The 71389-nt window shown below is 46.2% G+C and overlaps 2 protein-coding genes across 3 annotated transcripts; both read left to right on the top strand.

Annotated features, from left to right (window-relative positions):
* Positions 1-10505: 10505 nt before the first annotated feature.
* On the top strand, positions 10506-19519 carry LOC147103133 (interferon alpha-inducible protein 27, mitochondrial-like). Its single transcript, XM_085962465.1, has 4 exons — positions 10506-10579; positions 16040-16104; positions 18361-18522; positions 18925-19519. The coding sequence occupies exons 2-4, from the start codon at positions 16068-16070 to the stop codon at positions 19002-19004; spliced, it is 279 nt and encodes a 92-aa protein (XP_085818591.1). The 5' UTR covers positions 10506-10579; positions 16040-16067; the 3' UTR covers positions 19005-19519.
* A 19239-nt stretch (positions 19520-38758) lies between these two features.
* Positions 38759-49844, top strand: LOC147103132 (uncharacterized). Of its 2 annotated transcripts, none has more exons than XM_085962464.1 (6): positions 38759-38981; positions 42023-42152; positions 43350-43376; positions 44287-44322; positions 47220-47381; positions 48943-49844. In XM_085962464.1, the coding sequence occupies exons 2-6, from the start codon at positions 42101-42103 to the stop codon at positions 49050-49052; spliced, it is 387 nt and encodes a 128-aa protein (XP_085818590.1). In that variant the 5' UTR covers positions 38759-38981; positions 42023-42100; the 3' UTR covers positions 49053-49844. The 2 variants fall into 2 exon arrangements, with proteins under 2 accessions (XP_085818590.1, XP_085818589.1); XM_085962463.1 differs by having other exon boundaries at positions 38760-38981; positions 42026-42152.
* Positions 49845-71389: the final 21545 nt, after the last annotated feature.

The following is a 71389-nucleotide window of genomic DNA, read 5'->3' as shown; positions in this document are numbered from 1 at the left end:
GCCTGATTTTCATATCCATTGAAGTCATTGATCTGCAACTCCAGTTTCACGTCAAAGCGGCAAATTAAAAATCGACCCCAACGTATTTGCATCTTTTAAAGTTTTATAAGATCTAACAATTTAGTTGCACTTGTAAAAATACTGCTCAATGAATTTTCTATGGTGGGTCTGATCCATTATCTGGTACTTTGCCTGGGCCACATACAGCAAAAATTATTAAAATAGAAATAGATGAAGATAAACTTTACTGGTACATACTTACATTTAGATGTTATTAACTGCTACTGTGGTTCCCCGATACTTAGCACCTCTTCAAGAACCATTGCATCAGCATTTGGAGCAAATCATAGAATCTTACAGCACAGGAGGAGGCCATTCGGCCCGCCATGCCTGTGCCTGCTCTTTTAAAAAGCTGTCCAGTTTAGTGCTACGCCTCAACTTTTTCACCATAACCCTGCAAATTAGTCATCTTCAAGTGCATGTCCAATTGCTTTTTGAAAGCTCCTATGGATTCTGATTCCATCACACTTTCAGGTAGTGCGTTCCAGAACTGAACAACCCTCTGTGTGAAGAAATTTCTCCTCATTTCCCCTCTAGTGCTTTTGTCAATTATTTTAAATCCATGACCTCTGGTTACCGACCCACTTGTCAGACAAAATAGTTTCTCCCTACTTGCTCTCTCAAAGCCCCTCATAATTTTGACTACCTTTATAGGTCTCCTCTTAACCTTCTCTGCTTTAACGAGAACAATCCCAGCTTCTCCAAACTCTCCACATAACTGAACTCCCTCATCCCTGGTATCATCCTGATAAACCTCCTCTGTACCCTCTCCAGGGCCTTGACATCCTTCCAAAAATGTGGTGCCCAGAATTGTACACAATAGTCCAGCTGAGGCCTAAACAGTGATTTGTAAAGGTTTAGCATGACTTCCTTGGTTTTTGTATTCAATGTCCCTATTTACAAAACTAAGTATCCCATACGCTTCCTTAATTGCCTTATCAACTTGCCCTGCCAAATGACTGGACTGAAGCCTGTCTTGGATAAAGAACATAAGAACATAAGAAATAAGAGCAGGAGTAGGCCATACGGCCCCTCGAGCCTGGTCCACCATTCAATAAGATCATGGCTGATCATCGACCTCAACTCTACTTTCCCGCCCCGATCTCCATATCTCTTGATTCCCCTAAAGTCCAAAAATCTATCTGTCTCAACCTTGAATATACTCAAAGACTCAGCATTCACAGCCCTTTGGGGCAGAGAATTCCAAAGAATCACAACCCCCTGAGTGAAGAAATTCTTCCTCATCTCAGTCTTAAATGGCCTACCCCTTATCCTGAGACTATGTCCCCTAGTTCTAGACACTCCAGCCAGGGGAAACAACCTCTCAGCATCTACCCTGTTAATCCCCTTCAGAATCTTGTATGTTTCAATGAGATCACCTCTCATTCTTCTAAACTCCAGAGAGTATAGGCCCATTCTACACAATCTCTCATCATAGGACAGCCCTCTCATCCCAGGAATGAATCTAGTGAACCTTCGTTGCTCCGCCTCCAAGGCAAGTATAAAACATGAGGACCACTTGTCACTACAGAACTTTGTGCCCTAACCGCTAACCCTGGAAGTGAATTCCACAAGAAGTTTCTCTTGTTCATTGTACTAAATCTTTTACATTTATTCTTGTACAAATGGCTCCTCATCTTGACCCCTCCACCACTGGAAACAGCCTGCTTCTATCTTCCCCATCCCATCTTTCATCATTTCAAACATTTCTATCATATCACCCTGGAATATGTGTTAAACATGAGAAGCATGAGTCCTAACAGTAAGGGCACAAAGTAGGAATGGGCCTGCGACTGAGCCACCTACCATTCTGGTCAGGAATGCACTTGTCTCATTGGACTTCCTGTACTAATCTGTTATACAGCTATAAGATTAGGATCACAGGTCACACACAGATTACCCAAAGGGTTTTAGGAGTTGTAAGGCTTTTTATTAAAGAGCTATGGTTTTAAAGCATAATCAGATATCACATGTGGTTTAAGCTAAGTATGATAGACATACAACCCGTGACAGTAGAGAGCGATCTACGACTCCCAAAGCGGAATGCCACGACAGGACGGATGGTGAGGCAATATGGTGGTCTCGGATTGGGTGGATTCCTGCAGTCTGCTGCAACGGTCACTTCCGTTGGGACATCCCTCGAGCTGTTGGAGGTATTAGGCTGTAAGCCACCTCAGAGGATAAACTTGACCAAGCTGTTAGGCCGTAGCCACCTCGGGGAAGCCTTCGCCCCTAACTGCCTGTTTTCCTCTCTGTCATCTATAACAGCCTACTCCCAGCCTCATTAGGTCATTTTCCTCCTTATCTCTGTTCTAAAGGTCTTGTTGCCTTCTTGTAGACAGCTTGTTTATCCTACAGCTCCTTGCTGCATCCCATATCAGGCCTAGTTATGCCCACTCGAAGGCCTGTTTTTTGTGTTTTGACCTTGTAATTCAACTCTCTGTACAGCTATTTTTCTGACGTGACTGGAATCTTTCTGTGTCATCAACTTAGGCAAACTGCTGATCTAGGGAACCTGTAACAGACTATCATTTCTTTCAATCCACGATTTCTTACACAACAACTCTCTGCATCGTTATTACTAGCTATAAACCACAAGCACATAACACTTCCTTGTTTTTTGTATTCAATGTCCCTATTTACAAAACTAAGTATCCCATACGCTTCCTTAATTGCCTTATCAACTTGCCCTGCCAAATGACTGGACTGAGGCCTGTCTTGGATAAAGAACATAAAAAATAAGAGCAGGAGTAGGCCATACGGCCCCTCGAGCCTGCTCCAACATTCAATAAGATCATGGCTGATCATCGGCCTAACTTCCACTTTCCCGCCCGATCTCCGTATCCCTTGATTCCTCGAGAGTCCAAAAATCCAACTATCTCAGCCTTGAATATACTCAAAGACTCAGCATTCACAGCCCTCTGGGGCAGAGAATTCCAAAGATTCACAACCCTCTGAGTGAAAATATTCTTCCTCATCTCAGTCTTAAATGGCCTACCCCTTATCCTGAGACTATGCCCCCTAGTTCTAGACACTCCAGCCAGGGAAACAACCTCTCAGCATCCACCCTGTGGGTGCCGCATGCATGCTGTCCAGGTCCACGCAGGCGTAAACAAGGCAGTGGAAGATAGGCAGGCAGCCAGAGTGAACCCTCCCCTACCCACGGTCTGCAGCTAAGCTGAACCTATAAATGGTCACCTTGGCCAGGCCAAGGAGGTCCTTCAACTTACCCACCCCCCTCCGCACTGGGTGGCCAACAATTGGGAGCGTGGGTCTGTCATGCAGCTAAAAATTGAGGAGCAGCTCCTTTAAGTAATGGAAGAGAGGCTGCATTTACATGAGAAACGGACTCATCCAGGCCACAAAAATTGCAGGCAGCCTGGGGGTCCGTAAAATAGCTTAAAAAGTCTCATAATGCAAGTGGTCTCTAGATTTAGGCTCACGGTATAAGTGGTCCCTTGATTTGGTCTCTCAGTGTAATTTGGTCTCAGAGAGGAAGCTTGCTGTCACCACCTCCTCATCCCAGTTCGTTTCACTCAATCTGCTTTTGATCTTTATCTCAGCTATTTTTTTTCAGCCTTCGTGCCTTGTTCCTTTTAATGAGAGGCGAAGTGGGGTCTCTCCCCGTCGAACGCCTTCTGCTGTTTTTTTCCCATTTTCGTGCTCCACCCTTTTATTACCTGATATATTTAATTTAAAGCGGTATTTAACAGCAGAGCACAGTGTCCCACTGCAGAGTGTGTGAAGGTGACTGAAGGTCGGGCGTGAGCTGAGCATTCAAACCCCAAGTGTGAGCGGCTGGAGAGAGCGAGAAGAAGTGATTGGAGGATCAGTGAGCATGAGCGGGCAAGAAGTGTGTCCTCAATAGAAAGAAGCATGGAGGAGGCCTCAGAGCCCCAGGAATTCCTGACTCTCTTTAGAAAGTTAGACTGCTCCAAATTCAGCTGTCAAGACATCGAGGGCATGTGGGAAACTTGCCTGATAGTCTGTCTGTCTCTGAGGGGAAGTCCCGATCCGGATCTGGCCTGTGGACCGTGTGTTTGACACCCCGGATCTACAGATTCATTGGGATTTGTGTTGTAAATCAGAGAGTGAAACAAACAATGGCCTAGAAATTGAGTGGGGTTAGCGCCCAATTAGCGGCGCTGGAGGGCATTGCGCTGGAATTATAGCCGTTTCTGAAATTGACTTGGGCCTTACCATCGGCGTTAGCCGGTAGCGCTGCGCCGGCACCGATGACGTCATCGGTGTGCGCAGCGTCCCGGTTGCCGTGGTAACCCAGCCCCAAGCCCAAATTCAGTTGCGCCCGCCTCGCCCGTGGCAGGCGCAACCAACGATTGTGGAAAGGGTTCTTACACGCCTTTGCGCCGGCGCATAAAGGTGGAGCGGCGGCCGGCCGCGTTCCCGGCGGCCGCCTGCCCGCACCTCCCTTCCCGGACTCCTGCATCACCCCCCCCGCGGCCCTGATGTGTGTGTGCTGCGAGCCCGGCACTTCCCCGAGGTGCCGGGCTCAGATGTCGGGGGAATCTGCCGGTCAGTTGTCGGCTGCAGGCAGCTCCTCCTTAACAGAAGGAGGAGGCCTGCAGTTCCCCAGCCTGCCGCACCGCATCGGGTGCCGCAGCGGGGGATTAGCGCCGGAAAACCCAATTGAACGCCCGTTTTGAGGCGCTAAAACCCTCCTTTAGCACCTGCCGCCGTCTGGGCCCGGCGCAACCGAATTTTCGTTGGGCGCTGCCGCATTAACGCTGGCGCAAAATTTCTGGCGCTACAGCCCTGGCGAACCCACAACCCAATTTCTAGGCCAATGTCTCTTGGGTGACTGTGGTAAAGTGTTTTGTGATTATAAGTTACAGAGAACTCCCCCGTTCTTGCAGCCAAACACCCGTCTGTACCGGGAAATCCTTCCCTAAACCTCTTCACCTCTCTCTCCTCCTTGAAGACATTCCTTAAAACTTACTTCTTTCACCAAGGTTTTGGTCATCTGTCCTACTATCTCCTTATGTGGCTCAGTATCTTGCTTGATCCTGTGAAACGCCTTGGGATGATCTACTATGTTAAAAGTGCTATATAAATGCAAGTTGTTGTTGTTGGTGTAAAGTCTGTGGGTTGTACAGTTAATAACGACACAGACTTCAGGAATAACAAACAAACAGGTCTTTACTATTCGAAGGTCAGGGCGAATCTGCCCAAGGAATCATGCCACAACACTTATATACCGGTGTGGTCACCGTCGGTATTACAGTATACAGAAGCCAAACAAGTAGTGCCACACCTAAAGTAGTTCTCTTAAAGGTGAACGGTTACATACAATAGTTCTCTTAAAGGTAGACGGGTACATACACTACAATCCTCCCTTTTTAGCTTATTACATACAGAGTCCCCATTAAACATAACATATCTTCAACTTCATATAAAACAATTTACAGACATAGTCTTGGTGGGAAACAGTTCACAGGTTCAGTCTCTGCGGGAACAGTTCACAGATTCAGTCTCTGATCTTGACTCGGTCCGAACAACATCTCTTTGGTGTAGATGGTTCACATTGCTAGCGTGACTCCTCCATACCCTTTTCTTGACGTAACAGCTTGAACTTTCGTCCTGCTGAACCAGCAGTGCTGACTTTTACAACAACTGGGTTGCCTTGATATTTTCCTACTTCCCAACTGATTTAACTCCTTTCGTAGGGTCCACGCATGATCTGGTAGAAGTGATAATATTTGCGATAGTTATCATCTTCTGCTTCTTCTTTTTCTTTTCTGCTTTTTGGAGACTCTCGGGGCTCCCTTATCAGCTGCCAGCTGTAGCGCCACCAACTCTCTATGTTCCTTCGACTTTAAGTGCTTCATCCTGATTTTGGCACTTTGGGAGTTTTCATCACAAACTGGGCAGACCACATCCTCGTAATATTCAGTGTCACTCAACAGGTCATGGTAATATTCGGGTTCGTCCTGAGTTAGGCCAGCGAGAGGGCCTTCTACTTCCTCCTTACCCATCTGGACGTTAGCTGACTGTGGTTCCTTCCCTAGACATCTTTCTTGAAAAGACTTCTTCATGCATTCATCTTCATCCCGCTCTTCCTGGGTTTCCTGCAAATCCTTCACTAATGACCTCATTTGTGATTTCAACACTTCCCCTTCCCTCGGGGATTGATTGATCGGGCTATTCAATCCTTCTACTGGAGCAGCTGTTTCAACATTCTGTTGTTCACATAGACGCGATTCAGCGTACTTTTGGCATCCCAGTAAAGTCTGTTTTGCAACCTCAGCTATTTCCCAAACTTTTGAGAGCTCCGAACTCCTTCCCGTTGAAGATTGAAGCTCGTGTTCAGATTGTTCCCATTGCAGAGTCTTTTCCCTCAGCATATGAAGGAGTTGGCTGACCGTTAACTCTTCCATGGGAACACTGTGGATCAGAGTCTTCTCCATTTCATCCACCTTTTCCTCCAATGCTTCCACCTTCTGTTCCTCTTGTACTTTGGCTTTCAGCGCTCGGAAAAGTTGCGCCCTGATGCTCTCTAGCTCATGTTCAGGGACCATTCTTACAGTCTCTGTGTTTCTTACAGTTTCCTTTTCTTCCACTGAAAGGATTCCCAATTGAATCTGTTCTTCAAGTTGTTGAACCTCGGACATTGCCGCCTCATATTTGTCTTGGGTTTCCTTCAATATTTTTATGAGTTCTTGGACATCTTGTCTTTCATGTTCTGCCATGTCTTTCACCTCTAATTTCTCATCTATGGATGGAACTTCTACCGATGAGTCTGTCTTGGCCTTGAGCTCATCAAGAATTTCCTGCAGCCTTTGGACTTCTTGCTCATGTTCAACCTTTAGTTGTTCATATGCTTCTACTGAAACTAGCTTTTCGGAGGTTGCCGAGTTAACCCCCTCCAGAATTGTAGCCTGGGCCTGTTCATACTGTTCTTTCAACTTCGCACACTCTGCTTGTAAGGAGTCGTAGAGAAGAACTGGAATAACATCCTGGCTTCCTGAAGATTCCTCTTCATTTGCTTCTTTCGCAATTTCCTGTTGGAGTTCAGCCAAGGCTGCTATGCTATCTGCCTCTCGAAGTCTCACTGCCATCAAATCTTCTTTATTCTTGCAGTCTATCTCAGCCATTTTCCGATTACTTTCATTTAACTGAGTGAGTAGTCCCTTATTCTGGGCTGAGAGATATTGCACCTTCTCATGTAGACCATAGCACTCCTTCTCTGCTCGACATAGCTGGTTACTGCTGATTTGGTTCTGTGTTTCAAGTTCCAACATCCTTTGCTTAGCTTCTTTCAGTTTCGCCCCTATAAGCTCCTCTTGCAACATGGCCACATTATTCACATCAGGTAAAGAAGCGTTTCTCTTTTCCATGTCCAAGATTTTTTTCTGCATATCTTTAAGTGCACACTGCGATTCAGCTTCTCTTAACCTTGCCTGCACTAGCTCCGTCTCCAATTGCAGAACAAAATCCTCAGTGTAGCGTGGTTTGCCTTTATGCTGTATCTCTAGATCATGCAAATATTCTAACTCCTGAACATCATAAGGGAGATGTGATCGGTAATTGGTCCCGATGGCTCTATGGTCGCTCGTTGCTTGAGCTAGCTGCCTCTGCTGTCTTTCCAGGTTCTCCCATTCGGTGTCCCAGAACTTTTCCATTGTTTTCATCTCTTGTACGAGACGGTAACTCAACTGTTCTAATTGTTGTCGTACTTTGAAATAAGTTTGACTCCGAGTTCGGTGTTCTTCCGTCGTGGATAAGTCCTTAACTTGAACAGGCTCAGAATTCTCTGTCAAACTGGAGTTCTGCTCTGAAGCTTTATTCTTCTCGGTAGCATAAGCCTTTATGCATGTCTTCGTTTTCTCCACCATAGTCGGCAAGTTCATTTTAGCCTTGTCTTCCATATTTGAGTTGGTCTTATCGTCATCCGTTTCAGAATCTGAGCTGATAGCTTGCACCGAGTCCTCACTCATTATGGTTTTTAGATAGTGCCATTCCATGTCAATTTTCTTGATCCACTCTCGTCCTAGAAGTGGTGGTCCTCCCTCAGATAATACGTACAAGTTCATTCTTGGGTGTTCTTTACCCCTATCTCTCACCTTGACTCTTATCTTCCCCATGGGGTATACCTTATGCCCCGTGTATGTCTGCAATACGAACTTGGTATTTCTTAAGGGTATGTGAGAGAATAGCCGGTGGTAGTCCCTTCGATTTATGACTGATAGAGCTGATCCAGTGTCCAACTCCATTCTTACTTGGACTCCAGCTATTTTTAGTATGACCCAGATAGTTTGTAGGTCAGCTTCCTTACTCACATTGTGAATTCTCAGACTACCCAGCTCCTGGCTGTTTGGGTCTTAGTCTGAATTCTGTTCATCTGAACTCTTCTCAGCCACCTTGTGTACCTTGTTGTACTTTTCTTGTGGTGGCTTCCTTTGGTTGTTGGTCTTCTTCCCTGACTGGCATACCTTAGCGATGTGACCCAGTTTGCCACATTTCCTACATTCTTGGTTCTTAAACCAGCATTGATTCTGGTCGTGTGTTGTCTTCCCACAACGATAGCATTTTGTTGTACTTGAGGTAATTTGGTCCACCCCGAGTGCCGCCGCCTTTAGCTGCATTTCCGCCGTTCCTTTCGCTGCGGCTTCGTGCGATGCAGCTATAAGGGCAGCCCTGTCAAGTATGAGGTCGTTCTCTTCGAGTAGTCGCTTTTGTGTCCCTTCCTTGGACAATCCGCATACGAACTTGTCTCGCAGTGCCTCTGTCAGATTCCCTCCGAACTGGCAGCATTTCGCTAGCCTACGCAGTTCGACCAAATATTCTGCGTTGCTTTCGTCTTTCCGTTGCGTTCTTGCATAGAATTTGAATCGTTCAGCCAACATCAATGGTGTGGGGTTCAAGTGGTCCTTCAGAACAGCCACAATCCCTTCGAAAGTCTGATCCGCCGGTTTAGCTGGTGCTAGTAGATGCTTCAAGAGCCCGTAAGTCTTTGCGCCCATCGAGTTTAGCAATGTTATCGCTTTGTCGTCTTCCTCTATTTTGTTGGCTTCACAATAGATCTCGATGCGTTCCACGTACGTGGCCCAGTCTTCTATCTCAGAATTAAAATCGTTAATATTCCCTCGCTTAGGCATCTTCCTTTCCTTGGGAGCAGCACAAGTATTTCTTTAAATTCTTATTTATTAATTTCTAAGATGGCGGTTTTTACCGCGAAAATGGCGGTTTCCCCCTCTTCCCTTCTCTCCCCGCCCCTTCAATGGCGGTCTCCCGCGTCTGTCGTCTTCTCCACCTAATGGCGGCTTCCCGCGTTTCTTCCCTGGTGGGAGGGGTACGCTTTCCCCACAGCAGACAGGTTCAGCCGCTGGGCTGGCTTCCGCACAGCTCCCCTTACTCGGCTCTGTCTTTCTCTCCCGCTCGCACGGCTCTACCGGCGCTGGGTACCCCGTTCACGGAGAACAGTTCAGCCGCTGGACTGGCTCTCGCGCAGTCTCTCTCCCCTTGCTCGGCTCTGTCTCTCTCTCCCCCACGTTCGGCTCTACCGGCGCTGGGTACCCCGTTGGTGGAGAACAGTTCAGCCGCTGGACTGGCTCTCGCGCAGCCTCCTTTGGTCGGCTCTGCCTCTCCCACACGCCCGGCTCCCGTTCGCCTCCCAGCCCTCACGCAGTCCGGTGCTTCCCTCCCCGGCTGCGGCTGAGTTTCTCTCTTCCCGCGCCTGCTCCCGGTCTCAGCGCTTCGTGGCTTCGGTCGCTGCCCGGCTTTTCCCGCCGATCGCAGTCCGGCTATCTCACGACGCCGTTGGACCCGCCTTCCTGACCAGCTCTGCTCCCCCTCGACCGTGGTCGAGTGCACAGCCCTTATCCTCCGGATTTCGTTACACTTTCCCCTACTCACAGTCTCCGCGGCCGCCTTGTTTCCAGCTGATCGGCTCACTCCGCACCGTGGTAGAAGGGTAGTCAGTGCCTGTTGCTGATGGAAGCTTTTGTTGCTAAAGTCTTCCTCCTTCCTCCTGCTGCAGCCTCGTGTTTTCTTTCAGCAGCACGACGAGGGCGGTTGCCTCTCTTCAACGCTCTTCGTTGCTTTGGTAGTCTTGCTGCAGGGTACGATCGGACTCGTCGCCACTGTAAAGTCTGTGGGTTGTACAGTTAATAACGACACAGACTTCAGGAATAACAAACAAACAGGTCTTTACTATTCGAAGGTCAGGGCGAATCTGCCCAAGGAATCATGCCACAACACTTATATACCGGTGTGGTCACCGTCGGTATTACAGTATACAGAAGCCAAACAAGTAGTGCCACACCTAAAGTAGTTCTCTTAAAGGTGAACGGTTACATACAATAGTTCTCTTAAAGGTAGACGGGTACATACACTACAGTTGGGAATTGCCTTGAAAATGGAATTTGATCCCTTTGAGCATTAGGACCCAGCAAAGTCCTCTCAGTTTGCGATGTATTCTGCACTACAGTCAAAACTTCGTTGTTTCTACTGAGGTCTGCTGTGGTTTGCTTTGTCTTTGGGTAACGCCAACATATACCAGGTAATATTTAAAATATTTCAGAGAAATTTGCATATTTAGCGATATTGCTTATCCATAATAATCTTTTTTTTTAATTCGTGCAAGCGTACACCAATTTATTGATAGAACACCATGCCGTCCCCTTTGGTATTTTTGTTGCTTGGGCCATGACTTGTGCGATGATGAAGCTGAAGGCTGATGATTTCCTCTGTGACAAAACAGTAACACTGGGACCAGAGAGTGCAATCGCAACTGCGCCTCTTGTTCAACGATGAGGCCGCTCCCAAGGTTTACCGACCAGACACAGCAACATTTATTATAAAGACTCAACAACACAAAGGTTCTGAGACGATTACATGGGATACTAGAAGATGGACGCTGGTCCACTCTTCTGAAATCCCTCTCTCCGCCATGTTAGCAGAAGTGTTAACCCATTAATTTCAAATTTTCCGGACACTTGTAGTTAAGACGTGGACTATAATCAGATAACAATGTTTCAGACATGAACTTCAATCAGATGACAAACAATGACTCCGACGCGGATTTTAACCAGATGCCAAAGGATGTTAAAGGATATAAATAAGTTTCAGAATAAATTGAAAACAGGCTATAGATTAAATTGCTTAAAGCTAGTTAATGGGTAAAATATCTGTTCAAATACATTTTGGAAACTAGTGAAAAAAGATGGGGGGTGGTGCGGGTGGATCCAGGAAAGAGTAAATTTAAAGGCAGCGAGAGAAATGTCAATGTTCTAGAGTAGAGTATAGTTTTGGGTAACAATAAACAGTGGGTCAGGAAGGACAGAGAGTTACAAAGTTAGTAAGGCATCAGTGACTAAAGTGACAGCAAGGAAAAATACAAATAAGTCAAAGCTAAAGGCACTATATCTGAATGCGCGAAGCATTTGCAACAAAATAGATGAATTAATAGCGCAGATAGAAATGAACAGATTTGATCTAATAGCCATAACGGAGACATGGTTGCAAAGTGGCCATGGTTGGGAACCAAATATTCCAGGATATTTAACTTTTAGAAGAGATAAGCAAAATGGGAAAGGAGGCGGGGTAGCCCTGATAATAAAGGATGGGATAAAGACAGTAGAGAGAAAGGATCTTAGCTCTGAAAATCAAGAAGTAGAATCAGTTTGGGTGGAGCTAAGAAACAGCAAGGGGCAGAAAACATTGGTGGGAGTTGTTTATAGGCCCCAAACAGTAGTTGTAATGTAGGGCAAAGCATAAATCAGGAAATTCGAGGCGCATGTAACAAGGGTAATACTGTGATCACGGGGGACTTTAATCTACATACAGACTGGGTAAAATAAATTTGCAGTAATAGTGTGGCGGACGAATTCATGGCATGTATGCAAGATAGTTTTCTAGATCAGTATGTTGAGGAACCAACTAGAGAACAGACTATTTTAGATCTAGTATTGTGCAATGAGAAAGGGTTAATTAATAACTTTGTAGTAAAGGGGCATTTAGGGAAGAGTGACCATAATATGAACGAATTTTATATTCAGTTTGAAAGTGATTTAGTTAAATCCGAAACTAGGGTCTTAAATCTAAACAAAGCAAACTACGTAGGTTTGAGGGGCGAGTTGGCTACGGTAGATTGGGAAACTACATTAAAAGGTATGATGCTACACAAGCAATGACTAGCATTTAAAGAATTAATACATAATTTACAAAAAATATATACATTCCTATAAGGCACAAAAAACTCAAAGGAAAAGTGGTCCAACTGTGGCTAACAAGAGAAGTTAAAGATAGTATTAGACCAAAGGAAGAGGCTTATAATGTTGACAAAAAGAGTAGTAAGCCTGAGGATTGGGAGGATTTTAGAATTCGGCAAAGGAGGACCAAGAATTTGACAAAGAAAGGAAAAATAGAATGAGAGTAAACTAGCGAGAGACATGAAAACAGACTGTAAAAGCTTCTATAGGTATGTAAAAAGGAAACAAAACTTAAAGACTGAGACAGGAGAAGTTATAATGGGGAATAAGGAAATGGCAGCGAAATTAAACAAATACTTTGGGCAGGATTTTCATTCAGGAGTCGGGTTGGAGGCGGGACTAGAACTTTCGGGGTTGTAGTCCCACCTCCATTGAGATGCGGCCAATCCATGCAATTTTAACTTGATTGACCTTGTTGAGCCCGCCCAGCGGGCTCAGCAGGCCAATTAAGGGCCACCCGGCAACAGCTGACATCACAGCCTGAAATCTCATCTGTCAAGAGGTTTTGACAGATGAAATATCAGTGTTTGAAAGCTGTTTGAAGCTGTCAAACACTGACAGTCTTACTTCTAACCTGAGTCCTTCTCCACAGACTCAGTTAGAAATCTCTCCCGCACAGTAAGCTGAAGGCTGTCACTTTTGACAGTTCGCAGCCATTCTGCTTTCTGTGCCGGTGAGATGAGGGACTCCCGAGACCTAAAGGAAGGAAGGCTGAAAAGGTAAGAAAAGGTATGTAAAACTTATTTAATCACTTTAGACACACCAAACACACTTACCTTTGCACTCATGCACACATCACTCACCTGAACACCGGACATCTCGATCCCTCCAAGTCCTTCAACCCGACGGTCTGCCTCCTCTAACTTGGCGTGGTTTGGAGCCGTCGGGAATCCCACATTTCAACCTTAAAAATAGGGATTAGGCTAAAAACTGCCTGTTAACTAACAGGCAGTTAATTGGCACTAATCCCTTCCCGCCTCAGGCAGGCGGGTCCCAGTGCGGGGCGGGTACCCACTTCCTTTGAAACTGGCATGGAAGCGGGATGGGGTCGGGACCCCCGATTTCGGGAATTTAACACCCCGCAAGCCTTCAATCCCGACTCCACGGCACACTGAAAATCAAGCCCTTTGTGTCGGCCTTCACGGAAGAAGACGCAAAAAACTTCTCGGAAATAGTGGAGAACCAAGGCTCTAGCGAGAATGGGGAACTGAAAGAAATTAGTATTAGTAAAAAAATAGTACTGGAGAAATTAATGGGACTGAAAGCTGATAAATCCCCTGGTTTTCAAAGAGGTGGCTATAGAGATAGTGGATGCATTGATTGTCATTTTCCAAAATTCCATAGATTCTGGAACAATTCTCATGGATTGTAAAGGTAGCAAATGTAACCCCACTATTTAAGAAAGAAGTGAAAGAGAAAACACGGAACTACAGACCAGTTAGCCTGACATCAGTAGTAAGGAAAATGCTAGAATCTAATATTAAGGATGTGGTAACAGGGCACTTAGAAAATAATAAGATTGGGCAGAGTCAACACGGATTTATGAAAGGGAAATCGTGTTTGCCAAATCTGTTAGTGTTTTGAGGTTGTAACTAGCAGAATAGATAAGGGGGAACCAGTGAATGTGGTGTATTTGGATTTTCAGAAAGCATTCGATAAGGTGCCACACAAGAAAAAGAAAGACTTGCATTTATATAGTGCCTTTCACAACCACCGGACGTCTCAAAGTGCTTTACAGCCAATGAAGTACTTTTGAAGTGGAGTCACTGTTGTAATGTGGTAAGAGATTATTAAACAAAATTAGGGCTCATGGGATTGGGGGTAATATACTAGCATGGATTGATAATTGGTTAATGGACAGAAAACAGAGAGTAGGAATAAACGGGTCATTTTCAGGTTGGCAGGCTGTAACTAGTGGGCTATTGCAAAGATCAGTGCTTGGGCCTCAGTTATTCACAATTCACATCAATGATTTGGATGAGGAGACCAAATGTAATATATCCAAGATTGCTGATGATACAAAGCTGGGTGGGAATGTAAGTTGTGAGGAGGATACAAGGAGGCTTCAAGGGGATATAGACAGGCTAAGTGAGTGGGCAAGGACATGGTAAATGGAATATAATGTGGAGAAATGTAAAGTTATCCACTTTGGTAGGAAAAATAGAAAAGCAGTGTATTTTTTAAATGGTGAGAGATTGGGAAATGTTGGTGTTCAGAGGGACCTGGGTGTCCTTGTACACAAATCACTGAAAGTTAACATGCAGGTACAGCAAGCAATTAAGAAAGCAAATGGTATGTTGGCCTTTATTACAAGAGGATTTGAGTATAAGAGTAAGGATGTCTTACAGCAATTATATAGGGCCCTGGTGAGACCACACCAGTATTGTGCACAGTTTTGGCCTCCTTACCTAAGGAAGGATATACTTACCACAGAGGGAGTGCAACGAATGTTCACCAGACTGGTTCCTGGGATGGGGGATTGTCCTATGAGGAGAGATTGAGTAGACTTGGCCTATATTCTCGAGAGTTTAGAAGAATGAGAGGTGATGTCATTGAAACATACAAAACTCTTAGAGGGCTTGACAGGGTAGATGCAGGGAGGATGTTTCCCCTGGCTGGGGAGTCTAGAACCAAGGGTCACAGTCTCAGAATAAGGGGTCGGCCATTTAGGACTGAGATGAGGAGAAATTTCTTCACTCAGAGGGTGGTGAATCTTTGGAATCCTCTACCCCAGAGGGCTGTGGAGGCTCAGTTGTTGAGTATATTCAAGACAGAGATCGATAGATTTTTGAATATTAAGGGAATCAAGAGATATGGGGATAGTGCAGGAAAGTGGAGATGCGGCAGGATATCAGCCATAATCTTATTGAATGGCGGAGCAGGTTCGAAGGGCCAAATGGCCGACTCCTGCTCTTATTTCTTATGTTCTGATGAACTGGGAGCAGTGGATTGTGCCATCTGTACAGTCATTGAGCAGGAAGTTCAGCTCGAGCATCTGTGAATGATTGCAAATCTTGGGAATGAAGGAAAGGATAGTAGAATTTGGGACTAAGATTGAAATGTTTGTAGAGATTAGTAAATGCCACAGCCTCCTAGAAGAAGTGTTTAACGAATAAGGAGTATTGGGCACAGAAGGAGTAACAGCTCAGCATGGGGTAAATAGGGTCGTAATTTGTTCTCATAGTTGGCAACCACACACTTTTTTTGTGCAGTAAACAACTTTTCCAGCCCCCGTGTCCGCTGTTTGAAATCAGTTCATTTCCCAGCCCCGCATGGACAGCTCACAGTCCCAGGAGATTGTGAGAAATGCACAACAGGTTTGGATATTTCCAACCAATACTGTTTGCTTTGAGAGATCCTGATGGTTATTTTTCAATAACTGCTGTGTGTAGTTACACAGAATAGACCATGAGACCTACTGCTGGTGACAACAGCTGCTCTTACAGGAAATCTGAAAACAGATGCCTACCTACCCAGTAACTTGCAGGTCTATTATTTTTTAGATGCATACTAAAGAGTCTTCCAGGCTCTGCTTGTATTTAGTTTCTTCTTTCATCTCAAAAAATTACCAACTTATAACTTTGTGTCATAATTAGCTAATTGTACATACATCATGAATTCATGGCAACGTGTTGCAATGAAAGAACAATCACAATAAAAATGTGTATGTGTTTGTGGCAGGGAGATATCTACAGTACTTACCCCTAGGTTTATAGCATTGTGAGTTTAACAAAAGACTATTTTTTCAGTTTACAGAGTGCAGATCAGTAGTTAATCATGTGGTGGAAAGCTACAGCCGCAGTTGTAGGAGCAGGTAAGCATTATTCAACCTTAAGATAAATACATTTTGTTAAATAATGGAGCAAAAATTTCTAACGAGGGTGCTACTGAAATGGTTTTAGCTGCAGTGATGCAGGTTACACAAAGTATGACGATGCTCTCAAATATTTTATAAAGAAAACTAGTAGCTCTCCCATTGCATTGCTCATTGTTAGTCAGAGGATATCGTCTCTGAATCAGAAAGTTGTATGTTCAATTCTCACTCCAGAGGCTTGAGCACATAACCTAGGCTGATACATCCTGAGGGTCACCATTGACCAGAAACTTAACTGGACCAGCCACATAAATACTGTGGCTACAAGAGCAGGTCAGAGGCTGGCTATTCTGCAGCCAGTGACTCACCTCCTGACTTCCCAAAACCATTCCACCACCTACATGGCACAAGTCAGGAGTGCGATGGAATAGTCTCCACATGCCTGAATGAGTGCAGATCCGGCAACACTCAAGAAGCTCGACACCATCCAGGACAAAGAAGCCCGCTGGACCGACACCCCATCCACCACCTCAAACATTCACTCCCTCCACCACTGGTACACCGTGGCTGCAGTGTGTACCGTCTACAAGATGCACTGCAGCAACTCGCCAAGGCTTCTTCGGCAGCTTCTCCCAAACCAGCAACCTCTACTACCTGGAAGGACGTTGCTGTGTGCAAATTAGCTGCTGCATTTCCCTAAATTATAGCAGTGACTATACTTCAAAAAGTACCTCATTGGTTGTTAACCACTTTGGGAAGTCCTGAGGTTATATATCAATCCAAGTTCTTTTTATATGGTCTCTCACCTGTCTCTGTCATATTTGTGTTGCTGTTTCACTCTCTGTCTCTCTCATGTTCTGCTTTTTTTCTCTGTCTCTTTCCTGATTTTGTTGCTTCTCTCTTGATACTCTTCTGCTCCCTTCTCTTCTCCTTTTCTTTCAGAGGTGGTGGGTAGCAGGGTAGGGTGGCAGCCGGACCTATTTATATCCCATCCTTTCCCCCAGCTACTCCTGCCCCTATTCCCCCAGAAGCATGATCCAGAAGCCAGTTTCCTTGAATGAAACTGGAAAACTGACGATGCTTATAATGCTGGAGTCCAGAGCACTATTGACGGCTCGGTGACCTCCCACTGACAACAGGTAGGCGTGGGATCGGCTTCGAGGGCCATCTCGTGTTTGGGAAAGAGGCTGGGTGGATTTGGCAGCGGGGAGGCCTAAGCTTTTCTTGCGCGGTCTGGAGAAGCACTCCTGCACCTCCGGGCCTCACATGGAAAGTGAAAACGCTTAATTGTTTGAGCCTCTTCTGTCCACAGCTCCTCTTCCCACTGCCTTCAGCTCGCGGAAAAGCTATAATAGCTTCGCCATTCAGGCAAGTAGTTAAAATTGCAGTCAGGTGCTGGTGACATCATTGGAACCTGACACACATATGTAAAGAAGGACACTGCCGGCTTTGGGTAGGTGGCCTTGCTGCCTACTCAATAGAGCAGGTTAAAATTCGGAAAAGAAGAAGGAAAGAACAGGCAGTAAGAGTAAGGTAGGAAATTGCGGTGTACAGTGGGACTGTCACAATAATGTTAGTTGTGTCCCACTGCACCCAATGTGATGCTCACAGCACTACCTGTAGACACAGTACCATTAGAATGCTGCAACCACTCAATATTTTAACATTTGATAGATGTGTCCCTATAATTTTCATTGCACAACAACACAGCATGAACCATGAGTTACAGTTGTTGGTGACTTTCTTGAACTTGCTGTTTAATTCTGCTATCTCTATTAGGCTTCATTGCGGTTAAAGGTTGAGGAATAGAATTTCAATGGGGGTTCTCCCAATTATCTGCAATAACTTGAATATTGGCAGAAATCTTGGTGAAATAACGTAAATGGCCATTTTTATTGTTTCTCTGGGGTTTCAGCCAAGGTTGCGGCAGACAATCGGGAGCGCCCCTGTGAAAATCCAGGCGTGGCATCTTCAGGAAATTTGGAAGAATGTCTTGGATCTGGATTATTATTACAAATATAACTGATATTCCAAGATACTGGATGGGAATATTGTGAAGGAAATAAACCTTCACTACAGACAGGGTAAATTCTGACATGGTACAATTGTACAGTTCAGACCTTAGACAATATTGTAAATTGCCTGAATGTTGCTCTCACGGTAAACAATGTTATTTGACTCCCTGTGTGTTACTTGGCCTGTACTTAGCTACTGTATATATGTGCTGTGTTTAAACGGGGATGTCTCCTCTTTTAGCTAGTACCATTGCTGCTGCTCCATTGGTCCTGGGAGCAGTGGGATTTACCAGTGCTGGAATAGCGGCCGGTTCTACTGCAGCAGGTATGATGTCTTCGGCTGCTGTGGCCAATGGAGGAGCTGTAGCAGCTGGAAGTCTGGTGGCCTTCCTTCAATCTGCTGGTAAGGTCCAGTGATAAGTAATGAACATTTCTCAATCTTTCTTGATTAAAGCCTCTCTACTGATGTTTGGCTTTCTCTGCATCCATGATGTGCTGAATAAATGTTTATATTACACGATTGTCATGGAAACTTCTTTCAGTACAGTTTTAATAGAAGCTAAATGACACTTTTGCAACAAATGTTAATTCTGTTATGTTTTAATCTCAACAAAGTGCTAATGAAATATGTGTTGGCTTTGTTGTAAATACAAATTAAGAAATCAACTGTTCAATAGATTATAATGTGGATTGCATCTTTCCCCAGGTTATTGTTCAGCTCTGGATTATAAGACTTGTTAATTATTAACAAATTCAGGACATCTCAGATTCTGTCCCATTTATTCACGTTTTTTTTTCTTTAAAGGGGCTGTTGGCTTCTCTGCAGTTGCCAACGCTGCAATCGGAGCTGTAGGTGCTACAGCGGCTTTGTTCGTACGCCGTTGAAAAGAAAACGTGCCTTCGGACAACTGAAAATAAAAGAACATCTTTCCTCTTAATTCTCAATATGAAGGAAGCAAAATGTAACTGAAAATCAATAAAAGTTCTGAATATTCTGTCTCGGCCGGAATTCTTGCATTGCAGAGTGCGTGGGTTTGGGAGCGGGTTGGCGGTTAAAAGTGCAGAAATTGACAGCGCGTCGGGAACTCTCCGTCATCCCGCCGACTTCTGCGTTTCTGGGATGCGTTTCGATGCACGCCGCGGACTCACTCGGGAGAGGCGAGCGCCCTCATTGAGGTAGTTAACTGCTTGTTTAGAGACCCTTAACAACCTTTTTAACGTGAGGTTTCAACTTTAACTGGTTGCACACCGGATTCACGGACCTCAGGAACCTCGCCTGTGAAGGGAAGGCGGGAGCTCAGTGGCCATTGTGCTACTTCATTGTAGTGGCAGATGGAAAAAGCACATAAATACACACACCTTACACCTGTTTCTTTGCGTAAGGGAAAGGCTCTTGCTGACACCATTTTGTGCAGAGATTTTGCTTTCAGGAGTTTGTAGGTGATTTCTGCAACCTCGGAAGCCACTCTCACCACATTGCTAGTCACTCTCACTACATTGGAGGATTGTGCCTCTGATCTCCACTTTACTTGGCATCTAGCAGTTCAGCATGGGTGCCGCTTATGCTGTTTCACCTTGGACCTCAGATTTGGACTAAGATGGGCCCCAGCACCAACAACACCAGCCACACCACCAGCAGTAGCACCAACAACACCAATACTTCTTATTATTTGAACATTTCTTCTAGGAACTTGTGGCATTTACTAATCTCTATGACCATTTCAATCCTAGTCCCTATTTCTGCTATCCTTTACATCACCTCCATAATTTGCAAATATTCACAGATGTTTGAGCTGAACTTCCTGCTCAATACTACAGATGGCACAATCCACTGTACCCAATTCCTTTTTTCGCTAGTTTCTAAAATGTATTTCAACAAGATATTTTACCCTAGGCTGACCATACATCCCGTTTTTCCAGGGACCGTCCCCAGATGAGTTACTATGTCCCCGGGCAAACAATGTGCCCAGAAGAGTCTCCAGTTCATAAGACTCTCCCCAAAGCATACCCCAGCTGACCTGAGCTGTCAGTTTTGTAAAGTCCGCGCCTCAATAATACACAGACCTCGGGAGAACAGTTTAACAGGTACTTTACTGAACAAGAGGCAGCTTGAAACTGAAACTACAGAAGCCTGCTAGGGCCTTTTATACAGGGGTGGTCACTGACAGTACTGCAGTCTAAGACCAGTTATTCCCTTAAAGGTACATACACAACAATTCCTCCCCTTTTAGATAAACAGTACATAACATTCATTTAACAACTAAATAATAACTAATTACAATTACAATTTTCTCTAATATATACATCAACTGAAATAGGCATTTATAAGTTCAGTCTTTGAGGAGGCTTCCTGATCCGGACTGGATAGCGCCTTTCTCGAGTATCCTGTTCTGGCGGTGGAGTCAATTCTGGCTCATTGTCATTGGTTGGTTCGTCAGCTTCCAATACCCCTGCTTCTGAGGTAGACGCAATCTGTACTTCGGGCTCATTACCAGGTGCACATGCTTGTGGTACAGGTTTGGCTTGTTCCTGTGACTCTAGAATCTGGTCAGCATGGCGTCTCACGATGCTCTCTCCAACGTCCACTGTGTACATTAGTGGTCCCTGCTGTGTGCATATCGTTCCTGGCTGCCATTTTTCTGTTCGGTAATCGCGGGCCAAGACTGGTTGCCCTATCTTGAAGCTCCTGGTTGGCTTCTCATTTATGTGCTGGAACTGCTTATCCTCAACATCTCGTCTTATGTTTGGTTTGAGCAAATCCAAGCGACATCTTAGTCTCCGGTTGAAAAACAGTACGGCTGGAGTTTGGTTGGTTACTGCATGTGTCGCATTCCGGTAAGCAAACAGGAAGTTATCCACCTTGTGTTGCAGTGGTATGTCGTCATTATACATTGCCTTTATGGCCTTTTTAAAGGTCTGAACAAACCTCTCAGCCAATCCATTTGTGCTGGATGATATGGGGCAGATGTGTAATGTTTCACCCCATTATTCTTCAGGAACCTCCGGAAATCCTCAGACACAAACTGTGGGCCATTGTCGGAACAGATCTGTTCTGGCAACCCATTCCTGGTGAAGGTTGTCCTTAGGACTGCAATAGTTTTCTCCGTGGTGGTGGAGGACATTTTAATGACCTCTGGCCATTTCGAATGGGCGTCCACAGCGATTAGAAACATTGAGTCCATAAATGGACCAGCGAAATCAATGTGTACCCGTTGCCATGGAGATGAGGGCCACTCCCATGGATGTAGCGGGGCCTGTGGTGGAGCGTTTTGGACCTTCTGGCATCCTGTGCATCTCTTGGTCATATCCTCGATTTCTTTATCGATTCCTGGCCACCACACAAACGCCCTGGCTAGGCTCTTCATTTTTACCCCTCCCAGATGACCCTCGTGAAGCTCATTGAGTACTCTATCACTCAACTTGGGTGGAATTACCACTCGGGATCCACACATCAAGGTTCCCCGGCACACTGACAGCTGTTCCCTCCTTGGCGAGAATGCTGGCAACAGTGAGTCGCCATATGCTGGCCATCCCTTCACCGTCAAATCATAGACCCGAGAGAGTGTCGGGTCATTTCGGGTTTCCTTCTCAATACTTGCGTTTGTAACAGGCAAACATTCGACTATGGTCGCATGGAATATCTCCAGCGGGTCCACTGCAGGTGCTTCTTCCGTCGTAGGCAACGGTAGGTGCGACAGCCCATCAGTGTTTCCATGTTGTTTCGTACCTTTGTACTCTATGTCATACTGATGTGCCCCTAGAAAAAGTGACCATCTTTGCAGCCGTTGTGCCGTCATCACCGGAACGCCCTTCTTTGGGTTAAAAATTGAGACCAGGGATTGATGATCAGTCAGTAGGGTGAATTTCTGCCCGTGCAGATAGTGATTGAACTTCTTCACCCCCCACACCAGGCTGAGGGCCTCCCTGTCAATCTGGGCGTAGTTACGCTCGGCTGAGGTTAGCGAGCGTGATGCAAAGGCTATTGGCCTCTCTGAACCGTCACGGAATTTGTGTGACAGCACCGCTCCAATGCCGTAAGGTGACGCATCACATGCCAACCGAATCGGTAGTGTTGGGTTGTAGTGGGCCAATACTTCTTTTGAAGTGATTTGGCATTTACATTCCTGAAAGGCACGCTTATGTTGAAACGGATTTTTTTGGTCCTCAATCTGGTTCAGTACAAACACTGAGTCGAATACTGGTTTAGTTCAACAGTTGTTTTATTCTGTTGTCCCGGGAGACTTACTCTGATACAGCACCGTTCTGACTCCAGCAGAGTCTCGACAGGTTCCACCAGAGCAAGCAATCTTTCATACAGTGGGTCACATTATTATACTTTACTTTTGAAAAGACATTAACACATCGTACATTCTACACCAATCCCGAGCGAGGCATGTACACAGTTTAAAGTGATGTCCTGGCCTGGTAGTTTAAAATAAAGAAGTCACAGTTCACTGAATGGTTTATAATATAGAAAATATGCAGGTAATGGTTTCACGATCACCTAATCATTATGGTAATGCATGGTAATGTGTTTTCGGATCGCCTATTGTCAGTATACCCTTTGCACTCCACCCTACATTGTTCCACCAGCAAGGTGTGACATCGTGGGTGCCAGCCATATTAGCATTTTACTTCCTGCTGCCTTCAGTTTCTTGAATTAACATGATCATCTCTCACAATATGCAAGTGACTCAGCGATGTCGACATTGCACCACCATTTTAAGCTAACAGGGTCCTCCATTTTAGGTTGGCAGGGTCCTTGGCCATGCGGAGCGAGTTGTTACCTTATTTTTGCATTCTATATTCTCATTCCCCCCTTTTATCATTCCATGATAACCATCTAAGGTACCCTGTGATTCTGGGCTTCATCCTACTGGTTCATCTCTACTTTATTGAGTCTATTATACTCCTCCTCCATTAATTCTTTCTCGACTTGCTCCTTTAACATCTCACTCGCTTCACCCTCTATACTTGGTAGTTCAATTTCCTCTGATGCTGATTTCCTTTTTTAATAGTCCATTACAGAAGTCCCATTTAGTCACGTTCCAGGATCCGAAAGCTTTAAGATTCTTGTCTTTGTACTGGAGAATATCTCTTCGGCACAGGTGGACGGTTTTTCCAGGTGTGATTTTCTTGCATTTCTTCAGTTGATTGAACGCCCCGCCCGCGAGCAGGATAACGCTCAGAAGCAGTAATAAGGTCCTCATCTTGATCCTCCGTGATCAATCAATGCGACTTATTAGTTATTAATCTGGAAAACAAACTGTTTACACAAGATCCAAAGTTAAAAACTTAAAGCTAAAATTTTAAAAATTAAAAATTAGAAATCGTATAATAAGTATAATAAAAGTAGGATTTTGGCAGGCCAAAACAATCCAAACACAACACCAGACCTCGTAAAACTGCAGTCACCTTTATCAAGGCCGAGCGTGAGTTCTGTAGTCTCTTATCAATTAAAATAAAATTAATGATTGTTCGTAAAATCTACTCTATACTGTACTGAAATCTACTGATTATCTCCCCCCCTTTTGATTGGTTTCTCCAATCAATTTACAATGGTGGAAGTGCACCCATGCGCTTCTTCCCTCGACCTTAGCTGCAGTCGGGGTTGTTAGTAAGACCTGATATGGACCTTCCCACCTTGGATCTAGACTTTTACGAGTCCAGTTCTTAACCATCACATACGAACCTGGTTCAATTTTTAGAGAACCAGATAAGTCAGGAAGTTCACCATATGCAGCACGGACTTGTGAATGCAGCCCACGTAAAACCTTAGTAAGAGCCAAGACATAGGTCGTCATTTCTTCAGTCATATGGTGAAAATGCACCGTTGTAGCAGCATTTTGGTTCCAGGGAGTCTTGAGTGGTTTACCATAGATAATCTCAGCAGGGGTAAGTCGTGCTTTACCCGCGGGTGTGGTGCGGATCTGAAAGAGAGCCACAGGAAGCAATTTCAACCAGGTTAAGCCGGTTTCGGCTACCAGTTTAGCAAGTTTGTTCTTCAGAGTCTGATTGGTTCTTTCGACAAGTCCTGCAGCCTGTGGTCGATAAGCACAATGCAATTGCTGATAAATGTTCAACTGGCTACAAAGTTCCTTGTTCACTTTGGCAGTGAAGTGAGGACCGTTGTCAGAACTTAACCGAGTTGGAATACCATACCGAGGTATGATCTCTCTCAGCAATACCTTAACAACAGTAGAGGCTTTATTGTCTGTGGTTGGATATGCCTCAATCCATTTACTAAATACATCTACAATGACAAGTACGTATTTGTAACACTGACATCTTTCCAACTCAATGTAGTCCATTTGCAGGGTCTCAAAGGGACCCTCCGGTAAAGGGGTTTTTCCCCATTCGCAAGACACTCCCTTTCCAGGGTTGTGTTGTTGACAAGTCAGGCATCGATCGCTAATGTTCTGTGCTATTGCTTGAAACCTTGGATGCCACCAAGTACTTAGAAGCACATCACTCACTGCCCTGGCACCACAATGAGTTGCAAAGTGTACACATTCAATAACCCAAAGAGCTAACTCATCAGACATGCAAGTCTGTTCCGCGGGAGTAGTCCAGAGTTTTGATAAAGGGTTATATACACATCCCGATTCTCTCCATAAATGCTTATCACTATCAGGAGCGTCCTCCTGCAACTTAATCACCTCTTGGATGGTTGGCATTAGTTTTTCCGAGGTAGACTGATTCTTGTTGGAATTTTTAGTCTGCCTCATAATTCGGGGCACAATCATTTGGTGACTCCTAGAAGCAATTTTGGCCGCCTCTATATCTACTGGGTTTTGGCCAGTGGTATGGGCAGAGCATTTAATCACAGCTATCTGTTTGGGGAGTAAAAGGGCTTGCAGGAGGTCTGAAACTAACTGACGGTGTGAGATCGGACTGCCCGAGGAGGTTAGAAATCCTCTATTTTTCCACAATTGTCCAAAGTCGTGAACTACTCCAAAGGCATATCTAGAGTCTGTATATACATTGATTCGTAATCCTTCTCCCAAAGTACAAGCTCGTATGAGTGCAAACAGTTCGGCCTGCTGGGCAGAAAAAGGGGATTCAAAGGCTGCTGATTCTAAGGTGACACCTTCCTGATTTACAATTGCATAACCAGAAATTCGTTTTCCCATGTCATCAATTGAAGAACTGCCATCCGTATACATGGTAATACCGGGATCCGTAATAGGAGTGTCAAACAAATCAGGTCGGACTGAGGTATCATCCTTAATGAGGTGTAAGCAATCATGGCTTGGTTCATCACTCTCGGAAGGCGGGTTTGCAATGAAACTGGCAGGGTTGATAGTGCTACAGTGTTTAAATGTAAGCCTAGGATTGTTCAGTAAGTATATTTCATACTTATTTTGCCTGGCGGTAGTCAGGTGTTGGGTCTGCAATTGCCCCAGTAACGCAGTGACTGAGTGACAGCTATACACAGTAATATCCTGCTGAAGTGTCATGTTAGCGGCTGACTGTAGACTGTTGTAGACGGCTGTAAGGATCTGGGTGCAATAGGGATGTCCTAAAGCTACCGGATCCATTTTTGATGAATAATAAGCTACCGGTCGATGCTTATCTCCATGCTTCTGGGTCAGGACTGCTGTTGAGCAATCGTTCATTACTGTGCAGTATAACTGGAATGGTCTATCGTACAGGGGTCGTCCCAGGGCTGGTGCTTGGACCAGATCCTGTTTTAATTCCTCAAATGCCTGCTGTGCCTCTAGTTCCAGCTCAAACTCTCCCTCTTTAGCTGTGTAGGGAGTCAGATGTTTGGTTAATACTGCAATATTAGGTATCCACTGTCGACAATAATTAACCATTCCCAGCCACTGCCTGACTTGTTTGGCCGTTTTAGGGGCTGGTGTCTCGCATATTGGCTGTATTCTACTGGTTTCCAGACTGCGGTTCTCTGCTGATAACATAACTCCAAGAAATTTAACTGTCTTCTTAGCCACTAGTACTTTAGCTGGAGATACCACATATCCCAATTCTGAGAGATAGTTCAACAACTGAATAGTGTCCTCTCTGTTACTTAGCTCATCAGGGCTGGCAATGAGAAGGTCATCCACATACTGGATCAGATTAGAGCCACGATTTAATGTCAGTGTCTGTAATTGCTGTTGAAGGCACCGCGAAAACAGGGTGGGTGAATTCACAAAGCCCTGGGGTAATCGAGTCCACGTATACTGCTGGCCATTGTACGTGAAGGCAAAAAGGTATTGGCTAGTAGCGGCCAGTGGCAGGGAGAAAAAGGCATGCTGGAGGTCGACTACCGCAAAAACTTTAGCATCAGCAGGTATCGAGGCCAAGATGTGTGCTGGATTAGGTACCAGTGCATGAAGTGGCTGAACAATTGCATTTATTGTTCGTAAATCCTGCACTAGGCGATACTGGTCAGGCTTACCAGTTTTCGGAACAGCTAGGATGGGTGTATTACAACTGGATTGGCATGTTACCAAAATCCCCTGCTCCAACAATCCCTTAATGAGTCTATCTATACTCGGGATAGCTTGCTGCTTCAAAGGGTATTGTCGTACCGTTGGCAAGGTCACATTTTCCTTCACTGGGATCTCAATGGGTTGTATGCCGGTTAGACCTACATGCGTTGGGTCTTCGGCCCATACCTGGGGATTCACATACTCCAGTATATCTTTCCCTACATGACGGTGCACCACTGTCAGGCTAGGCTCAGGGTTTTGGTAAAATTGGACCATCAGACCTCCGGGTAACTGTTGCGGCTGGTGGCATTCAGGGTTTGCCTGATCGATCGCTCGTTTTACCATGGGCCCCAAATCTTTGGCGTGGAAAGACTGGTTAACTTCCCGCGTGATATGAGGGGCCACTGTCGAAGGCTGCTTCCACAAGTGTAAGGGGACCTGCACAAACTCTGCTTTTCCCTCAGGTCCAGTTACTACAGCCTTGAGGTAGATTGTCCATTCCGTACCTTCCTGATTTTTAAAATACTCCTCAAGGGTCTTATCCTTTCCACTTCGATCATATGCCAGTGTCACATGATAGGAGGATGCATTGAGGTCGAGTGACCACCATTGAGGTGTAGTCGAAACATAACATTGCCTTTTATTTGCCCAATGTCCTATTGCTATTCCTTCATCACCACAATCAAGTTTGAGTTGGAATGCACATAGTAAGTCTCTGGCCATTAAATTGCAGTCCAAGCCGGTAGTTATTACAAATTGGTGGGTTGCAGATTGATTTTTGTAGGTCACCTGAACTGGTTCTGACATAGCATACTTGGTCCTTTGACCTTGGAAGCCTGATAATTCCTGGGTCTTGTTGGATCGGGGAAGTTTAAGGTCCGATTGGACAGAGGACATGGCGGCTCCAGTGTCTACTAAAAAGGGGTACCATTGATCCTGGATTTGCAACATTAATAAGGGTTCTCGGTCCGAATGTAAAGTGCTGACCACTAGATTAGCTAGTCAATTCTGTGGGAATGGATTGTTCTGGGAGAAATTGGTATATCCTCCCCTGCCTCTAGGTCCTCCTCCGTTTCTTCTCCATCCTCCCCTGCCTCTCCTAGGTGGGTCTCCAGAGGCTAAGGATGGGCAGTCTCTGACCCAATGTCCATCCTTTCCACAGTTATAACACTGCCCTTGTCTTTGACCTTGGTATCCCCGTCCTTGTCCTCTACCCCTTCCTCCACCTCCGTAATTCTGTTGTGGAGTGGCGTAGGGTTGGCCGTATGCAGTAGCATTGAAGCCGTTTGGATGAGGGTAATATCCATAATTCTGAGAGTCTACCCCTCCAGGGTTACAGTATTGAGGTTCCATCTGATACCCTGTCTTGTCTATCGTGTGTGGTTGAATTGGGACTTCCTTCACGACATATTCTGTTTTTACTGTCTTCTGGGGTTGGTTCTCCGAACCTTTACTCTCTTTCCAATGATACTTTACGGCTCTAGCCATTTGAGTCGGGCTGTTTTCTGCCCAGTTCATATTATTGGTTTTAACGGCTGTCGCCACAGCAGCCGGGAGACAGTTCATCAGAATGGCGCAGAATTGGGGTGAATTGGCTCCTGCTTGGTAATTGGTGTCCCCTGACTGTCCCTGATAAACCTCACAGAATCTTTCCAAAAATTCCTCAGGTCCCTCATCTTTCTTTGGCTTAGTATCTAGGACATTAGATATATTGATAGGTTTTTGGAGTGTAGCATTGAGTGCTGCAAACATGTGTCGCTCCCTATCAGCTGTGAGGGCGTGGGCGGCCTCTAAAGCGGCATGATTAGGGTGAGTCAGGCGTTCCAAAAATCTAGTGTGTTCGGAAGGAGTTAAAACTTGTTGAATCAAAGCCCATAGATCTCGGGAGTCTGCATTGTACACCTGTATCGTGGTTCGAAGAAAGTCCACAAACCTAGCCGGCGCCTTTTTCCTGTCTGGCATACCGGTTAGGATAGCCATTATCTCATTAGGTTTCCAAGGGAAAAATACATCTATGGTGGGGTTGGCTGCGGCAGCCGCTGCATTCGGGTTTGGCATTGTTCTTACCGGCAGATTTCTGGGCGTTCATTTTGGTTTAGTAAGGCTAATTTCGGGTTCTGAGTCGGAACTGTTTAAGGGTGAAAGGTTGTCTTCAGAATCAGTAAGGTCACTACATGAGTCAGTGTCATCTGCTTTTGCTGGTTTATGTTGTACTAATTGTCTGGGTCTACGTTTCTTCTTCTGCCAATTCAGACTAGGGGTATTCCCCGGTTTCACGTCTTTCTTGGGATTTGTTGGATCTTTCGATCGGGTTCGACAAGCAACAGGGTCTATATAAACATCAGAAATCGGCGTGATTGGGGAGTGACTTGGGACAGTAAGGGAGGGTGTCGGTGGACTGGTAACGGACGTAATAGGGATCAAGCCAGTCTGATTTGTAAGAGGTTGGTCAGGATAAATGTTATTATATTGGGGTGGCTGAGGAGGTGGCGCGGTAGGAGTTCTAATTGTCCAATTGTTTAAGTCCTCATCTGTTCCGTCTCCCTCTTTCAACCTAAGGCCAACCATTGAACTACGTAGTTCATTTTTATCCTTTTTATCTGGCGCCATTTCAGATTTAGACCTTTTCTCATGTGCACATTCTTTCTTAAGTATTTCAATGGGTTTAGGATTCCCTCCTTCAGTTAGCTTTATTCCTAACTTAACAGCGTTCTCTTGCCAGCTGGCTAATAGGGAACTGTCTTTAATTTCTTGGCAATACTGTCGCCAGAGTCCAATTAGTTTCTTAGTCTTACTTCCCATATTCTTTTTCCAAATCACTTCTTGAGCTTGTTTAACCGTTTCTAAGCTTTTGGGACCCCCTAGTGGCCATTGTTCGCTGCCTAACTTTTTATTTAAACCCCCTGAGAGTTGTCTCAATTGTTTGGCTTTGTCCGGGTATTGGTCACATAAGGTTTGTAAGGCACTGCCCTCATCACTTGTGGTATCTAGGTAATTACCCATGGTTCTCTTACACTAAGGATTCTTTTTCAGGATTCGAGTTACTTTTTGCACGTGTCTTATATATTTCACGGATACCGGCACACAAAATGAAACGCAACACTACAATACTTACAATACTTAGACTTAACAAAAACACAGTACAACACTTAGACTTAACAAAAACACAGTGAGTCGTCTATAGTCAAATAGTAATTTTAGCCTCTGTCACCGCCTGGTACAGGTATTCTTAGCCTAATTATTCAAATCGTAAATTTAGCCTCTGTCACCGCCTGGTACAGGTATTCTTAGCCTAATTATTCTACTTATACGACCCTTATCTTGCACTCCCCGAGTACAAGTTGCTATAGCTCTAGAGTCCCCGACTCTCTCTTTTTACTTTCTTTCAAGTATTCCTTTTCTCTTTCTTTAAAATCACTTATCTACTTTTTAGTCCAATCGGAGCCTGAGCGGGCCAAGTGAAATACAAGGCCGGCGCTTTACCCGACTTGGATACTTATTTCCTAAGTTTACACAGTATTCGCCAGATTGACCCAGATCTCGTCGGGACACCACACAAGAATTAGCGAGTGGCAAAACTTTTATCGGACTTACGGATCAGAGGAAAACCGAAGTGGTAAATTTAAACATACTCACTCCGGGGGCCCATTTCCTCCTCTCACGTCCAAAACTAGTTCGGCTCTTAATTTCGCGAATTCTCGGTGATCGTCCGTTGAGATCCCACTTCTGACACCAAATGTTGAAACGGATTTTTTTGGTCCTCAATCTGGTTCAGTACAAACACTGAGTCGAATACTGGTTTAGTTCAACAGTTGTTTTATTCTGTTGTCCCGGGAGACTTACTCTGATACAGCACCGTTCTGACTCCAGCAGAGTCTCGACAGGTTCCACCAGAGCAAGCAATCTTTCATACAGTGGGTCACATTATTATACTTTACTTTTGAAAAGACATTAACACATCGTACATTCTACACCAATCCCGAGCGAGGCATGTACACAGTTTAAAGTGATGTCCTGGCCTGGCAGTTTGAAATAAAGAAGTCACAGTTCACTGAATGGTTTATAATATAGAAAATATGCAGGTAATGGTTTCACGATCACCTAATCATTATGGTAATGCATGGTAATGTGTTTTCGGATCGCCTATTGTCAGTATACCCTTTGCACTCCACCTTACATTGTTCCACCAGCAAGGTGTGACATCGTGGGTGCCAGCCATATTAGCATTTTACTTCCTGCTGCCTTCAGTTTCTTGAATTAACATGATCATCTCTCACAATATGCAAGTGACTCAGCGATGTCGACATTGCACCACCATTTTAAGCTAACAGGGTCCTCCATTTTAGGTTGGCAGGGTCCTTGGCCATGCGGAGCGAGTTGTTACCTTATTTTTGCATTCTATATTCTCACTTACACTCATCACTCCATTTCCATGTTACACCAGTTTGAAGGAGGGCGTTCAGTGGGTGCAGAATTGTAGATAAATTCAGCAAGAACTTATGGTAGTAGTTCACCAACCCGAGGAACGACCTCAGTTGCGACACATTTTCTGGTGCTGGAGCCTTGACTACAGCCTCAATCTTGTCCGGCGACTTATGCAACCCTTCCTCATCAATCATGTGGCCACAATACGAGATTTGTCTCCTGAAGAACTCGCATTTGGGACGGTTGGCTCGTAGCCATATTCCTGCAATCTAGTGAGCACCTGCTCCAGGTTGGCAAGGTGTTCATTGTCATTTTCGCCCGTAACCAGGATGTCGTCCAAATAACACTGGGTCCCCGGGATCCCTTGCAGGACTTGTTCCATTGCCCTCTGCCACATAGCCGGGGTAAATGCTACCCCAAATACCAGTCGATTGTACTGGTAAAGGCCTTTGTGAGTGTTTATCGTGAGGTATTTCCTAGATGCTTCTTCCACCTCCATTTGTAGATACGCTTGAGCCAGGTCAATCTTTGTAAAACATTTCCCTCCAGATAGTGAGGCGAAAATATCTTCTATCCGCGGAAGCGGATACTGTACTGTGTGCAGGACTGGGTTCACAGTCACCTTGAAGTCCCCACAGATGCGAACCTTCCTTGGCTCCCCAGGCGTGCTGCTCAATGCTTTCTTCATTACAGGAACGATGGGTGTGGCCCACTCGCTCCAGTCCACCTTAGACAGCATCCCCGAACGCTCCAGACTCTCCAGTTCAGCTTCCACAGCTGGGCGTATTGCTCATGGCACCGGTCTGGCCTTGAAAAATTTTGGGGTTGTGTTATCCTCAATCTTTATGGTTGCCTTTACTCCTTTTAGAGTCCCAAGTCCTTGTTGGAACACCTCTTCCCCGTCAGATAGAATTTGTGACAGACGTCCAATTGCGACATTATCATCTTTTTTGTCAGTCACAGTTAGTGCCAGAATGGAATGCCAATCCAATTGTAGTCTTCGGATCCATTCACGTCCCAATAATGGTGGTCCTCCATCTCGTAGTATATACATGTATAGTTTCTGTGTTTCCTTTCCGTTATATTCAACTGGCACCCTTATTTTTCCTCTGGGGTAGACCTTTTGCCCCGTGTATGTCTTCAATACAATGGACGTGTCCTTTAAGGGTATGTGTGAGAATAGCCGCTCATAGTCTCATCGATTCATGACAGTTAGGGCTGATCCTGTGTCCAATTCCATCTTCACTGGGGACCCTGCTATCATGAGGGTGACCCAAATAGTTCGGTGATCTTCTTTTGCGATCACGTTGTGTAACTTTAAACAACTTAGTCGCCTGCTCTCGGAGTCCTTATCACTCTCCTGATCTTCTGAACTACTATCTGTCAGTTTCTTTACTTTCCTGTACTGTTCCTTAGTAGTTCTTGTCGTGTTGGTCTTCTTTCCCGACCTGCAGACTCTTGCTATATGTCCCATTTTCCCGCATTGCCTGCATATTTTGTCTTTAAACCAGCAGTCCTTCTGCTCATGGGTTGTTCTGCCGCAGCGATAGCACTTTTCGGCCCCGTATGCCATTTCGTTAGCGCTGTATTCTTGTGGTTTCTGTTGTATTTCCACAGCTCCCCATGCTGCTGCTTCGTAGGATACTGCCACAATGAAAGCCTGTTCTAGCGTCAGGTCCTTTTTTGAAAGTAGTTGTTTCTGGGTTCCTTCACTCTGGAGCCCGCAGACAAACTTATCCCGTAAGGTGTCTGCCAGTCCTGCTCCGAACTGGCAGTGCTTCGATAACTTGCGTAGTTCCGTAAGATAGTCAGCATTGCTCTCATCTTTGTGCTGGTTTCTTTTATGGAACTTGAATCTTTCTGCTATCAGCAGTGGTGTAGGGCTTAGATGTTCCTGTAAGATATGAACAATCTCCTCAAAACTTTTCTCCATTGGTTTAGCTGGGGTAATTACATTCCGCAATAGGCCGTACGTACTCGCACCCATCAGATTTAATAATACCGACGCCCTCTTTCCATCAGCCACCTCATTTGCCTTGCAGTACACTTCAATTCTTTCCACATACGTGGTCCAGTCTTCTACCTCGTTGTCAAAAGCAGTGATACTGCCACTTTTCGGCATCTTGGGCAATTTAAAATGGCGCCTCCCGCGCTTTTGCTTCTTCCCCAATGGAATAAAATGGCGCCTCCCGCGCTTTTGCTTCTTCCCCTTACTGCCACGCTGCTCCTAGCGTTCTACGGGGTAATGGCGGCAACCCGCAGCTTCGGCGCGTCTTGCTTTCCTTCCCCCCCATTTAGTTTCTCTCCACTGTCCTGTTCTCGAGCACCGACCATGCCCTGTGCACTCCACCCTCTCTCTCTTGTTTTCTTTTCCCGGCGACGCTGCGCGGCCCGATTTGTAGAGCCACTCGATCGAGCTTGAGCCCGCCGCAGTCCGGAAGGGTCAGCGCGCTACCAGCACGATTCGCTGGAACCACAGTCTCTCCCGCAATTCTCCAAACACCGATGGATTCTTTGGGCGGTTGCCCTCGGTCGACGCCCGTTGCTCAGACTACGACCTTCCAGGACCTTCCTTTCAGGCGAGATCCCCGTGAGATGATGCCACACTGCAGGTGAGTTCGAACTTACTCGTCGCCACTGTAAAGTCCGCACCTCAATAATACACGGACTTCGGGAGAACAGTTTAACAGGTACTTTACTGAACAAGAGGCAGCTTGAAACTGAAACTACAGAAGCCTGCTAGGGCCTTTTATACAGGGGTGGTCACTGCCGGTACTGCAGTCTAAGACCAGTTATTCCCTTAAAGGTACATACACAACAAGTTTGTGTCTCTGTGGCTCTTCCTTCCTTGACCCCTCCCCTCTAATTGTCGCTCTCCCACACCCCAGGATCGAACACTCGGCCGGATCGCCTCCCACCCCCCCACCTCCTCTCCCCGATCACAAGTTGTCTCTGGACGCCAAATTGGCCCTCGCAGCTGGCCAGCTGCATGCTAATGGGGCCCGGCCACCTAGAGGGTCCGCTGCCCACCCGATTAGCACAGACGGCCCCATCAACACCAGCGAGTCCTTGCGGTTGGTTTTTGATCCTTGTGTTTACCCCCAGAGCTCGAGTGTTAGAAATAAACTGACAGATGACCCCTCTGACCTGATCCTCTATCAACCACAGCTCATCCTTTCAACATCCAAATCCGGAACTGGAGATTAACCTCCCACCAGAGATTGTCAGCAAATCCAGTGGGTTTTCCATTGCCATTACAATAAAAAGGCTCATGAGCGGAAGCAAAAAGAGGAACAAGAAGCTAAAAGGAGACTGCCGATAGCTTTGTTTATCTGTGTAATATTTATGATTGGAGAACTGGTTGGTGAGTACATTAATCCTAGACACAGTGTGGTGGGGGGGGAGGGTTGGGGTCAGGTGTGACCTCAGTCACTGTTCGCAACCTTGGTGTCATATTTGACCCTGAAATGAGCTTCCGACCACATATCCGCAGTATAACAAAGACCTACTTCCACCTCTGTAACATCGCCCGTCTCCGCCCTTGCCTCAGCTCATCCGCTGCTGAAACCCTCATTCATGCCTTTGTTACCTCTAGACTTGACTATTCCTCCTTCTTCTTAGGCAGTCCCTCGGAACCGAGGATGACATGCTTCCACATTAAAAATGAGTTCTCAGGTGACTGATGAGTCCAATGCGGGACCTACAGTCTCTGTCACAGGTGGGTCAGACGGTGGTTGAAGGGGCGGGTGGGTGGGGGTTGACGTGCGCTCCTTGCGCTGCCTGCGCTTGGCTTCCGCTTGCTCCCGGTGAAGAGACTCGAGGTGTTCGGTTGCCTTCCCGGATGCTTCTCCTCCACTTTTTGCGGTCTTGGGCCAGGGATTCCCAGGTGTCGGTGGAGATGTTACACTTTTTCAAGGAGGCTTTGAGGGTGTCCTTGAAGCGTTTCCTCTACCCACCTGGGGCTCTCTTGCCGTGCCGGAGCTCCGAGTAGAGCACTTGTTTTGGGTGTCTCGTATCGGGCATGCAGACAATGTGACCCGTCCATCAGAGCTAATCAAGCGTGGTCAAAGCTTCGATGCTGGGGATGTTGGCTTGAGCCAGAACACTGACGTTGGTGCGCCTATCCTGCCAATGGATTTGCAGGATCTTGCGGAGGCAGCGTTGGTGCTACCTCTCCAGTGCTTTGAGGTGCCTGCTGTACATGGTCCATGTCTCTGAGGCATACAGCAGGGCGGGTATCACTGCTGCTCTGTAGACCATGAGCTTAGTGCCGGGTTTGAGGTCCTGGTCTTCAAACACTCTTCTTCAGGCGACCGAAACGCTGCACTGGCACACTGAAGGCGGTGTTGGACTTCGTCGTCGACGTCTGCCCTTGTTGACAGTAGGCTCCCGAGGTATGGAAAGTGGTCCACGTTGTCCAAGGCCTTGTCGTGGATTTTGATAATCGGGGGGCAGTACTGTGTGGTGGGGGCAGGTTGGTAGAGGACCTTTGTCTTATGGATGTTTAGTGTAAGGCCTATGCTCTCGTACGCTTCGGTGAAGGTGTTGACGATGGTTTGGAGTTCGACCTCCGAGTGAGCACAGACGCAAGCGTCGTCTGCATACTTTAATTCGACGACAGAGGATGGGACGACCTTGTATCTGGACTGGAGGCGATGGAGGTTGAACAGTTTCCCATTTGTTCTGTAAATTAGCTCCACTCCAGTGGGGAGCTTACTGAGGGTGAGATGGAGCATTGCAGCAAGGAAGATTGAGAAGAGCGTTGGTGCGATGACACAGCCTTGCTTGACCTAGGTTCATACGTGAATTGGGTCTGTGGTGGAACCGTTGGTCAGGATCACGGCTTGCATGTCGTCGTGAAGCAGGTGGAGGACGGTGACAAACTTTTGAGGGAGCTGAATTTGAGGAGGACACTCCATAATCCCTCATGGTTGACAGTGTCGAAGGCCTATTCCAATGCACTCCTGGCTGGCCTCCCACATTCCACCCTACGTAAACTTGAGGTCATCCAAAACTCGGCTGCCCGTGTCCTAACCCGCACCAAGTCCCGTTCACCCATCACCCCCTGTGCTCGCTGACCTACATTGGCTCCCGGTTAAGCAGCGCCTCGATTTCAAAATTCCAATCCTTGTTTTTCAAATCCCTCCATGGCCTCGCCTTTTTACTATCTCGTAATCTCCTTCAGCCCCACAACCCCCCCGAGATATCTGCGCTCCTCTAATTCTGCCCTCTTGAGCATCCCTGATTATAATTGCTCAACCTTTGGTGGTCGTGCCTTCTGTTGCCTAGGCCTTAAGCTCTGGAATTCCCTCCCAAAACCTCTCCGCCTCGCTACCATCTCTTTCCTCCTTTAAGATGCCTCTTTGACCAAGCTTTTGATCACCTGCCCTAATTTCTCCTTATGTAGATCGGTGTCAAATTCTTTGTCTTAAAATACTCCTGTGCAGCGCCTTGGGGCGTTTTACTACTTTAAAGGCGCTATATAAATACAAGTTATTGTTGTTGTTGGAGAACTGGTTAGTGAGTACATTAATCCTAGACTCAGTGTGTTTGTGGGGGGGGGGCGGTTGGGGTCAGGTGTGAGCTCAGTCACTGGGGGTGGGGTCAGGTGTGACCTCAGTCACGGGGGGAGGGGTCAGGAGTGACCTCAGTCACTGGGGGGGAGGGGTCAGGAGTGACCTCAGTCACAGGGGGGAGGGGGTCAGGAGTGACCTCAGTCACTGGGGGGGGGCGTCAGGAGTGACCTCAGTCACTTGGGGGGGGGGTCAGGAGTGACCTCAGTCACTGGGGGGGGGGGGTCAGGAGTGACCTCAGTCACTGGGGGGGGGGGTCAGGAGTGACCTCAGTCACTGGGGTGGGGGTCAGGAGTGACCTCAGTCACTGGGGGGGGTCAGGAGTGACCGCAGTCACTGGGGGGAGGTCAGGAGTGACCTCAGTCACCGGGGAGGGGTCAGGAGAGACCTCAGTCACTGGGGGAGGGGTCAGGAGTGACCTCAGTCACTGGGGGGGGGGGGGTCAAGTGTGACCTCAGTCACTGGGGTGGGGGGTCAGGAGTGACCTCAGTCACTGGGGGGGGGTCAGGAGTGACCTCAGTCATGGGTGAGGGGGTCAGGAGTGACCTCACTCACTGGGGGGGGGGGGGTCAGGAGTGACCACAGTCACGGGGGAGAGGTCAGGGGTGACCTCAGTCACTGGGGGCGTCAGGATGTGACCTCAGTCACGGGGGGGGTGGTCAGGAGTGACCTCAGTCATGGGGGGGCGTCAGGAGTGACCTCAGTCACTGGGGGGGAGGAGTCCGGAGTGACCTCAGTCACTGGGGGAGGGTGGTCAGGAGTGACCTCAGTCACTGGGGGGGGGGTCAGGTGTGACCTCAGTCACTGGGGGGTGTCTGGAGTGACCTCAGTCACTGGGGGGGGGAGGCGTCAGGAGTGACCTCAGTCACTGGGGGGGTGGCGTCAGGTGTGACCTCAGTCACGGCGGGACCTCAGTCATGGGGGGAGGGGGGAGGGGAGTGACCTCAGTCACTGGAGGGGGGGTCCGGAAGTGACCTCAGTCACTGGGGGGGGGGGGTGGTGTCAGGGGTGACCTCAGTCACTGGGGGGAGGATCAGGAGTGACCTCAGTCACTGGGGGAAGGGTCAGGTGTGACCTCAGTCACTGGGGGGGGGGTCAGGAGTGACCTCAGTCACTGGGGGGGGGGGGTCAGGTGTGACCTCAGTCACTGGGGGGGGGGGTTCAGGTGTGACCTCAGTCACTGGGAGGGGGGGGGGGATGGTCAGGAGTGACCTCAGTCACTGAGGGGGGTGGTCAGGTGTGACCTCAGTCACTGACGGGGGGGTGGTCAGGTGTGACCTCAGTCACTGGGGGGGGGGGGTCAGGTGTGACCTCAGTCATGGGGGGGGGTGGTCAGGTGTGACCTCAGTCACTGGGGGGGGGTGAGGGTCAGGAGTGACCTCAGTCACTGGGGGGGGGGGGTCAGGTGTGACCTCAGTCACTGGGGGGGGGGGCGTCAGGAGTGACCTCAGTCACTGGGGGGGGAGGGTCAGGAGTGACCTCAGTCACTGGGGGTTGGTCAGGTGTGACCTCAGTCACTGGGGGGAGGGGTCAGGTGTGACCTCAGTCACTGGGGGGGAGGGGTCAGGTGTCTGAATGCGCTTCAATAGTGTCACATCACAGCCGCGGGAATGATATGTACATTTGTAGTGTATTTGTGCAACTGTTAAAATACAGGCTGCTAAAAAAATGGCCTCAATTCGCTACGCAGCCTACATTTACAATCCTGGCTACTTTGCTGTGCTCCCACCTTTGTGTGTCCCTGGATTGGGTTTAGAGAATATGGTCACCCCTATTTTACCCATTAACTAACTTTAAAGCTATTTAATCTGTTTAAGCCTGTTTTCAATTTATGCTCAAACTTGTTAATATCCTTTAACATTCTTTGTCATCTGAATAAAGTCGATGTCTGAACTACAAGTGTCGGTAAAATTTGAAACTAATGGGTTAACACTTTTGCTAACATTGCGGAGAGGAATTTCAGAGAGTGGACTAGCGTCCATGCTGGAGTATCCCATAAAACAGTGTGAGCTAATCACACTCACACCACATCACTGAGCTGTTCGTGACATCAGCTCGATTTCTGAGGAAAGGAAAACTGAAACTAATGACGCAGTTTCGATTTCCTGCATCTACTGACTCATCGGGGGTCTTGTAAAAAAAATCGGAAAGTGAAAAAAAACAAGTAATGTCTCTTGGCTTCATGTGTTAAGCTGCAGTTATGAACGACGGGACAGGCTGTTCTCGGTGCCAAAAAAAAGTCCCCTCTGCTCCGGGAATTGTATTAAAAATTAAATAAATTTATCCCATTGAGCATTAGGACCCAGCAGAGTCCTCTTAGTTTGCTATGTATTCTGCACCCGAGTGATTTGAATTGAATTGAATTGAATACCCGGCTGTTTCTACTGTAATCAGGTTTGGCTTTGGGGAACTCCCACATATACCAGGTAATATATAGATAGATAATATTTCAGAGATTTGATGTAGTGATTCAATGCAGGGTAGCTTTTCTACAGATTGTATTTTTTAGCGATATCACTTTTTCATAATCTTTAAAAAAATTATTGCAAGTAAACGCTAGTTTATTCATAAACACCAGTGCATTTCCCTTTGCTATTTTTTGTTGATTGGACCATTACTTGTACGAAGCTGAAGCTGATGTCTGGTGCTTTCCTCTGTGACAAACAATAACACTGGGACCGAGGATGTAATCTCAACTGTCTTCTTCCAACTACGAGGCCACCGAAAATCTCCCCCCCCCCCCCCCCCTTCTCCTCAATTTTAGCCGAAGTGTTAACCCATTCATTTCCAAATTCTCCGGACACTTGTAGTTCAGCCGTGGGCTTTAATCGGATAACAAATGTTAGAATAAAGTGGATAAAACCCGTCTGTGGATTAAATTGCTTAAAGCTAGTTAATGGTTCAAATACATTTTAGAAGCGAGTGCGTGTGTGTGTGTGGGGGGGGGGGGATTGGGAGTGGTTGACTGTACAGGTGACACATTGAGCAGGAAGTTCAGCTCGAACATCTGTGAATGTTTGCAAATCATGGAAAGGGAAGTAGGATTGAAATGCTCAATAAAGATTAGTAAATGCAAAAAAGGAAAAGTTTGGAGTCAAATTCCTTCAGGTTTTAATTGGCGATTTTTTAAATGTAAAATTTGAATTTGAAATTAATTTGTTTTTAATTTTCCTTTTTTGTCTCTTTTTTTCTCTCCTTAATCTAATCTAATCTTTATTTCCTGCTTTATTTCTCTTGATTTGACATTGAATTCACCAACTCTATACACATCCTTCTCACTCCTTGCACTGTTAATTTCATAAGCCTTCAATCTGATTGGTTAAGGATTAGTTACTGATTGGTTCTTTTGCCAATTAGATTGAACCAGAGGAGAGATAAGAAATCTTTTTACGTGGTGAGTTTTTATGATCTGGAATGGTGGCGGAGGCAGATTAAATAGTAACTTTCAAAAGGGAAATGGATATATACTTTAAAAAGGAAAAACCTGCAGGGCTGTGGGAAAAGAGCAGGGACGGGGGACTAATTGGATAGTGCTTGCTAAGAGCTGGCACAGGCACGCTGGGCTGAATGGCCTCCTCTACTGTATGATTCTTTGTATGTCCTATCAGCAAGGAGCTGGACACATCTAACCTGGCCAGCTACTGTCCTTTCAGCCTGCTTTCCATCACCAGTAAAGTTATTTACGGGCACTCAATTTGCTTGTGCCAGAACCACTTGGTTCTACCCTTTGTCACAGCCTTGATTGAGGCATGGAAGTGAGAGCTGAAAGCCAGAGGAGAGGTGAGTGCACCTGCCCAGGATGTCAAGGCAGCATTCAACTGAATATGGCAGGAAGGAGTCCTTGCAAAAACTTTAGGTTATTGGGGGGGTCATGGGGAAAATCCTCTGGTGGCTGGAGTCATACTTGAAATAAAGAAAGAGGGTCATGGTTGTTGGAGGCCAGTCATCACAGCCCCAGGACTTTCTCGGGGAAGTGTCCTCATGCCCAACCATCTTCAGCTACTTCGTCAATGATCTTCCCTCCATCGTAAGGTCAGGGGTGGGGCTGACGATTGAACAATGTTGAGCATCATTCACAACTCCTCCGATAATAGAGCAAGACATGCCAGCTCAGAACAGGACCTGGGTAACATCCAGACTTGGACTGAAAAGTGGCAGCTAACATTCACACCACTAAGTGTCAGGTAATAACCATCTCCAGTAAGACTTTTTAATGGCACTACCTTTGACCAGAAGCTTAATTGGTCCCACCAGATCAACACTATGGCTACAAGAGCAGGGCAGAGGCTGGGTACGCTGATAAGTTGGCTCATCTCCTGACCCCCTCAGTGCCTCTTCACCGTCTACAAGGTCAAGTCATGAGTATGATGGAACACTCGCCACTCACTTGGATGGGTGCAGCTACAACATCACTCAAGAAGCTTGACTCTATCCAGCACAGAGTAGTCTGCTTGATCAGCCCCTGGCCATTGAATTCAAAATATCCACCCTCTTAATCACCAGCAGCCTGTGGCTGCAGTATGTACGATTTATGGGATGCACTGCAGCAACTCACCAAGCTTGCTTCAACAGCACCTCCCAGCCTTGTGACCTTTACCAAAGTTAAGAGTGGCAAGATCATGGGAACACCTTCCCCTCCAAGTCTCATACCATCTTGACTTGGGTGTATACCCACGATTCTTTTATTGTTGCTAGGTCAAAATCCTGAAATTCCCTACCTAACACCATTTTGGGGGCACCATCACTAAGGACTGCAGCGGTTCAAAGCGAAGGATCTCGAGGCAACTAGGGATGGGTATTAAAAATTCAGCTTTCCTAGCATTGCCCAGATCTTGGTAACGAATAAGAAAACACCACCTCTGACAACAGCAGCATGACTACATTTTTATTGAAAGTTAACCACTTGCTATATTCCAATAGAAATGAAGTACAATTCAGTTTTATCCAGCAATCACTGAAGAGTGAAGAGTTATAATTGCACTGAAGGTAACTGTAGACAAAATTTGAAATCAAGCTTTTCCAATAACAATTTGAACCAACTCTACCTGAAGTTAGAAATCTGCTACCAGATGAAGTTACAGGAAAAAATTTTTTTATCCGGCACGGACGGGGCCGACGTGGTGCCGGTTCATCAAAAATTCTGGATAACTGAACGCTATAGTAAAAGATACGGAGCTCCGTATAAAGCAACAAACCCTGTTGCTTAGCAACAGCTTCAGAACAATGGGCACAAGTTGCAAGCGTCTCTGTAGCTTAGCAACAGCTGCAGCCACACCCTTGCACAGCAACAAATGGAGTAAAAAAAGTAACTAAAAGCTACCTGAACCGACTCCCTGAATTTTGCCGGTTAACCGACATTTCCAGTTATTTAGGTGCCGGTTAATCGAAAGTTTCCTGTACTACACAGCGTGGTCAGGACTTCCCTTATAACCTTTTTAATTGAAATTGCTTCTTCTGTTGATCCAAGCAGGCAGGCCATATTGTGTTCCAGCTGTTGCTGAAACCTGCAATTCTTGTATTGGTCATCCTTGAAACTATCGGAAAAATGCAACACCTGGTCTATATCGTGCTGATCTTGTCTGCTTCTTTCCACACAGGTGAGATGTAGACTTATGTGGTAATGCTGACTGATTTCAAATACTTGCAAAGTTATGCCTGACCCTTCTGCAATCTTTTTTGGGGGGAAACAAGTGAGTGGTAAAGGCTCATCAAGTTGATAATAGAAAGGGGAAATATGTCTGAAAATTATGAGTAGGTAACTTACTTTGGATCTCAAAGTCTAAACACTACAGAAGGAAGGAAAGACACACATCTTGAGGATACTAAAGAGGATATGATTAGGACTAGATACTTTCTTGGATTCCAAGGAGCTGAGGATCTAATCCACTCAATGTCTAATCCACACAATGTCATGTTAGTTATACAGGTAGAACAGAATGGAGTAATGGAGGACAGTTCTTTGGCAATGGCATCCAAGCTCAAAGTTAGAGGAGACAAATGAGCCAAAAAGAGCTGGCAACTATCAGGATCGTAGGTAAAGTGGTGAAAAGGATGATTCACAGAAGTTATTGGCAAGTGACCAGAAGGAAACACACCTGGAGGACAAGAAAAGAACAGTTGAAGCTGCTTTTACATTAAAAAAATACATTTAGCAGTTCTACCAGTTGACTCGCAGAGGTTATGAGCACAGATAAAAGCTTGGGATTCTTGAGACTGAACAAGATGGAACTGTATTTAAGCATAATGTTTGAGGGGCAGGCAGCAGTCAGGCATGTTTGAACCAAATTGCAGTACCACCTGTGATGGAAGGGAAAGAGTGAGATATCAAACTTTTCATGCCACCTAGAATAACATCAGTTACTTACCAGCCACAGACAAAGTGCAGCAGAGTTAAACCAGCAAGAAATCACAGACTATCCCAGTTGAGATTTATAGTGATTAAAACATATAGGATGGTGTACTAATCTATTTTGAAGCACATCTTGTTAATATTTAACTGTAATCTTGAGCATATGCTAAAGGCATGGTGGAGATGCATCCATCTAGCTATATATAATATATTGAAAGTCTTCCATATAGCGCACTTTCTGTAAATTTCAGCGCAATTCCAAGTAATCCATTGATTGTAAAATGCTTTGGGTCATTCTTAGGATATGATAAAATGTTATATAAATTCAAGTTTGTGTCGTCTGACTTACTGTGAGCAATGATATGAGAGATCTGACACTGCGGGTAAAGGACAAATATTTTAGAAAAGACAAAAAAAAAATTCTCATTCTGTTATTAATTTACAGGTTCAAGCTCTACTTCACGTGACAAAGGTAATCCCCATTCCTCTCTACCCTATCACCCTCCTCATATACTCCTCCTTTCTTTCTATACTGTGTGGCTTGTGTGTCCGTAGTGATCATAAAGTTCTCTGTTACATGTGTTGCTAAGAGGAGCTTCTTTGTTTCTCTTATGATTTATCTTTTTCATGTGTTCTTTAAGGTGAGCGATGACCGGGCTGGCGGATGGAACACTTTCCCACTTTCTTTGCACCAGTATTGTTTACTGCATTGGGAAAGTGTCAGTTGGGCACTCAGTGCAGCATTTTCCTTAAAAGCAAGTCCTCCCCACCACCAGCCTTCACGAATTCCAGTAAGCTTACTTTGCTGTTGCCTCCAGCTGCATGAGAACCGGCGCCAATAGCATGGCAGTAAGCACAATAAAAGTGCCTTATTCAAAGCCAAATTAAGAAATCTTATGGCTCTTTGGGGTCCATCCGCAACCCCGAAACACTCCTTTCATCGCATCAGTTAAAACCTACCCCAAAGGAGAAGACTGGGCTGCTGCTCGCCAGGTGTTGCCAGGCGGCTTCTTGTCCAATGGGATTGAGGACCGAAAGACTGAGTTCCTTGGGTTGTAACAGGTGGCTGCTTATTGGACACAACTTGCAACCCCTGGAGGTGCCCCCATATTTGGCTGGGGCCCCTGGGCATGGTGCCCATAGGCTTGTAAGTTAATATGCCCCTTGTCATTGTTGGTGCTTATGCTGAGAAGAAAAGTACATTAAGTACACTTCAAGTGCATTACGCAGGTAGTCTACAAACAAATAAAGTTGCAATCTAAATTTAGTGTGCCTGATTTCCTGCATTAAAAGTTTAGCAGTCAAGAAGGTTATCAAATGAGCGGCTTGAGTCACTGGTCGAACATTTGTCTAACGCTTGTGTTTGGCCTATGTATTTACAGATTGGTCAACAGCTGCCTACATTGTAGGAGGAGCAGGTAAAGTAATGATTTGCATTGATATAGCACCTTAACACATTCTCAGGATATCACAAAGCCCTTCACAATCAGTGGATTATGAGCAGTCACTGCTGTTATGTGACAACCAACCTGTGCACAGGAAGGTCCCACAAACAGCAAATAACTAGATAAACTGTTTTCACTGGTGTTTGTTGAGTGAAGAATGTTGCCCAGGACACCAGAAGAACTCCTGGTATTCTTTGAATAGAGCCATGGCATCTTTTGCTGCATTCACTTGTGCAAGCCGATGGCAGCCTTGGTTTTACATCTCATCTGCAAAATGGCACCTCTAACAATTCAGCACTCCTTCAGTATTGCACTAAATTGTCAACTTAGATTGAGTGTAGATGAGCAGAGAGACCTTGGTGGCCACATACACAAATCCTTGAAGGTGGCAGGGCAAGTTGATAAGGTGGTTTAAAAAAGCATATGGGTTACTTGTGTTTATAAATAGAGGCATTGAATATAAAAGCAGAGAGATTATGCTGGAGATTTATAAATCACTGGTTAGGCCTCCGCTGGAGTATTGTGGACAATTTTGGGCATCACACTTCAGGAAAGGTGTAAAGGCCTTAGAAAGCTTTAGGGAAGATGTAAAGGTACAAAGTTTGCAAATGATACAAAAATTGGCCATGTGGTTGATAGTGAGGAAGATAGCTGTGGACTGCAGGAAGATATCAATGGACTGGTCAGGTGGGCAGAAAAGTGGCAAATGGAATTTAGTCTGGAGAAGTGTGAGGTAATGCATTTGGGGAGGGCTAACAAGGCAAGGGAATACACAATAAATGGTAGGACACTGAGAAATGTAGAGGAACAGAGGGACTTTGAAGTGCATGTCCACAGATCCCTGAAGGTAGCAGGACAAGGAGATAAGGTGGTTAAAAAGGCATACGGGATACTTTCCTTTATTAGCCGAGGCATAAAATATAAGAGCAGAGAGGTTATGCCAGAACTGTATAAAAGAAACAGTTAGGCCACAGCTAGAGTACAGTGTACGGTTCTGATCACCATATTACAGGAAAGATGTGATTGCACTAGAGAGGGTACAGAAGAGATTTACGAGGATGTTGCCAGGACTGGAGAATTTTAGTTATGAGGAAAAATTGGATAGGCTGGGGTTGTTTTCTTTGGAACAGAGGAGGCTGAGGAGAGTGCTGTGATTATCTGCACGAAGATCTTTGCGGCCTTCTGCATATGCACGTGGTATCCCGGAGCTGCGCATGTGCACATGATCCCCTTCTGCACATGTGTGTGGTTTATTGAAGCCGCGCGGTTTATTGAAGCCGTGCATGCATAGTACCCAACAGAAGCGGCCTGCACCATGGGCCACGCTTTCCTCGGCTCCGTAAGGAGAAGGTCAGGGGATCCATTGGTGACCGGGGGTGGGGGAGGGAAAGAGAGGACCGGGGGTGGGGGAGGGAAAGAGAGGATCGAAGGGGGGGAAGGAGTGAGAGAGAGAGGGGGAGGAAGGAGTGGGAGACTGGGTGAGAGAGAGCAGGGAGAGAGGATCGAAGGGGAGAGGAGGGGGGGGGGAAGGAACATGATCCAGGTTTAAAGGGGGAGGGGGGGGAAATGAGTGAGAACGTGATCCAGATGGTAAGACAGATCACGTTCTTTCATCCCCATCCCCTTTACACTCGCACCAAGTTCCCCCTCTCCTCCCTCTAGACCTGGTTGATTTCTCGGAAAGCTCGGTGCGTGTGGGAAGTGACATCATTGGACTGGACGAAATCCGGAAGTCATGACACTGTCACTATTCACTTCATACCCAATAAACCTGTTAACAATCTGTGACCCACACACCATGCCCCCATCTATGGGGTGGGGGGGAGGAGAGGAACTTGTTGGCGAGAGGGTGTTGGGAAAAAGGTCAGGAACCCGGTGGTGGGGGGAAGAAGGTCAGGAACTTGGGCAGGGTGAGAAGATCAGGAACTCGGTGTGGGGGGGGGGGGGGGGGGGGAGGTCAGGAACTTGGGATTAGGCGGGATAGCTCTTTTCAACCGGCGCAGACATGATGGGCTGAATGGCTAAATTTCTACGATCTTAGAAAGTGTACAGAGGAGGTTTACCAGGATGTTACCAGGGATGAGGGACTTCAGTTATGAGAGGTTGGGAAAGTGAAGACTTCTCTTTAGAACCGAGGAGGCTAAGAGGTGACCAAATAGAGGTTTTCAAGATGGTGAGAGGTTTTGATAGAGTGGGTCGAGAAAAACTATTCCCTCTGGTGAGTGGGTCAATAACCAGAGGTCATGGATTTAAAATCATTGGAAAAAGATCTAGAGGGGAGATGGAGAGAGATTTTTTTTCTCTTGAGTTGTCGGGATCTGGAACGCTCTACCTGAAAAGGTGGTGGAAGCAATTCCATAAATAATTTTAAAAGTGAGTTGGACAGGTACCTGAGGATGAGGAACTTACAGGATTACAGACAAAAAACAGGGATGTGGGACTAAGCGAGACTGCTCCTTCAAAGAGCCAGCACAGGTACGACGGGCCGAATGGCCTCCTTCTGTGCTGTAAATTTCTATGATTATATTCTGATTATTGGGGCGGATGTCTTGTTGCAAATTCACCTTTTTTTCTTTTTGCAAATTTGGAACTTTTAATTTGTACACTTGTGACATGGTGAGGAGCTCTTTTTAAAAAGTAGGAAGCAGTGATGGAATTATACTGCTGCTAGGTGAAGGGCTGCCTCAGTTCTTTCTGAATTGGCTGCTGGGGGCCTCCTCGTCACGGCAAGCTCCGTTGCTCCATTTCTTCCCGTGTCATTTTGGATTTGTTGGCACCGCGATCTCTTGCCAACCGCCCAAACGGTGTTGTGTATCACTCCGCAGATTTTTAGTTTTCTTATCAGCGGACTTTATTGTCCTACTTTGCAGTTGCTGCAGTCGTCGCTGCCCCAGTTGTTGTCGCTGCAGTTGGCTTTACTGGTGCTGGAATAGCAGCTGGATCCATAGGAGCACAAATGATGTCTGCAGCTGCAGTCGCCAATGGAGGAGGGATAGTAGCTGGTGGTGTTGTGGCAACCCTCCAGTCTGTTGGTACGATTCAATGTTTTCTTTTTAAATCAAACTGAGAAATAGTTATGAAGCTTGGGGGGGGCTAATGGGGCGCGGCGATGTTTGCGCCACTCGCGAAATTGACCAGACATTTTGCGGCGGCACTAAACAACTACCGCCACGATCTCCTGCGCCCACAGATCGTGACGTCAGTCAAGCATGTAGCGCCCCGGACCGGATATTGAGTGGCACCACCTGCTGCTAGCAACAACAGGTTGAGGGGAGCGTTTTGCATTTGGGAAGGGATTGGGGGAGCACTATTTAAAGACAACCGCTTCCTGCCTTTTTTTAATCGGTGACATTTTTGCACCACACATTCTGTGAGAGAGAGACTTCTCGAGAGATTCAATGCTGTGTGAAGGAGTTTTGGGTACTGAGCAGCACTTTGCAGGTTCCTTTTGATTTGACCTTCCTTGCATCGATTTAGAAGAGCCTATGGGGGCTGCACTCTGAGCTCTTTCCCTGGGCCTCTCCATTGTTCTTTCCAGCAGAATTAATGTACAGGTCTCTGCAGGCCGAGATTCAAGGCTGCAATGGGCAGGGTGTGGATGGAGAGCAAGATCGACCCTCCCCTTTAAGAACTGACCGGCGCCAGTGTGTCTGTGTTCCATTGCTGACTGACATCACATGAGCTTCGCCACGCTCTAAGGTAGTGCCTCGCTCCTCGGTGTTAGCGTCTTGAGAGGTGTGTAGCGCCTGATTTAGTGTTCCAATCACCTCCAGGCCAGGGGTGATAAAAGCCAAGTTTGCAGTCGGAGGCGATAATTAGCGCCAGGCGCTAAACTTTGCACCCGGCCGATAATTGCGCCCCAAACGGGGCGATACCGAATTTCTCCCCCTTGATCTTGATATAATCACTGGTCCAACACCTTAAAATAAGTCATCCCTCCATATATAAACACACACAAACTGGTGAGGTTTTGGGGGTCTGTGGTTTCTCAGACAGGAAGATATCAATCTTGGCATGGTTTGAGAGAGTGATTGATTAAACGGTTAATATTGATGGATGGGTGTCATAATAAAACTCCATTGCTGCCATGTTTATTTAATTTGAAGTGAAACGCATCAGCCAAGTAACTAGAAAAGGGTCTATTATATAATTTGTATTTTGAAATAGCATTTAAAGGTATGGTTAGCAAAAACTGGATCAACAGTTCTGCATCCATATAATTGTTCCTTTAAATAAGCGTGGCCATTCAGGAGGACACCAAACCTGCATCAGTTGCTGGGCAGCCTTAATATTAGTACCATCAGAAGCCTGAGAGTAGGTTACTTGGCTCTGATTCCTTTTTTTGAAGAATAAGAACATAAGTAGGAGCAGGAGTAGGCCATATGGCCCCTCGGGCCTGCTCCGCCATTCAATAGGATCATGGCTGATCCGAATCTAGACTCGCGTCCACTTCCCTGCCCTCTCCCCACAACACAGAATGATCTGAAGAGAATGTGTGCGGAGAGGATGCAATTTTATAAATAAGTTTAGGGGAGGTGTATAAATATTGCTACGTATTGTTAACATTACTATGTTTTTCTTTTATTCATGAAGGAGCTGCTGGACTTTCTGCTACTGGGGCTGCTGCAGTTGGAAGCGCCGGTGCTGCCGCTGGCTGTGCTGCTAAAGCCGTTTTTGGGAGTTCTGATGACGACGAGTCCTAAAATCAACATGCTGCTTTCAAAGTAGATAATCAGCAGGAGTTAGGCGACGCACGGCCAAGGGGTAACAAGTGAGGGGGTTTCTTGTGCACGGGATGAAATATTACCTGCTGAATATGCTATAGATTGGGATTTCAAAATAAATCAAGTAATTGCAAATGCTTTTAATTTTAGTATAGGTGGTGTCATGAATCTTCATGAGTCATTTCTTCATCAATGATAACACTGGGCGGCCAGCTGGTGGCGCCGTCCAAGGAGTATAAATACTCTGGCGTGGGCCCAGCTTGCTCAGGACTTTTTGGAACTAGTGATGTAACTAGAATCTCCTGGTTGTGGAACAGTTGATTAAAGCCCTGTTTTATACTCAAACCAAGTGCTCAGTAGTTGTTTTACATCAGATGGTTTTATCCTCTTGTTGTTTTGTTCAGATACCCCTGTTAACAGTCTCCTCGGTTAGAATTGGGTTAAACGTTCTACACTGTTTCAGCCCCAGATATCATGTCGTTCTATAACTGTTAAATGGGTGAATGGAAACAAACCAGTTCTGTGGATGCTGTAAGTGCGCCATCAAATGCAATACCAATACTAATTTGTGTGGTCCAGTCCAAGTATGAAGATTGTCTGCCTGGGGTGGGGGAGGGGTGTGATGGTGGATGTATGGTGTATATATCTCCTTTTAAGATGCTCCTTAAAACCTAACTCTTTGATCAAGCTGTCCCAATATCTCCTTTATGTGGCTCGGTGTCAAATTTTGTCTGATATGCTTTACTACATTAAAAGAGTTATATAAATGCATGTTCTCTTTGTTGTATATCCCATCTCCCACTGTAACTTTGGCAGAAGAATGGCGTAAAGCACGGGAGATATAACTGGAGTCCCAAGGTTCTCAAGTGAAATGCATGAGATTTTTTTTGCAGGGGGCTACTTCATAAATAAAGTACAGGACACTCTCGATTTACCGGCACCTAAATAACGGAAATCTCTGTTAACCGGCAAAATGCAGGAGTAGGTTCAGGTAAGTTTTACTTCATATTGGTAGCCATTCCTGGATCTGCGGCCACGTAACCAGGGTTCCTGCACATGTTGCTATGCAACAGGGACGCCTGGATCTGTGGCCGGGGTTCCTGCACCTGTTGCTATGCAACAGGGACGCCTGGATCTGTGGCCATGTATGGGGCTCTTGTACCTTTTACTATACCTCTCTGTAATCCGTACTTTTTGATAAACCGGCACCACGCCGGTCCCGGATAAAAAAGAGTTTCCTGTACACAACTCAAAAAAAAAAAATGAGTCTCATGGTTGACATGTGGGTCTGGAAGCTCTACATCTGCAATGTCTTATGTCAGAATGATTTGCGATGATAAAAATATAGATTGCCTCTACAAATGAATATCTGAGAAGATATAATACAAAACCAAAATACTGGAAATTTGAAATAAAAACAGAAAATGCTCAGCAGGTCAGGCACCATCTGTGGAGAGAGAAACAGAGTTAACGTTTCAGGTTGTTGACCATGCGTCAGAACTGGAAAAAGTTAAAAGATATAACAGATTTTAAGCAAGGAGGGAGGGGAGGTAAACAAAAGGGAAAGTCTGTGATAGGGTGGAAGGCAAGAGTGATTAAATGACAAAAGGTATGATCGTAAAAAGCAAAAGGAGATGGTAATGGGACAAGTAAAGAAATAAAAGATGAGTCTAGAAGAAGTGTAAATAGGAATGGCAGAAACATCAACAGCTGCCATGTGAAAAGATAGGGGCAGAGGTTATGGTCTGAAATTGTTGAACTCAATGTTGAGTCCAGAAGGCTGTAAAGTGCCTAATCGAAAGATGAGGAGCTGTTCCTCAAGCTTCGATGGAACAGTGTAAGAGGCCGAGGACACCGGTCAGAGTGGGAGTGGTGCGGAGAATTAAAGTGGCAGGTGACCGGAAGCTCGGGGTCACACTTGTGGACTGAACGGAGGTGTTCCGCAAAGCGGTCATCCAATCTGCATTTGGTCTCTCCAATGTAGAGGGGACTGCATTGTGAGCAGCAAATACAGTATACTAAATTGCAAGAAGTACAAGTAAATTGCTGGTTCACATGGAAGGAGTGTTTGGGGCCCTGGACAGTGGGAAGGGAGGAGGTAAAAGGGCAGGTGTTGCATCTCCTGCGCTTGCACGGGAAGGGGAGGGGGTATTGGGGGTGATTGAAGAGTGGACCAGGGTGTGGCGGAGGGAGCGGTCCCTTTGGAATGCTGAAAGGGTAGGTGAGGGGAAGATGTGTTTGGTGGTGGGATCATGCTGGAAATGGCGGAGGATGATCCATTGAAGGTGGAGGCTGGTGGGGTGAAAGGTGAGGACAAGAGGAACCCTATCATGGTTCTGGGCAGGAGAGGAAGGGGTGAGAGCAGAAGTGCGGGAAATGGAACAGACACGGTCGAGGGCCATGCCAACCATGGTGGAGGAGAATCCTCGGTTGAGGAAAAAGGAAGCGACGAGTCAGAGATGGACCATGTGAAGGTGAGGGAAGGGTGGAAATTGGAAGCCAAGTGAATGAAATTTTCTAGTTCAGGGTGAGAGCAGGAAACGTTGCTGTTACAGTCATCGATGTACCGGGAAAAAAGGTGAGGGAAAAGACCTGAGTAGGACTAGAACAAAGAATGTTCCACATACCCCACGAAAAGGTATTATAATACTTTAAACTACAATAACCAAATCTTAGTAATTTTATGGAGCTAAACCTTTATCAAATTAAACCTAACATAGCAATGTTTTGGTGTTTTTTCCCCGTAAAACCCACCTTTGACCAAGCTTTTGGTCACCCCTCTTAATATTTCCTTCTTTGGCTCTGACTATGCCTCAGTGAAGCGCCTTGGGATATTTTTCTATATTAAGGGCGCTGTATAAATGAAAGCTGCTGTTGTTATTTTCATCTGTTTTGGAGGCTAACTATTTATTCTGTTTGACATACGATTTAATATTACAAGTGCCCAAAAGTTAGCACAGTATTTCCTTTGTCTCAGTCTGCCTTTATATGGGGTTGTTGTATACAGGAAACTCTTTTTTAGCCGGCACCTAAATTATCCGGAAATCTCTCTTAACCGGCAAAATTCAGGAGTAGGTTCAGGTAAGTTTTACTATATATTAGTGGCCGTGTAACCGGGGTTCCTGGATCTGTGGCCGTGTAACCGGGATTCCTGCACCTGTGGCCATGCAACAGGGACTCCTGGATCTGTGGTCGTGTAACCGGGACTCCTGCACAAGTGCCGTGTAGCCGGGGCTCCTGCACCTGTGGCCGTGTAAGGGGCTTTCGTACCTTGGCAAGTATACCCCTCTGTAATCCGGACTTTTTGATCAACCGGCACCACGTCGGTCCCGTCGGTGCTGGATAAAAAAGAGTTTCCTATATTAAGTTATTGCTTGGTCATTATCCTTTGTCATTCAGCACCTTGTTAAACATGCTTGCACCTTTTTTCATAATTCTGTATTAGCTGTCAACCCATTACAATCACGAGCAGCAATAATAGCTGACAATTTGGGAGAGTCACTAGGTGGTGCATTGGCTTAGAATAATGTCCCTAAACGTCAATGACCCAAGTCTGAATCCAGAACAGACTGTGGGGACAAAACCAGCAGACTGCAACGTCTGAGGGTAAGTTGCTGAGTATGCGCTGGTGATGGGAAACCAGCCAGCTTGCTTAATTGGTAACACTCTCATCCAAGGCAGACAGCAATGGGTTCAAGACCCACTACGGGAGTTGAGTGAATAATCTCGGCTAAAACTTATGTGCGGTGGCTGAGGTGCGACCTTTTGGATGAGACATTAAACCGAGGTCCCATCTGCCTATTCAGGTGTAAGAAAAAGATCCCATGGAACTATTCGAAAAATAGCAGGGGAGTTCTCCTGGCGTCGTGCCCAACACTTATTCCTGAACCAACACCGCCAAAAGAAAATAATTGGTCATTTATCTCATTGCAGTTTGTGGGATCCTGCTGTGCACAAATTACTTGTCATGCTTGCCGAAACAATAACCACGACTACACTTCAAAATTAGTAACTCATTGGCTGTGAAGGACATACTGAGGACATGAAAGGTGCTATAGAAATGCAAGATCTTTCTTTACTCAAAATGACCCTTATTAATGATGCAATGTTGAGTGGGTTGGGAAATTGAGATATTTGGAACTGTACCTGGCAATTGAAACAATTCCTATGAACATTCCCATTACTGTTAGTTTAATGCTATACTCTTAATTACAGTTTATGGAGGAAGGCACATTGTTACATAAAATCATCTTATTACTTAAAATTGTTAAGCACCGGCTCCCTGGTTATTATTTTGCTAAGTAGAGTTAATATTCATCCATATAGAAGAGTGAAATATATCAATATTCAGGATCAAACTTCCTGGATCAGCAGGCAGCAATGATGGAACAGCAACTCAGTGATACCTCTGGATAGAACACTCATTGCACCTCTGTGCCTTGGGTCTGGATGCAGCCCAAACTGAAGGGATGAAAGACTCCTCACTCTGCTGGTTCGGAGGCCTTTGTGTGAAATGGGTTTGTTCTTAGTGATTTATAGCACACATTTGACCCTAATCTGAAAAGAATTTGCCACCAAATTGGCAGCGCATGCGGGAGGGTGGGGTGAGAATGAAACCGTTACACTGGAGTTGGGGGTTCTGCTGAAGTTAAGCATTAAAGCAGTTTGTTGGGACCAAGCTGAGGAAGATCCTCCTCCCATCATTCCTGTTCTTGTCTGATTGTGCCCAGACCTGATAGCATTTACTATAAACTTGGAAACTTGCAACCTTCCATGGCTCACATTATTTCATTGTTCCTAACGATCACTATTGGTGTACATCCAAACTCATGAAATAGTAGCTTCCCTTTAAAGGAACACCAACTTCATGAAAGATGTTTGGCAGACTTTTGGGGAGGGAGAAGAACTGTGTCACCTGTCACACACAAGTGATGTGATATGTTTTAACACAGTTTGCTTTGTCACAATATGGGGGTGATTTTCATTCATAAGTCGGGAAGGAGGCGGGCCTACAACGTTCGGGGTTGTAGTCCTGCCTCCATCGAGATGGGGCCAATCCACGTGATTTTAACTTGATTGACGACCTTGTTGAGCCCGCCCAGCGGGCTCAGCAGGCCAATTAAGGGCCACCCGGCAACAGATGACGTCACAGACTGAAATTTCATCTGTCAAGACGTTTTGACAGATGAAATATCAGCGTTTCACAGCTGTTTGAAGCTGTCAAACACTGACAGTCTTTCTTCTAACCCGAGTCCTTCTACACAGACTCAGTTAGAAATCTCTACGCCACAGAAAGCTGCAGGCTGTCACTTTTGACAGTTCGCAGCCGTTCTGCTTTCTGTGCCGGTTGGATGATGGACTCCCGAAACCTAGAGGAAGGAAGGCTGAAAAGGTAAGTACAGGTCATTTAAACTTCTTTACACACAAACACACTTACCTTTGCACTCATGCACCCATCACTCACCTGAACACCAACATCTCGACCCCCTCCGAGTCCTTCAACCCGACGGCCCGACTCCTCTAACTTGCCATGGTTTCGAGCCGTCGGGAATCCCACACTTCAAGGTTTAAACTAGGGATTAGGCTAAAAACTGCCTGTTAACTACCTGTTAACAGGCAGTTAATTGTCACTAATCCCTTCCCTCTTTGGGTAGGCGGGTCCCAGTGCGGGGCGGGTACCCGCCTCCTTTGAAACTTACGTGGAGGCGCGTAGGGGGCGGGACCCCCGAATTCGGGACTTTAACCCCCCCGCACGCTTCCAATCCCAACTCCACGGGTCAGTTAAAATCGAGGCCTATGTGTTCAGAAGCATTGTACGGAAAGCTATCAACATCTGAAGAGCGCGGAGGCCAAAAGACATAGGCCAGAATTTTCTAGGATGGTAGCGGGCGCGATTGGTGGGAAAGTTGTTATTTTTGACAGCGGGTCAGGAACCGACTCAACTGGTAGGGGGGGGCGACCCAATTGAGATGATTACCAGCTAGTTGCCAGACCCTTAATAGGCTTTTTTCACTTACTTTTTAAATTTAACTGCATGGCCACCTGATTCACGCAGCTCGGGAACCATGTCTGTCAACCTGAGGCGGGAGTTCTGTGGCCATTGCTCCAGCTGATTACTTGACAGCATCAAATGTTCAGTAAAAGCTCCCATCTGACAGCTGATCACTTTTCTCAGGCAGAAGCTGTTGTTCAGTCCATTTCCAGCACAGATTCTGCAGGTTGCAAGTCTTTCCAGCAAAGTCTCCATCTAGTGTCATCTCATTGGAAGAACTCTCTCACCATTGACTGCTTCTGTCATTTGTACTTCACCTGCCATCTATTCCATCAACATGGGTGCCATTTATACTGTCTCACCTTGGTCCTCAGAATCAGACCACGATCAGCCCCAACACCAGCAGCTCCAACAACAACAGTAACCTTCTCCGCAATCACCTGATGCTGCACAGGTCAGAGGGCATCAACACCCGAGCACATTGCTGCCCGGGATGGCCTCATCATGGCCAGATTTAGTTAACTTTATGCTGTACACCCTGGCTGCCACATGATGCGCCAGGTTGGCACCACCCCACACCAACACCATAAAGCATCCCTACAATGACCAAGCCATTCCTTTCACACTCATCACCATTGCGGGGGTTTCCGTTATGTCTCATCATTCACTGCAACTCACTAAGCCACTTCCAAAAGTGCACACAAATCTGTCCAAGACCGGAAAGTGTTGAAAATAAAGATTTTTATGATTGACACCACATTAACAGAAAATGTACATAAACATTGGATAAAACACCCAAGTGCCTACCCTTGTGTGTTGTTAGTTGGTATGATTGCTCTAGGATGAGGGTGAGTGAGAGGGTGGTTAGTGAGATGGGGCTGTGATAATGTAGATAGAGGGGGATGGGTGGAGGTGCAAGGTAAGTTGGTGTAAGTAAGGATGTGCAGGAGTAGGGTAGGGAAGGCAGAGTGATGGGGAAGTGATGAGAGGCACAGCTGGTTGAAGTTGAGTGTGGCTTTGTACTAAAGTTTCCTGATCTAATGAGATCATTGAAACGTTTGTGACACTGCATCCAGGTCCTCCTGAACACATCACTGGTGTTGACCACCTCTGCAATTTGGAGCCAGGCTGTTTTGGTCTCCTGGGGAGGTCTTTTTCACCCATTGGAAACATAGAAACATAGAACGTAGGAGCAGGAGTAGGCCATTCGGCCCCTCGAGCCTGTTCCGCCATTTAATGAGATCATGGCTGATCATCCAAATTCAGTACCCTGTCCCTGCTTTCTCCCCATATCCCTTGATCCCTTTAGCCTTAAGAAATATATCTAACTCCTTCTTGAATATATTTAACTAGCTGGGGAGCCCCGCGTTGCGAGGGCAATTTTGGGGCGTTTGGTCTCCCTGCCCCTGTGTGTCCCCCCTCTCCCTGTCATGTCCTCTCCCTGTCCTATCCCTCCCCTCTCTCCCTCCCCTCCCTTCCCTTCCCCTCCCTCCCCTCCCTTCCCTTCCCTCCCCTCCCCCACTCCCCTCCTCCCCCGCTCCCCTCCTCCCCCGCTCCCCTCTGTCCTTCTCTCTGGCCCCTCCCCCTGCCTAGCGCCTGAGGTCCGGTGCCGTTGCTGAGGTCCCCCGCGTATCGCGCGGCTGATGGACGGCCGCTGCGGGTGGGCGGGCAGCGCATGCGCGGTGAGTGCGTGGGCGCATGCGCGGTCAGTGCGAGCGGCCCGCGGGAGCCGGCAAGGCCGTTAGCGAGCGGGAAACTTCGGGCGGCGCGCCCGCGCTCCGTCCGCGACACCTGAGAGGGGGAAGTAGAGAGAGACAGAGAGGGAAGAGGAGAAGGAGAGAGAGGGAAGAGGAGAGAGGGAAGAGGAGAAGGAGAGAGAGGGAAGAGGAGAAGGAGAGAGAGAGGGGGAAGAGAGAGAGAGAGAGAGAGAAATTTTTTCAGCTTCAGGCCCCGAGTCCCCCCTGCGCGAGGGTGAGGAGGAGGGGGGGGGGGTTGCTAAACACAATATAAAACTCAAATAAATTGTTAATTAATTGCCTAACACATAATTGAAATATTTACCTTAGTTCCCTAACACACAGAAAGTGTGGGGGAAAAAATTGTGGAAAATCAAGATGGCGGCCACTCACCTCGGTTCAGAAGGATAAGGCCCGCCCACACACGCACCGATTGGTCGACCGGTCAGGTCACCGAAGCGTAGGATTGGTCAATCGCCGAGTCACTCGACACTCAACTGTAGGAAGACCTCGACGTCACACGGTCGCTAATGAGATGCTAATGAGCGGAACGCTGAACGTTTTTGGGATACCGCGGGCGGGATTTTTGTCCGGCCGAAACGTAAATACGCCGATGACCGGTCCGGAATCGCAAGCTTTCTTTTGAGGCGACGCGCGCGTCGGTACGCTCTGTAACTTCCAAACGTATAGAGACCAGGCGGACAGACAGACAGACAGACAGAAGAGCCGCTTTATATATATATAGATATGTTGGCCTCAACTGCCTTCTGTGGTAGAGAATTCCACAGGTTCACCACTCTCTGGGTGAAGAAATTCCTCCTCATCTCAGTTCTAAATGGCTTACCCCTTATCCTTAGACTGTGACCCCTGGTTCTGGACTCCCCTGCCATTGGGAACATCCTTCCTGCATCTAGTCTGTCTAGGCCTGTTAGAATTTTCTAAGTTTCAATGAGATCCCCTCTCATTCTTCTTAGCTCTAGCGAATATAAGCCTAATCGACTCAATCTCTCTTCATACGTCATTCCTGCCATCCCAGGTATCAGCCTGGTGAATCTTCGCTGCACTCCTTCCATGGCAAGAACGTCCTTCCTCAGGTAAGGCGACCAAAACTGCACACAATACTCAAGGTGTGGTCTCACCAAGGCCCTGTACAACTGCAGCAAGACTAACTATAACCTTGGCAGTAGGAGCTGTTTACCCTGCATCCAACCTAAGATTGTTTGATATGGATACAGGGTAGGGGCAGAAAAACTGGTGATATCCTTATTGCTGGTGTAATTATGACTGGTTAGCGGGTAATTGGGTAGATTTCTGAATCTCGCTTAAAACATGCTGGTTGCGATATTGTGGTCGGCTATTTGGCCACTGTCACATTTTTGGGTAATTACCCAAGATATTTTCTCAGGTTTAATGTCCCCAGCCACTCCCACAAGCAAATCTCACGCCCCCTACAATCCTTACACCTTTTGCTGGCTAGTACCTAGATAATCGATAGCATGCCCCAATGATTGTAACAGAGAGTTTTACCCCATGTACCAGCTACTGGAATGTATCATGTGTTGCACGTAAATTCTGCTTTCTGTATGGAAGGAGAACCAGATAAGCACTCTTACTGAATCAAGGAACAGACTTTGAACCAATAAGTAGCTTTATTTTGACAAGGCCGTTGAATGAACAGTACACAGTGAGATATATATTTCCCGACATTCCTTGATATATAAAACAACAAAGACATTGGGCTGGACTTTCATTCAGAAGTCGGGTAGGAGGCGGGACTACAACTTTCGGGGTTGTAGTCCCACCTCCATCGAGTTCTAGCCAACCCACGCGATTTTGACTTGATTGACCTTGTTGAGCCCGCCCAGCGGGCTCAGCAGGCCAATTAGGGGCCACCCGGCAACAGGTGATGTCACAGATTGATATTTCATCTGTCAAGTCCTTTTGACAGATGAAATATCAATGTTTCACAGCTGTTTGAAGCTATCAAACACTGACAATCTGTATTCTAAGTTAATTCCTTCCTCTCAGGATGATTTAGAGATCGCCCCAGAACAGAAAGCTGAATGCTGCAACTTTTGACAGCTCGCAGCCATTCTGCTTTCTGTGCCGATGAGGTGAGGGACTCCCAAGACCGGAAGGAAGGAAGGCTGTAAATGTAAGTACATGTAAGTAAAACTTATTTAAATACTTTACACACACCAAACACACTTACTTTTGCAATCATGCACCCATCACTCACCTGAACACCCGACATCTTGACCCCTCCAAGCCCTTCATCCCGACGGTCCGCCTCCTCTAACTTGGCGTGGTTTGGAGCTGTCGGGAATCCCACACTTCAACATTAAAAATAAGGATTCGGCTAAAAACTGCCCTTAACTACCTGTTAACAGGCAGTTAATTGGCACTAATCCCCTTCCTGCCTCAGGGAGATGGGTCCCAGTGCGGGGCGGGTACCCGCCTCCTTTGAAACTGGCATGGAGGCGGGATGGGTTCAGGACCCCCGATTTCGCGATTTTAACCCCCCGTATGCCTCCAATCCCGCCTCCACGGCCCAATGAAAATCCTGCCTATTGTGTGCTTTCTCTGTAACCATGGACCGGAAGTTCACCTTCTCTAGCCTCACTCTTCTAGCTCAGCTGACTCTAGCTTAAAATAAAGAGCTAGAACTTGCGGTCGGGGGCATTCCTCTGACCTACGCCTCCCACCCGCGAAACATTTCCGCACCTACCTCCATGCATTCCAGTCTCAGGTCTCCAGGTGTGCGTCTGTGTAAAGGCCCACGGATCCCAGAGACACAGGCGGTTCGGAAGCGTCCCTGGGATCACGTGAGCCCGGTCCTCCAATCATAAAGGAGGATTTCATTGCAGTCATTTACGAAGAGGATCCCCTAATGACATGCAACAACAACGTGTATTTATATAGCGCCTTTAATGTAGTAAAATGTCCCAAGGCACTGCACAGGAGTGTTATACGACACAAAAAAAATTGACACTGATCCACATAAGGAGAAATTAGGGCAGGTGACCAAAAACCTACCTCTTTGACCAAGTTTTAAGACTAATGCAATGGAATCCCCAAATAATTATACAATTTACACAATTCTAATAAATATAAATATACTGAATTTCAATTTTATTCCTAAGTCCCTTCATTACACCAAATACAATAAAAATTAAACTTTTTGATAAAGAATTTTAAACATCTCAATCCGGGCCAATATTTGCATAAACTATGTAGGCGCATCATTTTGGATTTAAATTTTTTTAATTTAAGGCTTATATATACCATTACGCTGATGAAAGCATGCCCTATGCCTGCTTTTACCAGCCGTAAGAATTTTGTGGGCAGTTGTTGGGCAAATAGCCCAGCGCTGCGCCAGCGATACTCATTTTACAGTTGGTTCGGATGATCTGTCAAGGCGTACCACGACAGAACGCAAGTTCCAGATTTCACCAGACGTTGCGGGGCCTTTCAGATGGATTGTGATGACATACGCTGAGCATATGCCATCACGGAGACCGCAATTTCTGCCCCAGACAGTCTTACAGCTGGTGGTTGGAAGCTTCGAACACATTGGACTCTCACTGAAAACTGTCGGAGAACTGCTAATGTAAATCAGTAGGTTTCCGCCCACAAAGCTGTCAGTCACACTCGGGTTCCAGCCAACCATGGGCCTTGCCCTTTTCTGAAGAGATCTCTCAAGAACTATTTATCAAAGTCGCTTCTCCAGGCTGCAACTTATTCTTAGAACTGTGACCATGGGGCTTCCCGTGACTGGTTGTGTGCCATGCTGGACAAATTGAATAGAATGGCACTCTTAAGCAGTGAGATGTCCCAACGTGCCTCTTGTCAGCCAATGTCAGTCACCTTTGACAATACCATAAGGTTTTTCAGATTGCAAATAATAGCTTCCTGCACCCATTAAGCAGTTAACACAGATCATCATTGTGTGGGCCAAAATAAATTTGCATTTTGAAGAAAACTTGGCAAATAATTTGACTAACTCGAACTGTTGAAAGAAGTACTTTGTGTGGCCCTGGAATTTAACCTCTCACATACTGATTCCAGCAATACAAAAACATGTTAAAGAAATCAACACAGACAAAAATGCATTTTGCCGCATTATGTTAATCAATTCTACTTAACATGCATGCAGCACACTAACAAAGTTAACTTCATTCCATGCAAAATCTCTTAATGTTTGGGCAGAAGTACTGCCCATTGTTATCTCAGCCCATTTAGACAAGACGTGCATTGTATGGAATTTTTGCATTGGATGCTTCCTGGGTTTTCTGTTAAGAGCCAAGCATTGTTATCATTATCACCAAAAAAATGACTGTAAAACACAGGTTAACAAGGCCATTAAAAAAGCAAACCAAACACTAGGGTTTATTTCTAGAGGGATAGAATTGAAAAGTAGTGAAGTTATGCTAAACTTGTATCGAACCCTGGTTAGAGCACACTTGGAGTACTGTGTACTATTCTGGTCACCATATTATAAAAAGGATATAGAGGCACTGGAGAGGATGCAGAGAAGATTTACAAGGGTGATACCAGAAATGCGAGGGTATACCTATCAGGAAAGGATGAACAGGCTGGGTCTCTTTTCTCTTGAAGAGGTGACTTAATAGAGGTCTTTAAAATCATGAGAGGTTTTAATGGATTAGACACAGAGAGAGCGTTTCCACTTGTGGGGAAGAACATAACTAGAGGCCACCAATATCAGATAGTTACCAAGAAATCCAATAGGGAATTCAGAAGAAACTTCTTTACCCAAAGAGTGGTGAGAATGTGGAACTCGCTACCACAGGGAGTGGTTGAAGTGAATAGTAAAGATGCATTTAAGGGGTGGTTAGATAAGCATGAGGGAAAAGGGAATAGAGGGTTATGCTGATAGATTTAGATGAGGAAAGACAGGAGGAGGCTCAAGTGGAGCATAAATGCCGGCATGGACTGGTTGGGCCGAATGGCCTGTTTCTGTGCCATATATCCTATGTAATCCTATGTAAAGAAGCTTCTTCCAAAAGTTCAGCACATCAGAAAGATTCGTAATCAGTTAAATGGCTCCCAGAAGCTTGTTCCACTGCAAAGAGTGTCAAGGCATCTAACTGGAAGCTAGTTAGTGCCAAGTGCCCTTTGACAAGTGAAGTAAGATATTAAAAATTGGATTTAATAAGGTAAAACAAACCAGGATTCATCTGTAACACCAATATACAAAATGGAGGGAATAGGTTAATTCGTGCTCCGAGTTGAACAATAGAAGTCTGTAAAAGTTGTATAAACCCAGATAAGGTTTAAACAGGACTACGGGGTAACTGCTGAGAGATTAAAACTGTCAAAACAACCCCTTAGAAAGAGGGAGAGATATATGGGTTCGGCCACGCGAGTTGACACCTTTGCACTTAAGGGTTTGTTAAGTGTGAAGCTCAATAGGGTTCTATTCTTTTAACTAACTAAAGTGTTTTTGCTCTGTAGAAATAATTTAAGAGAGAGAGACAGAAAGTCTGCGGATTGCCCGCTTTGGAAAGATCTACTATCTTAGAGAAATACTTAAAAAGACCAAGCCATCTGACAACAGCAAATGGACGATCGTAAAGTAATAAAGTTGAGGCCCCTGGGTCATGAGAAAGTAACAGGACCAACTGATAACGAAATGTGAGATTTGTAAGCGACTGGAAGAATGGAATGTCACGGTTTTATAATTACAATTTAACTATAATTCTGTATATGCTAATAAGCTTATCCCCGCCTTTAGGGCAGGGCCTTAATTTTTGTATAACTGTGTGAACCTCAAGAGATTCGGTGGAGTTGGAGCCTTGTGTTGGGACGCAAGAGCCATAGCTCCCCAGGCCTGAATAAACCGTTTTTACTTCAATTATTGGGTCTGTCTTTCTTATAACAAGCCAGTGTTGCTGACTTTGTATATCACTTAGTCCACACTTTGGGGGCTTACATCAACAAGTCACTGCAGCCTAAATACTGGAGTTAGCTTTCAAAGCAATCACTGCAACTCATGCGGAAACTGCTACTCAAACAAAGAAAGCATTTGCTGGCACCAATGCCTGATGTAACACCAAAATCTCCCTGAAGTGGAGATAACATAATCCTAATTTATTCCGCCCAAGAGCTCAGTGCATGTGTGTTCAGTGTTATACCTTGGTGCATGCCCTTGGTGGTAGCGGAAGTTTTATATGTTCTAGGGGTTTCCCCAGTGGCAGGAGTAAGTGAGGTGGCTGGCTGCTGGGGCTCAGTGGGAGCCTCTTGGGATTGGGGTGGCCCTCTGTCTTCCTGTGCTGGATCACACGATGTCTCTGCAACTGGCTGTGCCACATTGGCTGCTATGGTGGTTGCCTGATCCTGCCCACTGTCTGTCAATCCTATATTATTTCAGGAGGACCTAGAGGAGCTGCATGTGGCATCGCCTCAAGGGGCAGCAGCATCATCCAGGCCATACCGCTGTTGCTGGACAGTGCTTTAGCATATCCAGTGATCTATATAGAGCAATAAGGCTAGTGAACCCCTGAATAATACATCATCCAGATGGTTGACCCATCATTAACACACAATGCCACCTCCTCTCATACTTTCGCAGCTTGCTTATGCTCACAGTGTTTCTCAGTGGCGAACAGAGGCACACTCTTCCGCCTGAGGTCGCCAACCCGCCAGGATTGCCCTGGACCCTCCAGGAATTGAAGATTAATCTCCAGGACACTGCTGCCAGCAATCCGGGAGAACAATCATAGGGGCATTAAAAAAAGTTTGTTTTCAAAAAAAATATTCTGCCGACACATTTGTTTACTAGTTAGAAAAATTTTGGACCTGGGGGAGAAAAGAAAGGCCGTTTGACTGACAGTCAAGAATCATCCAATCGGGGAATGAAGAGCCTATTCACTTTCTGATTGGCGCAGGAAGGCGGGGCACCATGACGATGGGCATGTTGGGCGACCAATGGTGAATGTATGGGGGCCGGGGTGGTTGGGCACAGGAGGTCATGTGATGAAACCGCCAGGAAAATGTTCAGCCAGCGTTGCCAACCCTACCTCCGCCACACGCCATCCAGCAGCACTGTTAGTGAACCAACGAATCTTGCTGCTCTTGTGTGCCACCACTCCATTTTCCCCAAGCTGAGTAATTGCCAATGTGGAAATATGTCCCCCACTTTAAACTGCTACCGCAGAGCTTTAAATCCCTGCAGCAGCACCAGATATCCCCTCCCCACCCCGCCCCAACAGAAAACTCTGAATTTATGATATTATTCATGCCAGAAGGTGCAGCAGGGTCAGGAGTGCGCAATTCTGGAGGTGGCAAATGGCACTACGCCTGGAGGGTGAATTTCCACGGAGAGTCTCTCGATTGTCCACTGTAACTTCTGTGGAAGAGCCACAGAAAGACGGCGTAAATAGCGTTTGGACTGTTTTTCTGGGTTTCCGTGGCTCCTCCACCAAAGTTACCACGAATGATAAGAACAAAAAACATTTTTTTTTCTTTTTAATCCACACTTTTGTCTGGCCTTTTTTCTTCCCTCCCACATGGCAGCTGTCCATCATTCTGCCAGCACCATTCACACTTCATCTTGAGCCATCCTTTGCTCCTTTACCTGTCCCATCAGCACCTCCTCTGGTGTTCAATGTCTCTTTCTCTCTCCTGCTTTCTATCCTATCACTGACCTTCCCTTTTGTTCTTTCATCCCCTCCCCCTTTTCCCAGCCCCCAACTTGCTTTAAAATCTATTTCCTTTCCTGCTTTTTTCCAGTTCTGACGAAGGATCATCGACCTGAAACGTTAACTCTGTTTCTCTCTCCACGGATGCTGCCTGGCCTGCTGAGTTTTTCCAGCGTTTTCTGTTGTTATTTCGGATTTCCAGCATCCACAGTATTTTGCTATCTGATAAGAATAAGCCCTGTGGAAATTCACGCCCTCCATTTTAAAGCTGGAAATAAACTGGTGCTTTGCCCTATCACCATTCATATTTGAATGGTTGATAAGAGCTGACTATCTGAACTATTAAATCATTAAAAATCACACCATCAGTGTGAGGTCAATGGCATGAAAATGGAGCCTATTCTACAGCATTCAGTGCAGTGTAAAGGTGGCGTTTTATCTCTTTTAGTTTTTTCTCCTTTTCCTTTTTTTTATTCCTCTTTTTTTCCCCTCTCCTCTGCAACTCACTCTCCAACGAAAGTAAGAATGTGCCAAACGGGGAATTCCTGTTTTCAGGGAGCTGAACATTGCAATCGCAGAAATAACAACAGAAAATGCTGGAAAAACTCAGCAAGTCAGGCAACATCCGTGGAGAGAAATTTGAGTTGACGTTTCGGGTTTGACCCTTCTTCAAAACTGGAGAATCTCTTTTACTTCTTTTGGTTCTTTTATTCTTTTGTCCGATCGCAGCCCTGCCTTCGATCTAGTTCCTTTTCTCTCCAGTTTTGAAGAAGGGTCAAACCCGAAACGTCAACTCAAATTTCTCTCCACGGATGTTGCCTGACTTGCTGAGTTTTTCCAGCATTTTCTGTTGTTATTTCGGATTTCCAACATCTGCAGTATTTTGCTATCATTGCAATCGCAGAACAAGTTTAAAGAGTAAACAAGGAGACGCAAGCTGTTTTATTACTTCATTGTGGCGATCGCCACCCCATATATGAACAGGAAATGGAAACTACATGGATTCTGTTTCAAAGACTGTTGTTAAGTTTCGTTTCTTCAGAAATCTGCTTGCGTCACCAACAGCCTGTAGGGATCAGATTACAGACTGAAGATCAGTTTCAGTTCCCGTTCCAGAGCGACAGCCTCACTTTAAATTCAGTAATGAATGTAAACACATAAGTTGCCAATTATCTGGTAGTTTGTTTATTTCTCTATATTTTCTTGTACACCCACAGCTGTGGGCTCACCAGAAAGACAAAAGTAAACTGTTTCAGTGCTTTGTAACTAGTAGATCTCCCGTGGCATTAAAAAACGACTTGCATTTATATAGCGCCTTACAGGACCTCAGGACGTCCCAAAGCGCTTTACAGCCAATGAAGTACTTTTGAAGTGTAGTCACTGTTGTAATGTCAGAAACTCGGCAGCCAATTGCACACAGCAAGCTCCCACAAACAACAATGTGATAATGACCAGATAATCTGTTTTAGTGATGTTGATTGAGGGATAAATATTGGTCAGGACACCGGGGATAACTCCCCTGTTCTTCTTCGAAATAGTGTCATGGGATCTTTTACATCCACCTGAGAGCAGACGGGGCCTCGGTTTAATGTCTCATCCGAAAGACAGCACCTCCGACAGTGCAGCACTCCCTCAGCACATGGCCTTCTGACTCAGAGGCGAGGGTGCTACCCACTGAGCCATGGCTGACACCTCAGGAGTCCTTTGTCACCTGATCTGTGCATCTCTCTTACTTTTCCAGACCCTCTTGGATTTTTTTCACCCCCACCGCATCTCTGGCCCCAATCTCTCTTTGCCTTAATTTTTATTTAATGCATGCAGACTCATCATATAACCAGCCATTTTAGAGCAATGCCATCACCAGCAGGCAAAGCGCAAATGCCACCAGATAGTTTCGTAAAGGAACATGATTTAACGGTGTGGGATATGGTTTGTATTTGTCCCCAAGGACAGTGGTCATCATCACGAAGGTCGCATAGGTGACGATTTGAGGTGCAGTGATTCTGCCCAGTTCAAAAGCAGTTGAGAAGCACCCGACTACAATGTGGCCAGCTGAATGCTGCTTGGTGGTCTGTAGGGTCGGAGATACAGGAAACTTCGTGATATCCGGCACCGACGGGACCGAGCTGTTGCCGTCCCATCAAAACTGCCGGACAAACCAGCGCTAATGTTGAAACAACAAACCCTGTTGCTTAGCAACAGCTTCTAAACAGTTGGCCGTACCTTGCAAGCGTCTCTGTAGCTAAGCAACAGCTTTAGCTAGACCTTGCAGAGCCTGACTGGTGAAAAAAAAGCAACGAAAAGAAAAAAAACCTAACGAAACGGCTCCTGATTTTTGCCGGTGGATCGAGCATTCCGGACAGTTAACCTCCGGACAAACCAAAGTTTCCTGTAATGTGATGATTTATACGAGCATCTGCTGCCCACTCTTCACTTCAGCGAGTTGATAAGGAAAAGTCAAAGGAATTAGGAAGGGTTGACCATGTTAGCTGTCTCAGAGAGCAGTGCTGTTGGCAGATAGAACAAATCAGAATGAATTGGCATCATGATTTTGTCACAAAGTCAATTTACCAGTTTTGCTACAGCATCTGAATGACACAGGTGTTGAGGAGCAAAGTTGCAGACTGGTAACCATGGGAGGGGAGTATGGTACAATGTGCCTGACACAAGGCACATTGTAGCATACAGTTGAGTATGCATCAGTTTACTGTGCAGTGAGCGAGCCCAAATGATAGTGTAATATTCCACAACTGAATAGTCGAGTACAAGAGCGGATGAGCGTAAAGTGGACGGTGTTTGCGCCCCAGGCAATGCTGGCAAGTTTGTCATTTTTCAGTTAATAGTTTGGGTAAGTTAGTTTTTTTTTGTTCGTTCATGGGATGTGGGTGTCGCTGGCAAGGCCAGCATTTATTGTCCATCACTAATTACCCTTGAAAAAGTGGTGCAGTCCGTGTGGTGACGGTACTCCCTCAGTGCTGTTAGGGAGGGAGTTCCAGGATTTTGACCCAACGACGATGAAGGATCGGCGATATATTTCCAAGTCAGGATGGTGTGTGACTTGGAGGGGGACTTGGAGGTGGTGGTGTTCCCATGCGCTTGCTGCCCTTGTCCTTCTAGGTGGTAGAGATTGTGGGTTTGGGAGGTACTGTCGAAGAAGCCTTGGCGAGTTGCTGCAGTATATCTTGTACACTGCAATCACAGTGCGCTGGTGGTGGAGGGAGTGAATGTTTAAGGTGGTGGAGGTGTGCCAATCAAGCTTTGTCCTGGATGGTGTCGAGCTTCTTGAGTGTTGTTGGAGCTGCACTCATCCAGGCAAGTGGAGAGTATTCCATCACACTCCTGACTTGTGCCTTATAGATGGTGGAAAGGCTTTGGAGAGTCAGGAGGTGAGACACCTGTCACAGAATATCCACAGTAGCCGCAGTATTTATGTGGCTGGTCCAGTTAAGTTTCTGGTCAATGGTTACCTCAGGATGTTGATGGTTGGGGAATTTGCCAATGATAATGCCTTTGAATGTCATGGGGAGGTGGTTAGACTCTCTCTTGTTGGAGATAGTCATTGCCTGGCATTTGTGTGGCGTGAATGTTACTTGTTGACCTGCATTGGCTCCTGGTTAGGCAGCACCTTGATTTCAAAATTCTCATTCTTGTTTTGAAATCCCTCCATGGCCTCGCCCCTCCCTATCTCTGTAATCTCCTCCAGTCCCACAACCCCCTGAGATATCTGCGCTCCTCTAATTCTGGCCTCTTGAGCATCCCTGATTATAATCGCTCAACCATTGGCGGCCGTGCCTTCTGTTGCCTAGGCCCTAAGCTCTGGAATTTCCTCCCTAAACCTCTCCGCCTCTCTACCTCTCTTTCCTCCTTTAAGACGCACCTTAAAACCTACCTCTTTGACCAAGCTTTTGATCATCTGCCCTAATTTCTCCTTATGCGGCTCGGTGTCAATTTTTTTGTCTTATAATACTCCTGTGAAGCGCCTTCTGACATTTTACTACGTTAAAGGTGCTATATAAATACAAGTTGTTGTTGTTGTTACTTATCAGCCCAAGCCTGAATGTCGTCCAGATCTTGCTGCATGCGGACATGGACTGCGTCATTGTCTGAGGAGTTGCGAATGGACTGGTGAACATAGAATGTACCTATTATGGCTATGCTACAGATAAGCAAGTCCCTAAGAATGCATAAATTGTGAAAAAGTTCAGATGTAAATGTACTCAATGTGTTGTTTAACCTTGAGATCAGGCTGTTTGTGCCCTCTGTGAAGACAACCACCATTAGCAAAGTTCTGCAGGTTTTTAACAGGCTTAATACAAAATGGATTCCTGACTTGCTCCTATCCCTTAACACATAACATTAGGAATCCTCATTGTCCGAACATTCTCACGTGACCTAACAGTAGTCACCACTTTCAGCTTGACTATATTTAATATTGCCAAATGTGTAGAATATATGCTTCACTATTCTCTCTCTTACTATCTCCTTTGTTTCGCAAATTCTCTCTAGATCTGACTTTCTCTTCCCTTACCTGAAATAAATAAACACAGATACATGTTTTATAAATAGGGGCATAGAGCACAAAGTAAAGTAATGATAAGCATTGCCTTCCACAAACTTAGACCACAGTATCTGCGCTGTATAGACACACTAGTAGAAAGGAATCAAGAAAAGTGCAGAAATATATTGGATCCGAGGTAAATGATCTGCATTATACAAAGGAATCAAAACAATGTAGAAACTTATATGATCCAAACTAAATGCATAGAGGAAAATCACCAGAGAAATACAAGAAAAAGAACGAACAGAATATAAGGAGTGACAAGACCTTTGCTATTCTTTATCACTCTAACTCTCTGATTTTTCTCTCACTTTCTGAAATTGTGTCTAAAGGAAGTCCCCTTCAGTGAAATTGTAACTTTCACTCTTGAGCCATGCCTACCTAAACAATGTGTTCCCTACTTACATGAGAGTTTGCCACGGTAAATAGTAGCCAGAAGTGTTGTGCACTACCAAAGTAAATGGTTTTCCCTGAGCCTCTGACATAAATACCAAGTCGAGTGCCAGAGGCTGCCAAAAAAACATGGCCACCAGCACACTGAGAGTCTGGATTGGCCCTGATGTGTCCGTAGGGGTCAGTGAATCGGTTTCCCACTCCCCTGGTCTGTACAATCATTCCCGAGCCATTGTGGAACATAATTGCACCAACAAAAATAGTTGCAAATTTGTAGTGCAGGTGTTCTAAAGTCCTTCCAGTTACTGTAGACACTGCCCTGAGGTATAAACAAGCTAATTGTAAAACCAACAGCACTCAGGGACAGTAATAGCAAACTGCTTCCTAAATGGTGAGCTGCACGTGAAGTAACAGGGTTAATCTGGTCATTCCAGATCTGTAGGAATTACTGTATTTCTGGCATTCCTGACTAAGAAATAGATACAGGCAGGAAAAATAGAAAATCGTACTGATCCACAAGGTTTCTTTGCCAGATTTCAACTCCCCTTTCCCTTCCTGCTACGCCCCCCCCCAATAAATTTCTACATATTCAGAATGCCCACTGACAATTCTTTCTGATCAGAGAATATCCTGGTCATTTTCATTCTTTTTCTTTTCTTGCCCAAGTAGTTTGGGATTTTTTTGCCAGTCGGAGAATCACATGCACAAATCAGGGAAGAATAAAGAAGGCCATGGCATTGCATAAGGGGAGCCAAGATATTCAGTTTAAGCAGGGTTAGAGGGCGGGGGAATAATTGGACCCAGGTGGGGAAGGGGGTGGGGGAGGAAAAGGGAGAGAGAGAGAGGCAGAAGGGAAGAGAGTGAGAGAGACAGACAGAGGGGGACATGGGGGGACAGGGAGAGGGAGAAGAGAGGGGTAAGCGGGACATGGAGGGGACATGGCGGATGGAGAGGAGACAAGGGGGGCATGGTGGGGAAGGAGGGATGGGTGGGGTTTGGGGGGACTGGGATGGGGAGGACAGAAGTGGGGTGAGTAGAAAGCTAGGGCAGGTAAATAATCTGCGGTAGTGGTGGGACTCCTCCAAAAATAGTATGAAGTGGCCTTCCACCGATGCCCCAGGGCTTATTACCACTCTTCTTCTGGCAGTCTCGACGGCTAGTAGTGCCAGCAGCAGACCAAATAAAAATGGGGCAGGGTGCCAGAGCCCGTCTCCTCACTATATGTTACATGCTGAGGGCAGTGAATAATGGCCAGCAGCCTTCCCTGCTGGGGAAGAGGAAAGAAAATCTTGGTCCGGGAGGGCTTTCAACAGTAGGCCATCAACCTCCACTTCTCTGTTTTCCTTGGAGGTCTCTGCTTGTCAGCACCAAACTGTGCCCCTCTCTCATCCTTGAACACCTGCAGGAGCACTTTCTAGAAATTCGGTGGGCTGCGCCACCAGTTAGCGCCTGAAGAGGGCACTCAGTGGCTTTAGCACCACTGGCCACGCCTCCCGCGAAATTTAGCTGGGGCGCAAATGGCGGCGTTAGCCTGTTGCGCTGCGCCGCCACCGATGATATCACCGGTGTGCGCAGCGCCCCGCTACCGCCCCGATGGCGATATTTGGTAGCGCCCGCCTCTAACGCCGTTCGCAAATCGTGCCCGGTTCACGGGGCCTACCTGTGGTGGGAGTGGTGCTCATTAAGGTGGAGGTGCGGGGCGGCCGTTTTTTTTCGGTGGCCGCCTGCCAGCACCTCCGTCCCCGGCCTCCTGATCTCCCCCCGCGGCAGTGCCGGCTGTTTTCCGAGAGCCCGGCACTTCTCCTCGGTGCCGGGCTCTTTTGCCGGCACTCGCGATCTCTGATCGCGCTGCTGCAGGCCCCTCCCCCTTAAGAATAGGAGGAAGGCCTGCAGTACTGCAACGCGCCGTGCCGCAGCGTGTGGCGCTGTGGCACCTTGCACTGCGATATTCAGTTTCAGCGCCCTAAGAGGGACGC

Source organism: Somniosus microcephalus, chromosome 20, assembly GCF_052327205.1.
Source record: "Somniosus microcephalus isolate GS21.2 chromosome 20, FLI_Smic_1.0, whole genome shotgun sequence".
NCBI lineage: Eukaryota > Metazoa > Chordata > Chondrichthyes > Squaliformes > Somniosidae > Somniosus > Somniosus microcephalus.
Note: the sequence above shows the minus strand (reverse complement) of the source record. Positions and strands in the feature narration are given on the sequence as shown.

What these genes read in the sequence shown, in the direction of transcription:
- LOC147103133 (XM_085962465.1), top strand. Translation starts at nt 16,068, where the DNA reads ATGTGGTGGAAAGCTACAGCCGCAGTTGTAGGAGCAG. An exon ending in AGCCGCAGTTGTAGGAGCAG is followed by an intron (nt 16,105 to 18,360) that starts GTAAGCATTATT and finishes CTCCTCTTTTAG; the next exon opens with CTAGTACCATTGCTGCTGCT. An exon ending in GGCCTTCCTTCAATCTGCTG is followed by an intron (nt 18,523 to 18,924) that starts GTAAGGTCCAGT and finishes TTTTCTTTAAAG; the next exon opens with GGGCTGTTGGCTTCTCTGCA.
- LOC147103132 (XM_085962464.1), top strand. Translation starts at nt 42,101, where the DNA reads ATGCAACACCTGGTCTATATCGTGCTGATCTTGTCTGCTTCTTTCCAC. An exon ending in CTCTACTTCACGTGACAAAG is followed by an intron (nt 43,377 to 44,286) that starts GTAATCCCCATT and finishes ATGTATTTACAG; the next exon opens with ATTGGTCAACAGCTGCCTAC. An exon ending in CTACATTGTAGGAGGAGCAG is followed by an intron (nt 44,323 to 47,219) that starts GTAAAGTAATGA and finishes CCTACTTTGCAG; the next exon opens with TTGCTGCAGTCGTCGCTGCC.